At 41.7% G+C, this 72,089-nt stretch overlaps 4 protein-coding genes across 4 annotated transcripts in view; 2 read left to right on the top strand and 2 right to left on the bottom strand.

The window, feature by feature from the left end:
- Nucleotides 1-280, top strand: part of noto (notochord homeobox) — a gene marked incomplete at both ends in the record, with an annotated part of 993 nt that extends 713 nt beyond the window's left edge. Inside the window, one exon of the mRNA XM_084568666.1 lies at nucleotides 71-280. Coding sequence (XP_084424792.1) covers nucleotides 71-280 — 210 coding nt within the window. The remainder of the gene's footprint in view (nucleotides 1-70) is intronic.
- An 8,147-nt stretch (nucleotides 281-8,427) lies between these two features.
- Nucleotides 8,428-11,777, top strand: emx1 (empty spiracles homeobox 1; the record flags this gene model as incomplete). The annotated part of the gene is made up of 3 exons (XM_084569187.1): nucleotides 8,428-8,776; nucleotides 10,154-10,338; nucleotides 11,610-11,777. 3 exons carry the CDS (start codon nucleotides 8,428-8,430, stop codon nucleotides 11,775-11,777), a joined length of 702 nt encoding a protein of 233 aa, XP_084425313.1.
- Nucleotides 11,778-14,115: 2,338 nt separating this feature from the next.
- Nucleotides 14,116-33,694, bottom strand: sfxn5a (sideroflexin 5a). Its single transcript, XM_084569349.1, has 14 exons — nucleotides 33,448-33,694; nucleotides 30,349-30,417; nucleotides 29,079-29,156; nucleotides 28,904-28,930; nucleotides 26,868-26,922; nucleotides 26,287-26,312; nucleotides 26,111-26,164; nucleotides 25,500-25,556; nucleotides 25,324-25,389; nucleotides 24,384-24,474; nucleotides 21,469-21,584; nucleotides 21,232-21,317; nucleotides 17,094-17,211; nucleotides 14,116-15,880 (listed from the first exon to the last, which is right to left on the bottom strand). Exons 1-14 carry the CDS (start codon nucleotides 33,493-33,495, stop codon nucleotides 15,803-15,805), a joined length of 969 nt encoding a protein of 322 aa, XP_084425475.1. The 5' UTR covers nucleotides 33,496-33,694; the 3' UTR covers nucleotides 14,116-15,802.
- A 1,928-nt stretch (nucleotides 33,695-35,622) lies between these two features.
- rab11fip5a (RAB11 family interacting protein 5a (class I)) lies at nucleotides 35,623-64,931 on the bottom strand. The gene is made up of 6 exons (XM_084568368.1): nucleotides 63,963-64,931; nucleotides 48,173-48,684; nucleotides 46,041-46,629; nucleotides 40,731-43,055; nucleotides 38,684-38,828; nucleotides 35,623-37,707 (listed from the first exon to the last, which is right to left on the bottom strand). The coding sequence occupies exons 1-6, from the start codon at nucleotides 64,337-64,339 to the stop codon at nucleotides 37,450-37,452; spliced, it is 4,206 nt and encodes a 1,401-aa protein (XP_084424494.1). The 5' UTR covers nucleotides 64,340-64,931; the 3' UTR covers nucleotides 35,623-37,449.
- Between the last annotated feature and the right edge of the window lie 7,158 nt (nucleotides 64,932-72,089).

Raw genomic sequence — 72,089 nt, 5'->3', positions numbered from 1 at the left:
ATGAACATTTCTCAAATTTCTCCAAGTCACCTCTCCCCTAAACTAAGCGCCTCTTCTCTTCGTTTTCCAGGTCAAAGTCTGGTTTCAGAATCGACGCATCAAGTGGCGCAAACAGAGTCTGGAGCAGCAGCAGGCCAAACTCGCCAAACTGGGCCTGGCTGCTCCACCGAAAAGCCCCGGGTCCCAAGGCCACGGGGACGAAGGCGACGAGGATGAGGAGGAGTTCTCAGAGTCAGATGTGGACATCGACGTTTCTGACGACTCCACTGACCACTGCTAACCCGACACCCCCGGACAAACGGACTTGTGTACATAGAGCTGAGAAAGGAGGCCTCTGCCTCCAACTATTTAATAGGTTTATAGTTATATATTTAATTTTCTACATCTATTGCTCTTTGTGAGTTCACTTCATGTGTTAGCGTTTGTATATTTGAATGAAATATTCAGAAATATATTTTATGACAATAACTGCACCCGTGTCCTGGTCCTTTCTTTATATTCAGTCCAAGTTTTCAGAGGTTTTAAGCAGCTGCACTGATCTCTGAGGTTTTACATTAACACATCGTTTTCTACACAAATTAGAGCAGTTAGAGCTTTCATCTCAAGTGGGAGGGTTTCAGGGGGGACAATGTTCTGTCCAGGAATCAGGAATGAAACCTTTAGGGAGTTTTGGTTTCATTTCACAGCCTCCATCAAGTAAATTAGCTCAGTCCTTTGTCTTAAACTAAACTAAAAGTACATTTTAACCTCTGGCTTTAATTGTTAAGAGCAATCCTAGACATTTAAAACCATGAGTTTAAGGGTTTTTATCGACAACTGCAGCTGAATTTCAAGAACACATTATTATATTATTAAGTTAATCAGAGGAAACTAAAAGAGCAAAGTGTGATAAGAATCTGCTCAGCAATCAGCCCTGATTTAACTCAACCATTTATCCTTCAGAAACCAAAACATAAAAATAACAATCACTCAGACTCGTGCATCTCCGTGCCCCTCTGACCTCTGCTCATTGTTCCCCTGGTGTCGCTCTGTGCTCACTCTGACCACGACGGAGACATTTCCTCCCAGGTTTGATCTAACCTAAAGTCTGGGACAGACCCAGCTCCCCCTCCGATTTAAGCTAAGCAAATAAATAACCAGCTCTGGGATTAGCTGGGATATCTGTAACCCGGGGTCAATCTGTCTCAGGGCTAGAGAGCTGGGTCTCACTGTTTTAATCTGTTTAAACGGTCAATACGCCTGTTCCTCACTGCTCCTCAATGGACGCGGCTCCCACATGCCCACCCACTGCCAGCAGGTGCCCCCACTCTGCTATTCAAACCCAACGTCTTTCCTTCCAGGCGGAAAGGGACTCACGCTGGCGGCTGAAGGCTGCCTGGCAGACATGAGGGATGAAGCAGGAGAGGAGAGAGGATTGGGATGGATGAGTCCATCAGAGCAGCTAACTGGGGTGGTCAACCTGAAACCTGTGTCTGGTGGAGAACTCTGACGATTAAAACAAAGAGATGGGACGTTGGGAACACGTCTCCTCCGCCGCTTTGATCCTGAAAACCTTAAATAATTATGTGTAAATGTGTTCATTTTGTTTTAACAGATCATTTCAGCTTCCATCAGAAGATTTAACAGAGAGAAATGAGGCCACTGGAGATGAACCTGAGATAAAGCAAAGTGTTATATAAACTACAGAAGGTGGTCCATCATCCCCCAAGCAGGACAGGAACTCCAGGTTCCCAATGCATCCATGCAACCAGTGACTATAGTATACACTCTGTATATTCACTAAATAAAAAGGAGGGAGTGTGACTCATTAAAATGAAGCAACATCTGATTAATGGTGCAAAGACGTTCAATCAAAAAGTTTCTTATTTGTCATTTAGGACTCACTGATCCTGCAGATGATCCCAGATTAGAAAACCTCTGGATGCAGAGATTCTATTCCATTATCAATTATTCTGCAGATTTTAATGTAGATTATTAGGTATCTGGCCAATGAAATGTGAGAAAGAAGCAACCCGAGTCCAAAATATTCTAGTAACTCTGATGAACTTCTTATGTTTTAGAAGATTTAACCTGAGAATGTTTTGCAATTTTGGATCAATCTCTCTTGTTCTTCCTGTTTCATCTTTATTTGTGTTTTCAGAATGAACCAGGAACCAACAAGTTAAACTAAATAAGATAAGGACTCATACAGGTCTGTTTCCTTTCTCACTGTTGACACATTTTCCTCCACAAACCCCCAGACATCTCCAGAGGCGCAGTCAGAAGCAGGAGGGCAGCTGGTGACAGTATCAAAGAGAGAAGTTTAATAAACAGTAACAGAGCTGATCTCTTCCTCTGTCTCTTGTCCGCCACCCCCTGCCTGCTCTCTCCTGGTCCACCACCACCCCCCCGCACCCCGCGGCCCGCTCGGCTGAAGGAGCAGAATTTGTGTAAAAACCCCAGAGAGCCGTTTCTGATGTGATCAGGCCGAGAATCAGAGCTTTCCCTCCTCTCCTCTCTCCACAGCCCAGCGTAATCCCATTGAGGGGCAGAAAGAAGCAGCCAGAGGCCTGGGAAAGCCCGGAGAGCCGCGGGGGGAGGAAGGCGGGGGTCGGCGGGCTCGTCGTCTCAATTAGCACAGGGCACCTTAGCGGCTGGAAGCAGGCCAAACGCTGGCTGTGACTCCTCAGACTCTCCACAGGCTCTGAGCTGGAGCTCCTTTTGAAAGACAACTGTTACGTCTTGATTGGCCTCTCGACTTGTTTCTCTTCATAAGTTTTGCTTTTTTAGCTCGTTACACAATTTGTCTCGGTGCAGAGGCAGGAGGTGTTTTAGTTAATCCACACAGTTTAGGTTTTGTTTCTTTGCCGGCTTGTGTCGGAGTCTCCAGAGCTCAGACAGTTTGTCAGCTAGTCTCAAACTAATCAGCAGATATCCTGATATTATTATTAAGAGAAAACACAAAGTGGTGGCGGCGGTTTCAGTCGCTCAAGTGTGAAGATGTACAGCTTTTATCTTTTATAAAGTAATGTAAGTCAGACTGGAGATAGAAATTCTTAGCAGGATGACAACAGGAAGCAGTTTTTTTTACATAAATAAATAAAAAAGGAAAACAATACTCAGTTTCATCCATGTGCATATTCATGTGACCCTCCTGGTCAAACAGAAGCAAAACAGATGCAGTAAAGACAAGATAAATCTGATGAAACCAGCTGCACTGAAACTAAAACAAAAGGATTTAGACTCTTGAGTAGACAGATGATTATTTGCACGACCAGTGGTTCTACTGAAACAAGCAGCCAGATAAAGTGTTAAAATCACAGTTAGACAGTGAAACTCATCCACTGACAAGAATTCATCAGATTCAGTGCAAACGCACAAAATGCAAACATCATTATTCACCTCGTCCAAGTCACTAATCTCACAGGCTGTAAAACCAGAACAGACAGACTGAACTAATGTGTTGGTTTGTGCAGATCCTGCACTTTGTGCTGCAAAAATGATTTAACTTTTCACTTCTGTTTATATAACGTCATAAAATAAGCAGAAATGACATTTTTCCAGAGCTCCAGAGATGATGCATCCAAGACCAAAAGCACCAAAAGTCAATTTGGAAATTACCCAAACTAATTATTAAACAGTAATTATGATTACTGTTTTAGCTCTTTACCAATGTGCACGTTGTGGTTAAATAGTCATTTTATGAAATATATATATATTTTTCTACATCTTGTCCATCACTCATTGATGCTGATTAATCAATATTCGTGTTATTATTACCTCAGATAGCTCTGGAGGATTATTTCTGCCGCTGTTGAGCTGCGTTTAAGTTGTTTCACACAGAATCAGTTTTAGCAAAGTGTACCTAATAAACTGGCCACTAAAAGTGTTTTGCTTGTATAAATCTGAGCAGTGCTGGTCCTATGACTCTGAGTCGGGCTGTGATGCAGCTCTGAGAAGGTGTGAAAATTCTCATGGAGACTAATAACCTCCAGCTCCAATAGGGAGAGTGCACTTCATTTGACCAACATGCGTTTTAGGGCAAGAGATTGTAAAAAAAAAAATCCCTTTTGCATTTTATTTGCAGAGGTGAGGGCCCCTCTACTCCATCTAATAGTCATTAGCTTTCATTACAAGCGTTTGAAGTGGAGGCCGCTCTTTGTCTCGTCGTGAAAGGAGACGCACAATGACTTCTGACACGGGCACTGACAAGAGGAGCTCCAGAGGAGAGGCAGGTCTGGAGCTCCGAGAACAGACGCGTATTCTTTCTCAGGAAATAGCAGTTCCTGTTGACGATTCCAGAAAAAAAGACGCGTTAAATGCCTGAAACTGGACCCGATTTATCCAAACTTTTACGCATTTTTTACGCACATTTACGCACACGTTTAAATATCGAAAAAATGTGAATTTCTCAGCGATTTTCAAAATGAAGCCGAGCTGGTTTGAATGTTAAAGGAGGGATGTTTGTTTATGTGCCGAAGAGGGGAGCCGGCGGAGGAGCGGGGCCCGTACAGGTGGCTAAACGACCCCACTTCTCACGCGGGTGGCACAAACGCAGCGACGTGCTACTTTTGCCATCTCGTTATAATGGGGTGAAATTTTCCAACTATTTAAGTGGAATAGATTAGCTGAACACACAACGCTAATGCGAAACAAAATGGCCAATTAGTTTATTAATGAACGAGGGAGGTGAGAGTGGAGAGGGAGGGAGGGGGGGATGCGATCCAGCTGGCCTCTGCAGACTAATCTCATGTCTTTAATCAACAACGTGGAGGAAGATGAGACAGAATTAGACCCACAAGCCGATAAATAAACTGATAGAGCTGCTTTTAAGGCAGAGTGACAGGCTAATGCTGCCAGCTTTAAATGTGGATAGTCCTGTATATCAAATAAAAACATGACATTTACTAAGGATTTAAAAAGTTACATGTCAGATATAACAGGCAAGACAGCAGAAAGACTCCTGAGGCCAATGAAAAGACCAGATAACATAGTTTTCCTTCAACCTCTGTAGGAAACTTAGGGCACTTCCTGATTTCAACCACTGGGTGGCAGCATTGGACCAGAAGACGATGTTTTCCAGTGAGAGGAGAAGTGGTTTCCCTCTTCAGGGTGAAATTAGACAAACTGAAATAACAAATTATTAGGAAACAGCTTATTGAAATATCAAACTAGAGGCCTCTGTACTGTCTGTAAAGCCTGTTTCCTGTGTTTCTCATAATTCCTGCATGCACCCTCATCAACGCTTCCTTCTCAGCCTCTATGGATGTGAATTATGGAAAACGTAACCTAAAATAAAACACAGTGGAAGTGCTTCTTGCAGTTATTTCTTTTCTTTTCAAAGCCACTCAGAAAATAAAAGTAGACACATGTCCGTCTGCACGATCCTCAAAAACAATCTGAAAGGAATTAAATAGTGGAGGAAACCAACTTGTTTTACTCAGGCAGGCCTCTGAAGAGAGATTTTGCATTTTATTTTTGTATTTATAAAGGTCACTAAGGACATTTATATATTAATATACTAATAGTTTTTTAATATCAATGAACAGGGCTTTAGTAATAAAACTACTGTGTGATCTTTATGTGTTTATCAGGAACACATGAGGAGAAACTTCACTGAACACTACAGCAACTGTTGTTATGACCTGTTCTACCAGGAACCACTAGAGGGCAGCACTCGTATTAAATTGTGCCATCAGGCCTCTGGTGGCGTCCATCTTGGATCAGTTTCCTGAGAATCCGAAACAAACACTGCGAACAGATGAAACTGACCGAGAAGAATGAATTTATTATTATTATTATTATTATTATTATTATTGTTTAGGTTATGTTTCGTTTTATTTTTAATAAATATACCCAACACTTAATCAAAGACATTTATGTCCCCTCATGGAAATAAATATCTTTGTTTTTTTTTGTCTTTTTGTCAAAATGGTTCTAATTTACCTTTCTATAAAATCCCAAAATCTACATGTACATAATGTATTAAATTAATTACTAATCTAGGCACGTGTCTGTGTTTGCAGTCCCACGTCAATTGTAAATAGCTGCTTATTTTATTTTATTTTATTGCGTAAAAGCAGATAGTTTTCGGTCACATTTTTCTTGCTGCTCGGTGCGTAATTTAAGTTTGGTTGTTGCGAGGTCATTTATGACACTACTTCACAGTGGAGCATCTAAAGTAAACAGGACTGTGTCTCCAAATAATCTGCTTCTATGTGAAACGCTACAACTCGTATGAAATTATTATGAGTTTGAACACACAGTATGAGGAATGTAATATATTTTACAGTTACAGTAAAAGTCCCTTAATTATCTCAGCAGAATATAAACCTCAGGAATTTCTCTATAAAGCTATGAAGCGTTTCCACTGAAGACCCAACCCCATGACCGTTCGTTGGAGATCACTCAGCTCTGGTCAAACTCTGAGTAACTCTCCTCCCGAGCCTCGGGGAAAATCAAACATCAGGTACGGAACAAGGGTGAGAGCGCTTTGCTTTGTTTTTGTCGAGGCAGAGCGATTTGATCATCTATTAACCAGCAGCGATCAGGGTCAGCGCGTAAAGGCCCACAGGGGTTCATTATTAAACTCAACAGCATCTCAACCGGCTCGGTCAGCCCTCAAGTTAATTCCGGCTGCTGCTGCACGGTGAAGCTGGGTGACGGTTTAAATATCAAATCCAACAATAAAAGGTTTGGAGGAGCCGTGGAACACGTTTACGCACAGAGGCGGTTCATCCTGATAAATGTCGCTCATGCGTTTTCTCAAAGTCCGTCTGATATCATCACTGCTTCCATCTCAGCCTCTGATGTCATTCATAATATATATACAGCTTATAAAGGGAGTTTCTGCTTCATCCTCTGGCATTGTTCTCCTTCCATGTAACAGTTCTATTATCAAGTCAATGTTTGATACGACCTGTTTAGTTCTTATGAGTCATTCAGACAGAAATACTTCCAGAGAAACAGCCTGAAGGAATTCAAGAATCAGAACCACCCAGAAAAAGAAATGTAGAAATGCACCTGTCCACACAATCCCCACAAATCCACTGTTAATTAAACTGAGGAGGAAACATTTGAAGCTTTTCAGGACACGGACTCATTCACGGAACTCACTAGGAGCCTTTAGCTCTAAAAGCCTAATCAACAACTTGTTTTAGCTCATAATTTCCATCGGTAATGATTTTCTAATGCATCCTCTACGCAAACGAGCGCATTAAGAGGATAATTATTAACTTGGTTATGGCGCACAAAGGAAGCGGAGCGCCGGGGGAGCAGCTCCAATGACAAACAGGCTGCCTCTTAACTGCTGCTTTCTCCTGCAGCACCGCAAGCTGCAACCGGGACCGTCCCCTCAGAGGACAAACGGAGCGGCAGCTTCTTTAAAGGCTGCGCAGGTCAAAGCCTTCATGTGGTTAAAATAAAGGAAAGGAATGAAAAGGTTCACTTTCAACATTTGCAGGAAAAAATAAAGAAATATATATATATGTTTTTTTAAAAAAAAATGCATGTTATTTAATAAAAACCAAGACGGAACTATAATAATAATAAGTCTAACATGCAGCATTGCGGCAAAAGAAAAATATATCCAATGCATAAAACTAAACCAGAAAAAAGAAAATTACCACTGCAATTAAAACTGACTATAAAATAAGATTCAGAAGAAGCCATTCAATTCTAAAATAAACCCATATAAACGCAAGGTAGCTGTGAAACACAGGCTGAAATAATAAAGAGCACCAGAGCCAAAAGGAAAATGAAATGACCTTTACGCACAACTTTAACCTGCTCTCTTCCACTTCAACATAAATTCTTTATGCGCTATAATGAGTGTGAACGGGCTCTAAGTGTTATTAAAAAACAAAACGAAGCCTCTTTGGGGTTTCTTGACACTCAGGCTTCAAATATTGACACAAACTCCTGCAGAATTCCTGAATGTGCACTGAAACACGTGGAACTTTCTCACCCCCGCCGGCAGACTGTTTTCCTTTAAGAAAAAACGAGATATTAAGGCTGAACGCGCCTCACAATGACCCATTAATTGGAGCACACATGTTTTCTCAGCGTGCCTCTGTAACTAAGCTGCCCGGTCTTGTGTGATCTACGAGGCAGGTACTTGAGGACACCTATTGGCAGGTGATTTGGTCCAATCAGCTCTCTTCCTGCGCAGCTCCGCGCCACATGGAAGCTTTGAGGCGCCTCGCTTGATGCGCACTTGTGCACAGAAACCCTCCGAGTGCGCACATGCTCCATGTATCAGGACAATTTGCAGCACTGTTGAGTTTTGTAGCAGCATCTTCTTCATCGGGGAAGCTCACAGCGAACACTTCACCTTCTGTGGTCACGATGCGCCTCTGAGAGGAGGTTGGTTTTTTTTCCCCCAGAAAGAGGAAGTAAAGAAGACTGGTCACTTTCTTTTTTGGCGTTGGTTCCCATTTCCATGAAAAGATGATGTTTTCGTCTGCAGGCAAGCGCTGCTTCACGATAGAGTCTCTGGTCGCCAAGGAGAACCCCCTGACAGCCGAGGAGCCCATCCGCCCCACGGCTTTAAGTTACTCCAACCCGACGACAGATGCCTTAATGAACAGTTACCAGCCTCCACCGGCCAGGCCTCTCTACCAGAGCCCGGACTTGGTGTTTCCGGAGACGGTGAACCACCCCTCTCTCACCGTGGCTCCTCACCAGCTCGGAGGCTCCCACCTCCAGCATCCGCACTTCTTCGGGACGCAACACCGAGACCCGCTCAACTTCTACCCGTGGGTCTTACGGAACAGGTTTTTCGGACACAGATTTCAAGGTAGGTGGAGCAGGGGGGATCTAGAATAGTGCAGCAATTAACCGATTATACTTCGGTGCAACTTTCCTCCTTTTGAGGGCTACAGTTGTGCCCATATGTGCGTCTAACCGTGACCCCTCAGGATAAAATTAAAGCAAAGATCAGGCTAATCTGCGCGTAAAATGGTGAATAAAACTTTGCTTTTGGAAGCTTTACACACAAGATATGAGTGGCAAGGTTGAAAATGTGCAATAAATTGAGCCACAGAACATAAAGTACAAGACCACTGACAGCTTCCTGGCTTCCTGCTGCAGCCTCTCGTATTTCCACTCTCATTCGCCCTGCAGCGACTCTCTGAAAAACCGCAGCAGGATTAGATAAGCACCGACGATGATTTCCTTTTCCCACACAGGAGAAGTCAGCTAGCCTCGGGTTAGTTTCTTTTTTTTTAACAATTAATTAAAAAATAAGTCTTGCACAACAGCAGGATTATAGAAGGACAACTGATAAAACTCCACGTGTAATAGGAACAGAAAGGCAAAGCAGGATAAAAATCCACACATACTACAGCAGCAAATGATTTGAATACAGCCTGCAGAGATTTATTTCCACTCCAGCACCACTACATGCACCTTAGGAGGCACTTTATGTTTTGCTAGTGTATGATTTTATTTATTTATTGCAATTCTAAACGTCTGGACAGTAAATTAAAACGTTAAATTAAAACGTTTCACATGCTTCCTAATTACTAAATAATTCTTATATTATTTAATAAATATTTCACAATAACTTCTAGTTTATTTAGTTCTGCATGTAAACGCACGAGGACAAAGTTAATTATATTTAAAATATATAAATATTAAAAAAATAATAATAATAAATCACAGCATCATAAAACCAGTCTGGAATATTTTAAACTAAAAATTTCCCTAAAATATATTATTATATTTTCATTTCCGTCACAAAAAAACTCTCGTATTCTCCAATGCATCAAATTAACTGATCACTTTATATAAAATTAATCATTATTGCTATATTCATTTAACCGCATTTATCTCATGTCCATTTTGTGCAAAAGCTGTGCAAAAACCGAGGTTTGCGCAAAACTAGTTTGATTGATATATTTAGTAAAAACGTATTTAAAGGGATTTAAAAATAATTTGTCAACTTATGTCCACAATTCTGACAGTTAACACGTGTTTCTATTTTTATTATTATTATTATTCCTGCAGCTACCTCTGAAAATAAATTAAAACGCATCACAAATATTAAAATATAAAAATATAAACACAAACATTACATTTCTATTATTCTATTATGCATTAAACCAACTATTAAAATCGTACTCATGATGTTACCAGTCCCAGCTGACCGCCCTCGTTGCCTCTCTGCTCTCAGGTAACGATGTGTCCCAGGACAGCCTGCTGCTCCACGGTCCGTTCGCCAGGAAGCCGAAGCGCATCCGGACGGCCTTCTCTCCGTCCCAGCTCCTGCGCCTGGAGAGGGCCTTCGAGAAGAACCACTACGTGGTCGGAGCCGAGAGGAAGCAGCTGGCCAACAGCTTGAGTTTATCTGAAACACAGGTCAGTTCATAAAAAAATTCATATTTATAGTTACTGCAGGGCGCGATTCCTTCTCTGATAAAGCGAAATATATTAACAATATGTCAGAGCCTAAATGTAAAATAAGAATGATCTTTGTTATAGCTATTAATTACATTTTAGGTTAATTATTTACAAATATCTGAATATTATCTGAATTTATTTTGTCATGTTTTTATAGTAATAGTCAAAAACAATGAGTGAATTTATTTTAAATTTAATATTTGTGAGAATTACATCCTGAAACCGTCTCTGAGAAGGTGTTTAATTTATGCATCTGCACAATGAAGGAGAGTAAATATTATTGATGCTTAAGTTTAATGAGTCCACACTATCTGGGTGTCAATTAGGACTAATAGGAAGCATAAAGAGAAATGTCCTGAGTCAGTGATGAGAATAAACGCTGCCTGCAGCTTTTCTGTCAGTCAGTAAGGAGGCTGGCAAACTCTAAAGATGGTAAACTGAATATTAATGAACTCACATGCAGTTTATTTGATCACTGATAATAATAATAATTAAAATATAGCACGGCTGCTGCAGGTGGATTTTAGAATTTGGGGAATATTTGATAAAAACAGTTTTAACAAAGCAGAATTAGCCCAAAGCTCAGAAAGGCTGCAAATAAAATGAAACTAATATGAGTGTGAGTGTAAGTGTTGCTGTTTTAAAAATGCATCCTGGTCTCACAATCAGCAGAGCTCATGCTCCAAGGTCATAGCTGCAGGAGTCACACAGGAAGGTTTTTAGTTTCTGGAGCTATAAAGTCATGAATGCAAAATAAACTGTGATACAGACTGAAGCTGCAGCTGATTTTAAGTCTCAAAAAGGATCATTTTTAACTGAATTTGGTTTATAAATGTCTGAAATACAGATACATTGAGCACAAATATCCTAAAATGAAAAATAATCATTTTACACTGATTTTTAAAAAGAAAGAAATCACAAATAAAGTTGCATTAATAACATTAACTACGGCTCCATTCTGCACAAGCTTTCAGACCAGAGCTAATGTTATTATTTGACAACTTGTATTTGCTGCATTCTTGCATATAAACCCATATTTCATTTCATTAATAAAAGCTCCATTCTGTGTACCGGTGCCAACACAGAGCCATTATTATTTGTTTCACCTCTGTTTGACATTAACGCGCCTTAACAAACCTAATTGGCCGTGTTTATGCCGTTCATTTCTACCGGGGGGGTCACAGTCTGAACGCTCTTTCTTTCTTTCCTCCCTCCCTCCCTCCCTCCAGGTGAAGGTGTGGTTCCAGAACAGGAGGACCAAGTACAAGCGGCAGAAGCTGGAGGAGGAGGGACCAGAGAGCCAGCAGAAGAAGAAGGGGAACCACCACATCAACAGATGGCGCATCGCCACCAAGCAGTCCAGCTCCGAGGACATTGACGTGACCTCAGAGGACTAAAACGCTGCCCCCCCTCCACCCCCCCTCCCCAAAAAACTCCCCGCGTCAGAGGACCAACACTATTTATTATGTAATATTATTAAGTATAATTAGACACATTAGAGGAAGACTCCAGGACTAAATGTGATCAGTACACATCTCTTCATCAAGGTGCTAAATTTACTCAGAGACACTGAAAAAAAAAAAACATATTTAAGGACGAGGACAGCTCCTGCATCATTTCATGACCTTTGGTGAAAGACGAAGAGAAACAACGTCAACCTCTATTATAGTGTTTGTTTTTTAATTTGTACATAGGCCAGTGATAAAAGTTGTTTTTTTTGAAAGAGGCTATTTGTTTCATTAAAGCTGTTTTTTTTTATTTACCACATGCTTTAGGTCATTAACACCTCACTGCTCACCTGTGCACCACGTTAATTTAAATTTCTCCTCAATGACGCGGATGTGTTGACGCACACGCTTAATCCACGCAGTCAGCTGGAGACCACGCTGGTGACCGCCCGGCCACACGAACAACACAGGAAATTAATTACGCGTCAGACAAGATCACAATTCTCCACCGTTACATCTGCACGACTTTTATTTTCATTTTTCATCCTCTCGTGACTCTGGAGCCGTTCCCCGTGCGCTTTGTTCCGCCGCCTCACTGAGAGGAGGGTCGCGGCCAGCTGTGCGTGACCGTGGGACAGACGAGAAGCTGCAGAGACCTCTGGCGTCAGGGGCGAACTGAGCCACATAATAAAAGCAAGTTCACAGCTCTGTGCTTGTTCTGCCGTGCCACGTTTTGTCAGTGTGGGAGTGAAGGATGACGTCTCCATGTGTTGAATGTCTGCAGGTGTCATTAAGCGCTGTGTGTGTAGTATAAAACATATATGAGAACATACTTTTCAAGCAGAACATGTAATTACAAAAAAAATGTTTTAGAAATAAAAGTAAAAACTATTTCTCAGAGTGCAACATGCAATGTTTTTGTGTAATTCAGGTGCACAGCCATGGGCATGGTAGTGGGGGGGAAAGGAGACCCAACCAGGGCCCGAGTAGGGAGAGGGCCCATGAATATTTTATTTTGCTTGCATGCTTCGTGCACTGGCATGGATAGGGGCCCACTGACATTAAGAGTGAACAGGGCCCAGAATTTGGTGCTACGCCCCTGTGCACAGCAAATTAATTCAGCTTCAGAGTCTGAAGGATTTTATTCCAACCGGTTATTATACAGCTGCAGAGTGTCACTCATTAGCTCCTAGTCTCCAGCTGAAGGTTCATGTGCAAATCAGTGTGAAACCTGCTGCTCCAGTAAATGAAAGCCTGCAGACACTTGGGCCTCCGCAGCACAAAAAAGATGCAAAACCTTCAGGACGTTTTAAAGCTACTAAAAATAACACTCTTGATGTAAAAGGTGAAGATTAAAAGATCATTTTGATGTGATTTTTAATTATGCAAATATTGCAAGACAGCGTAAAATATCTAACAACCCCTAGGAGGCTTCTCTCAGGCTGGAAGTGTCAGGAATGTTGCAGGACAGCTGCGCAGGTGTCAGGTGTTTTACCTGCTATTCCTTCTGAATCCCTGCAGAAGGGGAACCCAAAAATAATTTCCATCCAGATGGTTCCACCTCTAGAAAAAAAAGAAGAGGGACAGTAGTTAGTATTGTGCAGCAGCCCTTTCACCAAGCGCCTCAGTAATCATCCATCAAAAGAAACGGAAGGAATCTCTGCCTAATGACCCCGAGGCTTTAGAGACGGGCCCTGACGTCTGACCCCGACGTCTTGTTTTGTAAGCGAAGAGGCAGCGAGACAGAGGAGACAAGAGGGGAGATGCAAAATACAATGGTATAGTCTCACCTTTTTCACAAAAGTGCACAATACGTCAGACATCTGGAGGTGCAAAGGGGCCACACGTCTTGTTTTGAGTTCCCAGGATATCCTATACTCAGTGCAGGTGCAAATACACGGTGAGCATTCAGCATTCCTCGCTGTCTAAATAAACACCATCACATGTGTGTTTTAACCAGTACAGTAGCTCTGGAAGTCTCCTCTTCAAGCAGGTCAGTTAAGGCCTGCTCCATCCAGTCAAGTAAAAACTCAGCGCAATTAATGAGGCCTGCTCCTCTCAGTCGTCTGCTAGGAAAACAATTAAAAAGGAAAATAACGCCTCGTCTCCCAAAACGCTGTGTCTCCTGTCGCCTGAGTCAGCAGAGAGGAGAGTTCAGGATGAGAGCAGGAATCCGCCGTGAAAAACAAGAGCCTCTCCAGAGGAGCAGCGAGATGGGGGGAAGGAGTCGACGGATCCCTGCTGCTGCCACCGCCACAGCCAAGGTGTTAGAAAACCCAATCCCCACGACTGCTTTAATCACTATCATCTGATTACTTGTTGTCGGTGGGAGGACCGAAGCCTTTGCATCCCCTCAGCCGACACCACAAACGACATGTTTCATAGTTGCTTATAAAATTGCACGTTGAGTGACAAACCCTGCAGTGCAGCCGTACACACACTGAATTACAAATCACACTATAGGAACAAGAATCACGTCCTGCTCAGTATGCACTGGTACAGTTATTTACACTTTTGCAGAGCAGTAAAAATCTGTCTGTTTAAATTTTAAAATGCAAAAATCTCCCAAACTAATTTTTAAAAATGTAAAGAGACATCTCCATACGTGTGAGATCCTTCGAGCAGAACCAAAGTGCGGTGTGAATACCTGAGCAAAAACAACAGTTAAATCAAGTGCATTTCTACGGTGTGATTAATGAACGGGGTCTTGTTTTTATTTGTCTCACCCTGGTTGTGTGCCATAACTCACACCCAGCATCCTCCACTGATCCTGCATGTGGCTTCTTGTCGAATTACGCCGCGGTGCAGCCTACTGTGCCGCGTTACCCCGGCAACCGTGCAAACATACTAATGGCACAGATCTCGACGAGAGATAAGACTTTAAGACAGGACATTTATATACATCAAGTGACAAATGCGTACACAGAAACAAGCCTTACTTTTAAAAGAGGAAGAAAAAAAACAATATCAAGCAATCAGTAATAATAACAACAATATATATGTACAAAAAAAACATTCCCTCAGGTTAGGACTTTAAAATAAGGCTGCTGTAAATCTTAAATATTACAAAATTTAATATGGTGCCAAAAAACACAGTGATTTTCTTTTAATTAATTATAATTTATTCACTAACTACTTCTCTGATTAACAGATGCCCTTTAATTGAAGGATTTTAAAGCAGATATTGATCCGTTTTAAAACTTTTACACAGTTGGTTATAAATCATTCAAATGAGGACAGGAGTATTATTTCAGTTCTGATGTTTAACCTCTCTAACCATGTGATAGACATTATGAGCAGTTTATGCACATGTCATTTGATCGTTTGCATAAATAATGAACTTCTTCTGTAATACTGCAGCGTTATCCCCCAGAATTAAAAGTCATCCTTTGACTGAAATGGTCCCAGCTTATAGTCACTTATAGTACTCTACGGCTTTGGGTTATAAAATGATATCATTTTATATTCAAGGCTTTATAATCTGGAAACAGCTTGATTTTATTCACAGTGTCGACACATATAATCTAAACTACAACTTCAGTCCTTTAGACAATCATTTATAATCATTATTATGTCCCTAAACCTCGATGTAATAGTAAGTTTATTACAGAAAAAGTGAATTTTAGAAAAAAATAAAAACAACCAACTTATCTACTGACTGTCACCTTTTCTCGGCGTAAATCTTTGATTCCGTCTTGGCATCGTTTCTTTGCTACGTGTCCGCGCTGTAACAGTGATAATACTCTCCGAGGTGTTGTGATTCATATTTTCCTATCACCGTTACTTTGCTTGCTCAACAATCATTATTCCTGCACTAACAACATAAATTCTCAGTATCAACTGCCGTAAACACAAATTCCCTCGCCGACTGCCGCAGCCAAATTTACCACCATTCAGCTTCTGGCGGCTCCAGAAAGCTTCGAGCACCGCGAGCAGTCGGTTCCAGTCCTCGTGTGCCGCTCAGCAGAGGTCACTCACAGGCCTTTATTGTATGTCACGATCTTACAATCTGTTGCCATGGCGATCTCCGGCTCTAACTGATTCACGTGGATCTGCGGGAAATCAAAGCAGAACAAAAAGATCAATAGTGCAAACGGAAATATTTGGCACAAGCTGTCAGATATATGGAAGCATGTGCAAAATACACATGCTTCCATATATCATCTACATGAACCACTACTTTTATCTGAAAAGGTTTTACTTGCAGCTAAATCCTTCTTAAAGGCTTTAAATGTTCTGTATTTACTGCTAATGTGCAAAAAGAGCCAATTTGGCAGATTAAAGTCTAATTTGAGGTTTGCATCTCCTAATATTTGAACCAGAGACAGATGGCTGTTGGAGTTGGAGGCAGGATCGTAATCAGACATCTTGGTAGGTGTGAAATGGGGAAGTGGGACAAATTGAGTAGGCGGGGGGTCCAGGGGAGCGGGGCATTCATGTTGCTTTTTGGGGAGCTCTTTTGTTTTTCATCTGCTATGCTCGCGAAAGTGCAAAAAGGACTTGTGAGAGAAAAACAGGCTCCTCCGCGGAACGCGAGGCAGCTTTTCACAGGACTGTTGGCGGCACATATGTCTGAAGTTTTTTGCCATATGGCTGTCTGAGCTATTTCCAGTGGTAATTAAATCTTAAACATTTTAAAGCCAGAGCTGGTTGGCTGGTGTCAGCAAGTCATTTGGCAGAGAGGAGACAAAGAGAGGGAGACGGGAGCGGAAAAACAAAATCGTGCCCATTTAATGAGTACAATGACACGTACGGAGGCAATGAGGCTAAAGTTAGATCTCAGCCTGCTAGCCTGGATGGCATCAGTGGCGGTGAATAAAGGCAGTGGAGGCTCTGAGAAGATCACAACAGAGCAGGTTAAGTCTCAGAGGGCTACGCCTCATTAGGAGAGAGCTTCTGTACAGCTCAATGGGAAACACTGAAGAGGTCAGCAGACAAAACATCAGTCACTGAAACTGAGCCATGGCAGACCTGAGCCCCATATGCAACACAGTCAGGGTTGGAAACAGAAATCACTGCCAATTAGGACACTGACTAGAATTTGAATCACAGCATCACTATTGTAAACCACACATTGACATCTGATATGCTCATTAACAATTTTACATTTGCTCTTTAGTGTCTGGCAGCTCTTTCAAAGACAAAACTGCCAACAGTTAGCGTGAGCAGTGATGGCAATCCCAGGAGACGTCCAGGTCTGATGCACTTTTAAATGCAGACAAACATACTGCTTGGTGGAAACAGTTTAGGAGGGGGGAGAAGTACCTGGGACATCTGCGGAAAGAGGCTGATGGCGAGCGGCAGCGCCAGGCCGAAGGCGGCGAGACACACCAGACTGTGGACGGGCAGGACGAGCCGCCGTCGTCTCTGCAGGAGAGGGAGCCTGATGGAAGATGAAGAAGCGAGCAGTTATTTTACAGCACGGTAAATAAAGTTATGAATTAGTAGATGTTACTGTGGTGGAGGAGAGGGTCTGGAGAGGTTTCTTCCACAAATCGGGCACAGTCTGATACAGGGTAGGCTGCATATACGGAAAACAAATATTTCAGGAGTTACAGCAAAGTCTTCACATAATTAAGACGAGTAAACCAGGGCAATTATTCTTAATGTCAAACCTCCCAGTCAGAAAAGCAACACTAAGAGACCATTAAAGGGCAGGAGTCCCTACAGGGTTTCTCTAAATGTAAAATCTTTGCACACGTAAAAAGCGTTGACGTCAGCAGCACGACATATCTGAAGGTACGGACATATTTTATAAAGACAGTAGGTGCTTACTAATGAGACATGAATGTTGCATGTGTTGTGGCACGGCACAGATGAACAGTTTCGACCATCGGCTGCTCTATTACAGATTCAATGCTACAACCTGCAAACGTCTAATTTAATGCATTATTAAAATGCATTACCAGACTAATACTGAGCTAAAAATATGCTTCTATAACCATTTAAAATGTTTCATGTCCATTAAGCTCCTGTTTAGAGGAATTCTAATTCCTACATTTTTACGTGGTCTTTCATGCATAATAATTTGACAGCCATCACAACCAAAAGCTGTATTTTTTTTCCCTTCCAAAGGACTCTTCATAGATTTGTCTCCAGAAATATATTTTCTGGTCTCAGTCCGTGTTTCTCCTCGCTGCCCTCCGTAGGATAATCCCCTCTTCAGTGTGTGGGACAGCGAACTCAGCGGGAGCTTGAGAAAGAGCCGCTCCATCTCTCCTCCACCAGTGACGCCTCTCCCCCTAACGAGGAGAGCTACTGCCTAATGAGGGAGCTCATTAACACATATGGCTGCCATGGTTTAATTAGGCTACACACACACACACACACACACACACACACACACAAATACACGTCTTGGAGAACTGCATTACAAAGAGAAAAGTCAATGGGAGAGAAGTTGTGGGGTTTGAGAGAGGAGGGGACGCAGGTTTGGGCACACCTGTGAGTTTAAAAACTTGATATTTATCCCAAATTACTGACGATTTCATGCAACACTGGCTGCATTCACGTGCTCCCAGTGACCTGGCTAGTGGCCATATTGTGGTTGAGGTCTTAGTCAGGTCTGACTGTTTACATGAACCAAACTGGGTATTAGATTCTCCCCCTGACCCGCAGACACAGACAACAATATGTCACTGACATAAGGGGGAAAACAGCACCGACATAATCCAGTAGGAAACGAGGTTGGAGATCTTGGTTCAATGTTTCTTTCTGATCCTAAACAAAAAAAACTATAATATAATATAATAAGACTTAAAAAGGAAGCAGCATCATTAATAATTCCTCATTATTTTCTAGCCTTGTGGAACTTGATGTGCTGCATACGCAGAAGTATGTGAATGAGAACAATTAAAGTGTAAAGCAGGTTTGAAATTTCTACACTAATATCGCAGCTTGGGAACATTTGGAGGTGGTAATTACAAACAAAGATGCAACAGAGAAGATCGGAAAATAATGAGGAGGCGTTTCTAGCAGCAGAGGAGAAAGCTACCGCTCCAGAGATTAGTTCTTTGTCAACGGTGTTTGCTTTCTTTCCTTTAACTACAATTAACCCACGACAAAGGAGGAGCAAACTCATCCAAAGAGGAGAGTTTTAAGGATGAACTTTGTCATTATTTATTATGCATATCATTATTATTAGGCCTACCACACAGACATACTTGAGAAATGACTGCGTTTATCATGGTTAAGGTTTTTCTTTTCAGTCGTTCTGATACCGTGTCAGGCGTACGATTTCTTTCCAGAACGTATTTTACAATATACAGTTGCCAAATCATTAGGTACACCTGCGAAAACTAATGCACTCTAATGTAACAGTCTTGCACTAAATCCTCCTTCATAACTGTTCTCATGCTCAGATGAAAGATGGTGATTCATCTGGACCATCGTTACGGAGGATGTGGTTTGTGGTGCTGTTGAACTGGATTGAATTATATAAAGTGTTTCTGTTGACACATAACTAATAGTTTAGTAGAACTACAAACTGCAGCCTCTGAAATGAAAACACACTTTAATCAAGAGCTCCTCCTCCTGTTATTTTAAATACATGCTGGAAACCAGAACCTTCACAGAGATAAGATTTAGTGCAGGACTGTTATATTAAAGTGTGTTCACTAGTGTACCTAATGAACTGGCCAGTGCCTGCATACAGTTAACCTTGTCTAAATAAGACAGTGTGACATAACATTTTATGAGTACTGCACAGGCCAGTTTTTAGATAAGTGAAACGTAAATGGTGAAACACGATCGTCATAACAACATGAGCATAAATTTAGCTCTAGACATACAACAATAAATAAATGTTCTGAGTCCTATCATGTGTCTGCAACCTCTCGCAGCTATCCAAACGCACGAAGGACAGAACATGCTGTCAGTGCTCTAAATGTGTTCTCAACAGTGTAATCCATCACTGAGGGGCCGCCCAGAGACCCGTCTCTGTCCCCTTGTTCTCGCTCCATTGAGAGCCAGTGAAGGCGAGCTGACATAGAGGATAGCTGAGCGCTATTCACCTGCAACCACAGTCAGCCTCACAGCTCCCCGCTCACCCTCACACTATCTTACTCTCTCTGTTCAGTCATTCAGCTGCCAGGAATCCCAAACACACCTGGGCAGCCAACCCCGCCGCCTGAGCCCGCCCACTCGGAGCGGTTGAGACAAGTGCTGTCAGAGATTTCCAGAGGCGGCCGCATTCCTCGGCACACCGCAGGCTCAGTCAGGCCATCGATCACAGGACGGCCGTATAAACACGTTGCATCATTAAGACATCATTACAGTCAAATCACACAACACTGAATCTCAGCGGTGGAGAGGGTTCTTCAGACTGTGTGGGCCTAGTTTACAACACACATTGATGCAAGCAATGACTCATCTATAATGAAGCAGTGAATGAAATCAGTTGTTTTTGCTGCAGCAGACAGTGGGTGTTTGATCTCTGTCTGTAATGCAAACTGTTCTTGGACATGGAGGGATGCATTTGATCTGTTCAACACCAACACACAGTATTGGAAAGAGATAACAGAGGTTAACTTAGCAGAGGCACAATGAACGGACAAAGAAAGGGCGCCACCTACAGAAACTCAAAGCGGCATCAGTTGAATCTCCAGCAGATTTGTTTTTAGAGAGTGAGGATGACACGCTGAAACTAGACATTAAACTTTATCTCTGTAAAAAGAAAAGTTACTGGAAGGTTGATGTGTCTTTGTGTGTATGAAGGCTGTAATACTCCAGAGTAATGAGAAACTTCAAGACACCACAACAAAAAGAAAAGAAATCTAACTCAGATATTTCTATATTGGCTTTTCTTTCTGGTTATAATGAGCTAATACTGACTGAATTCTAATATTGTCTCTGTATAGGTACACCAATCAGGCATAACATTATGACCACCTTGCTAATATTGTGCAGGTCTCCCTTGTGGTGACTCATCAGAGAATGGACATGGGCCTTCTGAGGGTGTCCTTTGAGGGGAGGGGCCTCTGTGGATCATCCCACAGATACTTGATCAGTTTGGGATCTAGTGAATTTGGAGGCCAGGTCAACACCTTGTGCTGTTCTTCATGTTTTTTTTTTTAGTTGTTCCTAAAGTGTTTTTGTGTGTGTGTCTGTGTCAGGCTGCATCCTGCTGGGGATGGCTGCTGCCATCAAGGAGTGTCATTGCTATGGGGTGGGGGTGCCTGGTCTGGTCTAGGTGGGTGCTACATGTCTAAGTAACATCCACACCAATGAATGCCAGGTCCAGAAGTTTCCCAGCAGAACATTGAACTGTCACAAGATGGTTTAAATGTTATTCACTTCTCCTGTCAGTCAGTGGTTTTAATGTTGTGGCTGACTGGTGTAAAAAGAAATCTTATCTCTTTTGACTGATTCCTGTCTGATTACAATTCAGTGTTGTGTTTCTTACTTTTCCAGAAAAGACATGATCAAGGGAGGAAGCACCAGGATGGGCATGGGCAGGACCACTCTGGTCATGGCTGTCTCCAACAGTGCCTGTCGCAAAGATGAGAAAACGGAAAGGAAACAAACTCAACCATTTCCGTTACATATAAATATAGATGTGCGAGCTCTCATTTACATACATTACAGTGTTAACTGATTAATTACAACAGAACAGCGTGGTAGATGTATTTCAGTTACATACGTGCCTGGCGGCCACTTTCGACGTCCCCACCACATTCCCGTTGCTGTCGAGCACGCTGATGCCCTCCGACAGCTCCGAGTGTCTCATGAGCACCACGTTGCAGACGTTGGCGCTCGCTGTGAAGAGGTGTGAATGTTTTTAAAGATGAAACTGAAGAGTCTCGCTGCTAGAAAATAACATATTTTATTATTTCACAAATTAACAAATTGCCTTTTTCACCCTGTGGCTTGGGTGCGAGATCAGTGCGCAGTGCTGTTTGAGCAGAAGGGAGATCTTTTTTTTTTTTTCTTTTGCTCAAGGGTGCTGTGGTAGGAACGGTAAAGATGAGACAATTAATGCCTTTAATTAAGGTGTTAGCAGGAACATTTTGGAAAGTTTTAGAGTTTTATTCAATTTTCTTCTCCAAGAATAATGTGACAATTTCCTGATCGAAATATCACATGTCCCAGGAAGATTTTTTGAGATAATAAAAATAAATTACTAAGCCTGGAAGAATGGGTTTGATAGTTTAACACTTGAAAACTGAATGTGTCGCAGCACACTTTAGATTACCGTAGTTACGTCACAGTTCGCATTATAAAATCCAACAGTTTCTTAAAGCTGAGACGTTGCGCTTTATAACCAATATGGTGTCATTACGGTGATTTCACTTGCTCCTCTCCTGGAAGGTTATTACACTCTTATAACACGCAGTAAATTGTAAATGACTGCCAGATATTAAAAGTTCCAGGTATTCTGGAAAACATGGGCTAAAACACTGAGTCACGGGACATTTTCTGACCTTTTTAAAGTCAAGATAAGCAAAACAAAAAACAGACCAGGCGGATATTTTGAGGCTTAGGTGTTAAAGGTTTAAAGAATTAGTCATTTTCAGATCACAGTATAGCAGGATACACAGGTTTCTCATTATCATAAATTAAGTGACTCCATTAAGACAAAGCTAGTATGCGATTCTTGTTAGTTATCCAAGCTCTGTGGCTCAAAGAACCAAAATGAGTCTATTAGATGGATAACAGGTCACCTCTTTGGGGAAATTCCCACTGTCTGACTTTCCTCTGGTGCCATAGTTCGACACATTACTGTTAAATGTCAAACAGTACTAGTATCTCCTGTCTAGTTCAGGATGCATAACAACATTTATATCTAAGAGAAACATGAGGTAATTTTGTTTTTGTTGGTTTTTAATAAGCACATTTCTATTCATCCATCCATTATCTATAACCACTAATTGTTTAGAGGGTGGCAGGGTGCTGACATGAGCCAGGTCCATCACAGGATGAGTTCAGTTAGGATCAGAAAATATCAGTGAATATGATCAACTAGTCTACGTGGCTGTAGACCGTTTTATTTACAGTACATTTTGATCTCCAGGAAGACACAGACTTGATACTGTGATATAAATATCAGAGATTTTCCTCCACTGTTTCCCTCTAGATGAATCATTTATGTCGTAATTCACAAACCTGAACGTCGTGACACAAACAACAGTCAAATCAGTAACGGACAACCGAAGCAGAGTGGCTGGCAGGTTGACAAACAGCGGTGTTGTTGCCCTCTGATTTATTCACGAACGCCGAAATGAACGCAAATGTATGTTAATATAGATGAACCTTTCTTCTTGACTCTAATAGGAATAAGAAAAACTCATTTTAGAGAGTTTAGTGGTGGTGCCCCGAGCCTTTTTAATTTAAGACAACAGCGTTCAGAGTTATCTGTACGAAGGGCCGCAGGGCTGCCAGGTCGCTTTGTGAGGGGAATTCAATTGACTGAGCAAATAGCTCTTTTTACCTACAAGGGATTGTTTTTTTTTTTTTATTATCCAGACCAATTAATAAAGGGAGAGATAGTAGGATTTTGGCATGGAATAATAAAGGCTGCAGCACGTTCTCAAAAACCTGTTTGTAATTGATTGAAATAATAATAAAAATAATATCAAAGTGCAAAATCTCTGCAGATGAATAACAAAATATCTGGTTTTCAATTGTAAATATTTCAAATAATTACATCTGTGTTTGTTGTAATTGTCATCTAATAACTAGCGGTACAACCACGGAAATGCATCCAAGATTTTTTCACGTAATTACTTCCTAAATATCACAAATAATGACAAATATTTTGAAAAGACAACAAATTAATTACACTCGCAAATTCCCCCTCCAGTTAAGGTCTTCATGATCTAATTGAGTGACAGGCCGCCGCTTGATTAGGTTATTACAAATAAATCTAGCCTTAAGTAAGCAAACCGAATCAAACGGGTGAAAATTCAAACAGCACTTTGCTTTCGCTCGCTTCAATTAACCATTTTAATTACCTTTTATATGGGCCTACCAAAACAACAACAGCAACAACAATGAACAAACAGAAATCAGGTAAATGAGGCCTTGACATAGACGCCACTTTAGGGGTAATTATCCAATTTGTTTGCGGCAGCAGAGTTCTAACGAGCAGCCAATTACCAGGCAAAGGCTGCGCTGTAGAAACCTGTTGATTTAATTAGAAGAACCGCTATGGTAAGGAAGGGGAGGGGGCAGGCAAACAATTTAATTATGAGCCAGCAGCCCAGGGCATTCTGGGACACGGGTCTATACCCCTGGGTGTGATTGTGTTTGTGGGAGAGTGGCATGAAAATCAGCTTTGTGGCTCCACACACGTCTGTTAAAGGGAACGTGTCTCCTAACCCTGCAGAGAGGAAAACGGACGGTGAATAGATAAAGGTTGACGAACCATTTATTACCAGCAAGGTTGTTGTTTTTTGTTTTTTGTTTTTGTTTAGGGCAGTGAAAGGATCTCTATATGATTTCTATCCACCTCAAAAAAAAACGATTCAATCCAAATAAAATAAAATAAAAAGTCAAAAAGGCCATTGTAGTAGAGAAGTAGACTTAATCCCCGTTCCTCTGAGCTTTTTAACTTACCCACTGCTGGGAAGGGGATGAACCTCTGCACCAAAAGCCTGGTGGTTGGGCTGAAGCGGCTTGCTTTCTGGATTAAAACATTCAACCCAACCTGAAAAAAACAAAACAGATGCACAAAATACAATCAGACTCAAATAAAGCCAGTGGCAAACACTGTATATTTAGAATAATAAGAAAACACCAACACAGTCTTTCAAAGTGCCATGAAACAGACTGTACTTCCAACACAGAACACTCTCAAACTAACAAACCTCCAAACACTACATGGTTTTTTTTTCACAACACCTGAATCATGTACCTTTGCTGTATTTTAACAAACAGTAACAGAGGCTACATGCGCTCAGATAACACACCACCACGCCACTTCAGCCTCCAGCTCTCTCCAGCCCCGACGGGGGGGGCGTCACCAGAACGGACGTTTAATTGGAGAGCTCCTGGCCCCCCTCCCGGCCTGTCGTTCCGCCCTCCAGGCACCCCGCAATTTTTTTTTCTTTTTCCTGCGCTCGCTGCCATTGTCGAGCCCGAGGGCATGGGCCGGATGAGCGCCCAGCAGGACCAGTAATTGGCTCGGTTTGAGCCCCTTGTCCACGCTAAGGGTTGTGTCAGGCAGGTGTGTGAACGTGTATTATACTCTTTTGACATGTGAGCCTTTGACGACAGAAAGGTAAGAAACAAAAAGGGGTTCATGGGTATTTTGAAGGCTCCTATTGGATGGTTAATGATGGTTAGCTTCTGGAAAATTGACCATTTTCCTGTCAACACCATTAAAAAAAATAGTGGTACTTCACCTTAATAGTGTTAAAACCTTAGTTGATATAACAGACACGCAAACCTGCAAAGTAATCACAAGCTGACGGCACATTTTATTTATTCTGATCTTATCAGTGAACAAAATGGATCATATCACAGACTCTTTTAATGTAGAATTAATGCAACTCACAGCAATGGACACAGCACTGGTCACCGCTCCAAGATATCCCTGAAAGAATTTGTAAACTGGAGCTGGCTAAAGGGACAAGAAAAAAGAGTAAGAGACATGACAATAAGAAAGCAGCTGACCTGAGAAACAGCTCTGGTAAATTCATAACGTCGGCTCCTTTATTCCAGGTACGGTACCTTGGAGGCGTTGCGGTTGCAGTAGTTAACACAGGCATTGTGACTCTGATTTAACCACTGTAATAAAGAGGAGAGACAGATATACAGATGATCTGGTATATTCAACAGAGTTATAAATAAGCTGCATGTTTACTATAAACTAATTATACAACGGTGAGTCACTCCTTAGTATGGGATTTTATATAAAATAGTCTGATTTCTAACTAGAGTTTAGCTCATAGCCTTAATAAGAAAACAAAACTTTTCTAACTCTGGAAAAAATCTAATAAGGAAGTCCTGAGGTTGAAAAATCAAGACAAATGTACTAATATGCCAAAACATAAAGATGATAATATGTTAAATAAAGAACTTTTAAGTAGATGAAATGTGGACGTGACTATATTGTTGAATCAAAGTTCATCTGTTGCTATTGTTGTCGACCAAAGTCTCACATCTCATATCTTTGTATTTCTCTGGTTTTACTGCATCTTAACAGGACAACTGATGGAAACCAGCAGGAAGAATTACAGTCCCAGAAATGTTGAGTAATATGTGTCATCTTAGTAAATCTAAATAATTAAAATAAATACCTGATATTATCCAACTGATAATATTTACAGTTAAATAAATACCTGCCAGAAGACGGTCGACACCAGTGTTTGGTTTGGGAGGAGGAGGCCAACAATCTGCACAAAGAGATAAAACATTTTACAACAACTGATAAACTTCTTCATAGCTTTGTTGCATTTTGGATCAATATGATTGATGAGTTTTGATTAATAAAGTACAGTGCATGTAAAAGTCTTACCACAGGTGTGCCAAATGGGATAAAACCTGTTAAAAGACATTCAGTATTATGACTCTTAAAGTTGTTCTGCTGCCAGATTTATTTATTATGTCTCATTTTCTAATTGACCTGATATGATGTTTCCTATTTTTATGGTGGTTCTCTTCTAAATCCTTTTAAAAATACCCTTTAGTGTAAACTCTTTAAAACCCATCTGTTCTGTTTCTCCAAACTTGTGTCTGATTCTTTATTCTCTAACAGATTCTGTACAGTATGTTGATCCTAACAGGTTAATCTCTCCTCCTCCCTTGTCTGTTCTCACTCCCACCCTCGCCGACACTTCAGAGGCACCTTACAAAAAAAAGGTGCTTTTAAACTGGACCAAAATACTAGTGTTTGCTCCTTCAGAACTTCACTGTCACCGTAGGAGAGAGGTTTTAATCAGCGCCCAGCTGAGTGTGACCTTTTCGAGGCCCGAGACAACCTGAAGAGCCCCGTTGAGCCGTGACAGTTCCCAGGGTGAACAACGCCTCCATGTTGGACCACATAACAAGCCCCCAGATCCCACTTCCCCCAAGGCCTCCACACTGAGCGGCTCTAACCTGACATCCGAAAGGGCATGAGGATCTTCTCCCCTGTGTCAGGGTGGATGATGGCCTGTAATAAGAGCATAATGATTAGAATCAGAGGATAATGAGTACAGAATGATTTGGGTACATTCAGCTCACATGAGACAGGGAGACAGGATGGTTGTGACATTAAAAACGAAAGGAAAGTGCACAGAAGTGAAATTATTGGAACTAATATCACCTTAAAGGCATTGAAACGACTAAAAACAAGGTGTCAGATACATAATGGGAGGGAAGTGGCAAGGAATTACTGCTTAAAAGTTTCAGTTCCTGGATACGTGCACTTGGTTAACCTTTGAGAAATGTCTTCAGTAAAACTCAATGATGTGGTTTAACAACTCAATGAAGTAAGAGTTTCCTGAAAGCATAAGTTAATTAGTTCAAGGTGACGTCAGACAAAACTTCTGTGAGGCAGCACTGACTAATGCTATTATCAGTGTGCTCAGAGTGAATGCCAACATGCTGATTTTTATTTTTTTTAGCAAGCACACTGTTTACGTCCACATTTAATAAGTAGAAATAAACACAAAGTAAAGTTGAAGCTTGGCATTTGGACAGTTAATGAACGACCAAAGTCATTACAGTTCATCCTTTGTGATGAACCAAATGTCAACTGAACACATTGATTGGTTGCGACTGTGCCTTGCATAACTAAACACTCTGATATATAACGTGTCAAAAGACAGGTGGAGGTTGGAGGGCCTGAATCCTTTGGTATTGATACTCAGGTCTACGCAAAGGTTTTAGGAATAAGCTACGGACACATCAGAGTACCACAAGTAACAGAGACAAACTGTGACATCGCCTCAAGCTAACTGTGTCTGGACGGAGATGTTGCACTTGAACACACCACTACTGCCAACGACCAGCTGCTCATTTATTCTGCGCCAGCGTGAAAAGAAATAAGTCTTCATACCAGCAGGTGGCAGTAGTCCGTATTCGTCATTCAAAAGCAACTATTAGCTGAGAGGCTAGTACAACTAAGAGCTACAAACCACCTCTCTGACCGACTCGTTATGCCACACATTCAACATGTTCAATCATCGTAAAGATCAATGTGCAGTCACGAGAAGAACAAGACGTCCTGCAGCAGATGCTCTGACTCCACAGAGCCCAGACATTATTTTGATCTCTGCTACTTTACCTTTTCAGGCTTCCTTTGTGTTTTTTGTTTGAGTGAGACTGCCAAGTCTTCTAAAGCGTACATACCAAAGGCAACACAAATCATTATGTCACTACGGTATCGCACCGTCGTTGAGATAACACAGATAGAAATCTCTTTCCCCTACTGTTTCAGTAGTGATGAGATCTGCTCATTGGAGAAGAACGGCAGGCATCTTGTGTCTACCTGATGCACACTGAGTCAGTCTACAACTTGGAATATACAGTATGAGAGCAGTACAAGGGCTGAATGTGAAAGGTTTGTTACTCTTTTAAGTCTTTGTCAGTCAGGAAGTAGCATTAAAACCTTAAAAATACATTTTCTTCAGCTTATGGACGTAGTGGATATAGTTTTTAAGCTAATACACTATCATACTATCCAACACATCCCAGAATGTGTCTCCAACTCCAAATGTTTCCAAGTGAAACAAGCAGAACATAAAAATATTAACAGTGCACATGCAGAGCTCTTCTTCTCGTTACCACTCTCTATCTGTCGATCCATGTGGGTTCACCCAACGCTCCAGGCCTGTCGCTATCAGCGTGGTGAATTTGGTGGTAGGAACAAAAATCGCAGATGGTATTTCCTTGCGGTGAACATTTGGGTAACTCTGTGCTTGTGTCACATGTCAATCAACTGCGTCAGCTGCTGCCGTTGGTCGACGTCACACCAGCTTTGCTTCCTCCACTCTGTTCTAGGGTGGTGTTGAGCTGAAGAGCCATTACTGGTGTCAGTTCAGTTCGCACTGCGTCATTTCTCTGACACCGTGTCACAACATCTCACGATAGAGATCATGGTTTGTGTTGATGATTTAGAGGAAAAGAACACTAGTGGAGGGACATCTTACCTGCTTTATTTTCTGAGCTTGCCAAAGCTGTAGGGGAAAAAAACGAATGAATGAAGAAAGAATGACAAAAAAACTTCACTTGTTAGAACTAAGTAGTGTGGATAGTATTTCTACAGATTGGAGATCAGAGTAAATGTTCACTTAGCTCATCCTAAATGTGTTTGTGTGTCTTTACCTGAGCATCTGTCACTCCTTGAGGTAAGGTACCTTGTTTGAAACGGTCCAGCAGCTGAACACATTCCTGCAGCCGTTTCTGATGTGACAGAAGATACAAGTCAATAAAATATAAATCTTCTTCCTTGGAGAGTCTAAGTCAGCTTAATATGTATTTTCCTCTTGCACTATGTGTGTTACACGGCCCAACGTGTGATAATTGTGTTTCACTAAAACTTTCATGCTGATTTTCAGTTGACAAATGAGTTTCCTAAAAGGTAATGAGCAGCTTTCTGTGGTGTGATCATCGTCTAATGCCGAGCAAAATACAAGGTCACGTGGACCAATTTGTGCTAATGAGCTTGCCATCTAAGTGTGTGTGCACGTTAATCTTTGTGTGGCAGTGTTATGTGTGCGATTTTTTCTGCGTGCACATGAGATCGTGTGTGCGTGCGACTGTACGCAAATCACGGCCGTCCCTGTTCCACTCTCATCATTAGGGGCAAGTTGAGGCTACGCCTGGCACAGCAAGGTGCAAGGCCTGTGTGTGTGTGTGTGTCTGTGAGCATATGCACTTTCCAGCCCTCACAGCTGCCCCATATGTCCACACCTCATCACGTCCCAGGAGCTACTGCCGCTATTACTGTCACCAAAGAGCCCACTAACAGCTTCATTACCCAGAGTGCCAGAGCTCTGATGGCTCCATGAGCAAATTTACCACAACACGACAAAGAGCCGAGGAAATGTTACAGCGGGCCGAGCGGCGTAGCATTTAGAGTAACTGAGAATCCTTAAGTATGTTAATAAATTAGCCTTGTTAAATGATTAAAAACAAGAAAAAAACTACCGAGTCAAATTCAGAGCTTTTTATCTATGCTTCCTCTCATTTCTTCTCCTCCTTCAGTAAATGTTGCCTCCTTCTGTTTGATATTAACTTCACAGTGCTGCCATATTGGCCAAGTTATAAAACCTTTAAAATGAAACATAATGTAAGACAACTACTGTGCAGATATCAATAAACATGATGCCATGTGATCAGTGACTAGTCGACATGATGCTTAAAGCGTCACAGTACAGCAGTGAAGTCGACAAACCGACTGGTTATTTCCTGAAATCATTAAACTCTTTGCAAACGCCTGCTTTGACTGCCCTGTGAGCACAAACCGACTCAAAGTTGAATGCAACTCTGTAACATACGGTTTCTACTAGTCCCTGACAGAAATACTGTATAGTTGTGAAAGCACAGTTAGACAGTCTCACACCAGATCCATGTCATAAATCATTAAGTTTACCTCTGACACGAAGAGTGTGCTGGGGTCAATCACATCCAGGAAGTGCCTGAACCGACCAAAAAACGTGTTCTAAGAGAAAGAGAAACATTAATAGAAGAGATTTAAACAAAACATGAATTTTGTCTTCAGATTTTATGCATGTTGTGGTCTTCTAAGGTTTGCATTTTTAATACACAATCACTAAAATGCTGGAGTCAGAAAAAATAACTTAATAAAATCCAACTTTGCAGGTGAAGTAAATCTAATTTTTGCTTAAATATCAGGAGCCAAATCAGATCCTGGATTGTGTCTTCAAGCAGGAGAGCCAGAGAGATTCCAGCTGTCGCCCTGTAAACAGCGACACTACAGCTCAACAGCTGCTTTAACACGCCAGGTGGAGCCTCCTCATTAATGCCTCTGACAAAACTGTTTCGTATCTGCATCTTTTAGGGACCCGATTCCACTCACACCCATTGCAATTAATTCCCCATAATGACTGTGCCAGAAATACCTTTCGATCATTTATTCATAACTGAGCATAAGGAATAATTTAGGAGATACAGAAACACACCACGCAGCGTTGAAAGCCACCCGTCCCTCCCTAACTTCAGTTTAATTGCACTAACTGCTAATTTGGAGGAAAATCTGGTATCTGACTCACTGCTGCGCCTTGTGACTTCCTGAACATATGGATGGTTGGTACAAACATGCTGTGGGGGAATCATTTTTAAAAAAAAAATCTGTTAAATTTTATAATTCACTAGTGGCACTACAAGTTGAGAAGAAAGACGACTTATCCTCCCTTAGATCCTAAATCTACATTGTTTGGGAAGTATCCTTCACTTGCTTTGGAGCAGATCTCATTTACGCAACTTATAATTTGATATTAGTGCTTTCATTACTCACATCTTTCTGAGCATATGTTGAATTGTTTGGTTTCCACGTCTATGTCATAAAGACATCTAAGAAATACTATATCTTTTAGCTAAATCTGTAAGTGTTTAATTTAACTATGATGATTTAGTAATATTTTAATTAGGCAAACATGTTAATCTAAGACATTTCTTTCATGTAATTTGCTCAATATTTAGTAGCTGCTAATTATTTTAGTAAAAATAAGATAAAATTTACACTGGAGATAGAACAGTAAGACACAGGATCACAAGTATGGCCAAAAGTGCAAACCAATAAATAAAATAAAGACAAAAGTAAAGTATTTTAGTTGGCCTAGTACTCCAAATGTAAAAACTGGGAAGTCGTTTATTACTACATTTGCATAAATTTGGAGGATTCATAAGAGACGGATTAAAAGGCAGTCGATCAAACTAAGAGGCAGAATTATTTGGACTTTAAATGTAGGTCAGGATTGTCTCTCTTTACTAAAAGGCAACTTTGAACATCTAATTTGCACAGAAGCTGAGGTAATTATTTTTTTTACCTTTTTAGAAACGCCATCACAACGCAGTAAATTTGCTTTGTAAGGAGTAAACAACTTTGTAGATCTCTTATTTTAATGTGTACATTACCTAAATGTGTGTAACTGTTGACTTAGTTGCCAGTTTAACGGGTCCATGTAAAAAGTAAAGCTTCACGTTCTGTTGAATCTGTTTTTAGAGATATTGATTCAACTGTATGTTCATTTTGAAGAGTGTAGCTGAAGTATAATTTAGATCACTGAATTCCAACAAAAGCTGATCATTATGGCTGCAGGATTTAAAGCAGGACTTCTATATAAGCTGCATTAGTTTTATCTTAAAGTGTGACATTGAACTACATCCAAACTGGTTGTATGTTTGCTGAACAGAATCAGCTTCAGTGGAAATACAGAGTCTGCTTTATTAATCATTAGCTTGAGTGGGCAATGACCCTACTGCATTAATGCTAAGTTTAAGTGCTTTATATATACAAATAAATAAATAAACAGACACTTAAAAAATATGATAAAAAGTCAAACATAAAATATTATAATATATAAGCTTAGTGATAAAGAGAGCAGCTCTAGTCCTGTACTTACAATTGCAAGTTGTTAGCTATGATGCTAACAAAACTAGCCGTTAGTTTAACTAGCTCCACCTCTAAAACACATCACCTGTCAATATTTCCGTTCAACGGATTTGTCATTTTGTTCATTATTAACCGATATCATATTACTTGAAGGCTAGTATATCATTTGTCATTTTAAGGCCATTAAACTTATATTTAAAGTGACTGTGAAGAGAAATTACAGTTAAGATTGTTCCCTCTCGTGTTGCGTTCAAAGTCACTTAAGCTAGCCGTTAGCTACACCTGTAAAAACAACTCACCTGTCAATATTTCTGTTCAACAAATTTCTAATTTTTATATTTGCGACGCCCACAGCATCATCTAACTTGGCGGTTCGGATATTTTGTGCTTTTATCACTATTAAACGAAGGTTTAAAGTAATTCTGAAGAGAAATAACAGTTAAGATTGTTCCCTCTCGTGTTGCATTCAAAGTCCAGCTTTGGTCAGTCACTCAAACCAGCCGTTAGTTGTTAGTTCAGCTAGTTACACCTGTAGAACACCTCACCTGTCAATACTTCTGTTCGCCCACTTCGCTATTATTCTAATGGTGCTTCCTTAACATTAAATGACTTTGTGGCTTGTGTATTCTCTGCAGTTAACACCATAAAATGAATATTTAAACTGATTCTGAAAATAAATAACCGTTGAGATAACTGTAGCTTCCTACGTGCTGCGTTCAAAGTCCAACTTCGTTCACTCTCCCCTAAACTTTCAAAATCAAACTTAATCAGATTACAGTTCAACCAGGAATCTTTAAAACGTAGCAAATGTCTTATATAACAGTTAGGACATTAGTTTATTAAAAAACAAGTGGATATACAGTGTTTTCTCTTTAATAAAAGCTTGCAACATGACATATGTGATGCTAACATGCTAACATGCTGAGTAGATTCAAGCTATTTATCAGGCAAACTATCTCCAACAAGCAAGTACGTTTTATTACTTCAGTTATGATTAAATGTTTAGTATAATCATGAGATAAAACGGAATATAATGTCTACAGCTGTCAGATGCTTGACGTGCACATTAGAAGTTGTTGTTGCAGACTTTAAGACAAAACAACTAAATAAAAGTACCTGGTCGAAACGTGACTTTCCATACTGGAAGCTCGGATATTCAGACATGCTGCTGCAGGCGCACACAAATAAAACTCCAGTCTGAGGGTTAGGGTCACTCTTCTCTAAGATTATTCAAATGTTTTGGTATCTCAAACATTTGCAGCTGCACGGCTGCGTGGTCAACAGCTAGCTGTCCGTGCGGCATTGTGGGTAATGGAGTTATCCCGATAGGATTAAGACATGTCCCTTTATGGAAGTAGACTACATTTCCCAGGAGACGAAGTTCTGCTATTTGTTTTAAAAGGGAAGTTGACCGTGAAAGAGGTTTGTCAGATTCAAATTAATTAAAAATTAATTAAAAACTGTAATATTCTTGGAGGATGTTTGAGTTTACAGAGGATAACATAGCCCCCTAGTGGTGGCTTTTAATAAAAATCAGTTTTACTTTTTAAAATAAATATTCAACAGAGCAGCATAAATCATAACTTTAAACTTCTGACATAATCTCAACAAAAATAGAACATTATCAGAGACAGATACACTGTGATTTGTATATTTTATTATACATATAAAGTAATTAACCTTCCTATGATTCCTCTTATATTCTCAAACTGTCATGTAACATCATCACATATACCTTGTATTTCTATCACCATCAGATTCTACATTTACGCATTTAGTCAGATGTATGCTTATCTCATTTCCCTATGCTCTCTCTTCTCTCTCTACCTGGCCAGCCTTAGACAGATGAGTCGCTCCATATGAGCTTAAGGTTCTGCTCAAGGTTTCTTTGTGTTAAAAGGGAGTTTTTCCTGTCACTGTCGCCTTCAGGCTTGCTCTGGGGGTTTCAGACCGGATTTTGTATTGTTATTGACCCTATATAAATAAAATTGAATTGAATTGCATGTGTCAGTAATGTAGCTACTATTAGAGATACTGTCTTCCCTTTTTTAGGCTTCACCTGAACTACTGACAGTTAATAAAGTCATAATACATAAAATAAATGCTAGCAAATAAAGAATACAGTATTTTCTCAGCAGAAAATTAGTCCTGGGAGTGAAAAACGACAGAAAATATAATTTAATAATGAACTGAATCAAATATGAAATTCCTGTTATTGGTAGTATATTAGAGGGGAAGAGCTCTTCTGAGATTAAAGCTCCGTCTTTACTTCGATGTTTCATGAAGACCTAAGATTTTCTGAAGTCATAATATCTCGACTGGTTTAGATTTCCTCAGTAAAGAATTGATTACAGAAAGGTGCAATCACGGCATTTCCGTCACTCAGTGTGACTGCTGTGGTTGCATTTACTAAACAAGATTAGTTGTTTTTTGATATTAGTGAATGTGTTTGTGAGCGATATTATCAGTATATAGTATTAAAGGGTTGATAAATAGCATTTTATTTAATGTTCCTTTTGGTCTGTAAGGTATAAATATCTCCACGAAACTAATAAGAGCAAAATAAATCATTTAGTTTAATGACTTCCTTTGTACTAAAACATAAAAGATAAAATTTATTTAACAACTTGGGAGTGGATGCAAAATGGAACAAGTTATGAGAAACCAAACCCGAGTGCAAACCACAAGACATCCAGAAGAAAAGAATTACAACCAAACATACGGTGAGCAAGAAACACAAAATATTCTTTATTAAATATACAAAATTTGTGAAACAGAATTGCATCACGGATTGTAAACTTTCCAATCTTACACACTACCCAAAGCACATTCCACCAGCTACACAGTCGAGGACAAAACACAGTCAAACTTAAATAAAAACCTTGTAAAATGGAAGACATGAAAGAAGACGTTTGTTCTTGCACTTGGGAAGTGCCGACTCACATTTAATATGTCTCTACAGTCGCCTATGCACTTGATATTGCGATCGCACAGCAGAACTGAGCTGACAAGATGGATGGGGGTTTATTTATTTTTTATTTTTTGTATGCTTTGAGCTCACTGGCTAATCATCATTGTGGTGTAGGCCAAGTGCTTAAATCACAGAGCGATTAGAAAGTGCAGTACGGTGTAAAGTAGACCTAACTATACCGATATCAGACGGACAGGTACAGTAGAGTTTTCTTCTGACGATAAAGTAGTGCAAGGACATCCACAAATGCTGTTAAGAGTGGCATTATATCAGAATACTTTATGGTATATCAATCTGCTCCATAGATTAAGTCTCAAGGCTTTGTGTTGTTTTTTTTTTTGGCATTTCACAGAAAATCACTGTTACTACTCATGTTCTATTGGTAGGCATACAATTTATTTTTGTGCGGTGACCTAAACAATATATCGTAACAAAGCATCATCATAATAATAATAATAATAATAATAATAATAAAAAGAAAAAATCTCTCAGTGAACAGATGGCTTTTCTCTTTCGAATCCTGCCCCGAGCCCCGACGAGTAAAATGAAGTGCTAGATTCTTAACGAACGTCAGAACGGAACGAAAATAAGGCAGCGTTTGGCATTTCAATATATGCTGTAAAACGCGGTATATATCCCTTTGTAACACCTGAAAGCAGTGGCGATATGCGTGCTCGCAGAAGTGGATGTGAAACGCGCGGAGGCCGAGGGAGGGATAGTCAAGTACCAGCATGTACGCGGGGCGTCTTCTCAGCGCGGTGGAGGCGATAGCGCTCATGTGGGAAGAAGGCAAGAAGAAAGCGTGAGATCAGAACAGAAGCTGCGATGGCTGATCTTGATACTGGCTGGATACGGAGTGATACTGTCTTCACCTGATAACACTGTGACCCATACAAAAATCAGTTAGCTTATGTGGCTGAGCATTGTGGGTAATTTCAAGACATGCCCCTAAAACAGGAAAAGAAAAATAATAAAATAAAAAGGAAAGAGGAAGGAACAAGCAAAAGATTAAACAGCACTCAACGTGCGTTTGCAAATAAAACCATTCACTTGCTGGCTAAGAACACTTTTGAACATTCAGAAGCTACAGTCAGTTCCCAGTGATGTGCACACGAACGAGGCTGCACCGCTCATTTGGTTTGTAGATTCAAAAACTAGTCGGAGCACTCGGCGTTTATCAGGGAACATTTGCAGAGCTCTAACGGAGCAGAGAGACGCAGCGGGAGGAACACACCGGCGGTTTTGTGCAGGTTTTTACTCACAAACGTTTGTGGTTTCCCAAACACGCTCGAAGGTTTTAGATGAACTTCCTTTACTTCAAAGCAGCTTTCTGGATCATCTCGGTCAAGCCTCAGCCTGAAGAGACTTTAAAACATTTTGTTGTCTTTGTATTTCTCAGATTCCTTTTAAAAGGTTGTCCAGAGATCAAAGCCAGCATAGAAGAGCCAGAACAGTTAGTCAGTTTATCAGTTAGTGATTGAAATTTTTTGGAAAACTACTGGTTTTAAGTAGAAGTTTTCTGTGAATCTTCAGGTTCTGAGCTAGTAGTTGGACATGATTCCCGTCATTTGCAGGCTTCACGTCTCTTTGATTTCCACGTTGCACTGATGTAATCTGGAAAAAGTCAATCTGAAACCGTGTGAAAATAGCCAGCGTTGATGTGGCCACTTTGGTTACTAAACCACCAGTGCGCCCCCTCCCCGACTTCTCACTACAAAGCTGCCACCCTTCCTACGAGGAGCTGGTCCGACAGACGCCGTTACTCTACAAGTTTCTCTCTTGTGTGATAAGGTGATAGAAGTGATAGGTGAGGCGAGAAGGAGGAATCAATATTTCTACAATCAGGAACCCAACATGGAAGCATCCGGGGCGTTTGAACCCACCACCTGGCTTTGTGAACCTGAAAACAACCTGAGGACGCGCTACATTCAAACCCACTCAAACCGAACCTTTCAACGAGGGCAACGCCGCTTCAATACAGTACAGCATGCCGGCTGGAATACGCCGCCGCCCCCGACATCTCTCGGTGCCTAAATATTTGTATCAAAAAGGACAGCATAGCAGTGAAAAGACTAAAGAGCTGTTGTGGAGGTTAGAGTGAAGAGATGGGGACTGAACTGCAGACCCCCCCACCCCTCCGCCGTTCGTCACTTGAACTTGGAGCGTACTTGAAGGAGGGTGGGCTTCTGCTCCATGATGCGCACCAGCAGCGTGTCAATGTAGTCCTCCAGATCTCTGACCTGCGGCTTCAGCCTCCTCAGCTCCCCCTCCCGCTTGGCCAGCAAAAGTTTCTGACGCTCAAACTCGGCCTTCTGCCTCTCCAGCTCCGCCTCGCGCTGCACCAGCAGGGCCACCAGCTCACTGTGGTTCAGGTGGTAGTACGAGCCCGCTCCTTCTGTCAGAGACTGGAGACGGGAGGAGAAAAATCAATAAAAGAAATAGTTTTCACCGGCAACAGCTACCTGAAAATAAACTAAAAATGTGGTAAATTAATGAGTCCACATTAGGAGCCTGTTTGGAGACAGTTCAAAGGACAGTACCACACAAGACATTAAATAATTACATAAAACTGACAATTAAATACAATAGTTGTACATACAGATATTGCACTTTGGATTACCATAATTATTTAGCAACGTCTAATTTTTCCGATGCACAAAGTTACAGTTTGTGCATCGGAAAAATTAGACGTTGCACTTTAAATCCAATCATTACGGTAATTTCACTGGCTCCTCTCCTGGAAGGTTATTACGCTCAAATAACATGTAGTAAATTGTAAATAACTGCCAGATAATAAAAGCGTCAGATATTCTGGAAAAAATAAAAAATTAAAAAATGGGGAAAAGTTCTTACTCACAGGTTTTTTCTGACTTTTTAGAGTTAAAATAAGGAAAAACAATTAAGGCTTAGGTACTAAAGGGTTAAAGATACGTAAACATAACTTTTAAGGAAGATATATCCTGAATTTCTTGTAAATTAGACGTTAATTTACTCGTAAAACTGTATAAATATAAGGGACTTAATGTTCACCATGTTATTGTTGCTGTTGCTGTTACTATTGTCTTTGTAGATGTCATTGTCACCATGACTATTAATATGACTATTACAGACGTAATACTAGTAATAGGGGTCAGTTAGCAAGGCGGTGGAACCATATAAGTATTTACTTCTTCCTTCTCCTTTTTGAACATGTAGATCAACTTGCAACTTGCTTTCATGTTCAAAATAAAGTTATCAAAATCAAAATTAAATATGAACATAAAAGTGAATATTTACATGCAAAACCACCAGCATGTAAACCTCAATACCTGCCATCATTAACCTGTAAAAGGCACACTTCGCCTCAAACAGGCAGCATTGCAGTATTAGTTATGATTTTACCTTCCTCTTCTCCGTCTCCTGCTCGGCGAGCTGGCTGCTCCTCCCGTGGTGGATGGTGGACTTGAGCTTCTCCAGGCCGGTGGCCAGCACTGACCGCTTCTCCTCAGTCAGCATGGCAGTGGTCAGGGGCTTCACTGGATGAGGGCTGGACGGGACGACAACAAGAAAGAGATGGCATACAGTACGAACACATGAACAGACAGGTCGTCCACGTAACACAACAACACCTGGTGGCCATTCTGAAGGTTCCCTGTTCTTGGAGATTTATGTTTCACTAATATGCATCCCGGTAAATTCTTTCTGTCTACTGAATAAAGATATGTCTTCCTTTCATTTATGAAATAGCACGTGGGGAGGCCTCTTACACGGTTTCAGCCTAAGTAAAAATAAACATAGGTAGTGGTCGTAGGCTTCGAACTAATGTCTTAAAGTTAAGCTTCGCTGAGTTACTTTCAACCTCATTTTATGGACTTATTCAGCGAACACAACCTGCTCAGGGGTCACCAGGTGATATAAATATGAGTTTTAGATATTCTTGCATATGTGACCGCCGGTAATCAAGGTTTTCCACGGGCAACTGAGCAAGTTCCACACGCTGAAGAAGAGGGGATGTGGTTGAAAGTGCTGGGTAGATAACATTACATTTAAAACGACAGATTTTGGATCAAAAGATTAAATATTCTGATTTTTTCTTAACGGTTTTATTGTCTGTAATCTGAGGACATTAGAATAAAAGTAGAATATACTGAAATAAAGCTTGTGTAGCACCTACAATACAATACAGCTCATGTGGCTGCACATAATTAAAATACAAAGACAACGTTTTCACATTGCAGATGATGATTAATGAATGAATTAAACCTTTTTTATGATTCAGTACATGATTCTTTTACTTTAAATAGCATTTAACAGCCTTTAAATTAAACTATTTGAGCTAAAATAAAGACATAATAATGTTATTACTGCTACTGTGTTTACAAAAATACGACTACACTTTTATTTTAAAGCTCAAATCCAACTAAATAACAGTTAACTGACAAAAAGTGTCACAAGGTCTTAAAAGCTACTTAAACTATTAAACAGCCACAAAGCAGCTCTCTGCTTGGGTCAACTCAAACGACCTTTTGAGATAACAACACGACTACAATAACACAGGAAAGAGAATTTCCTGTGTCAGTGACCTACATTGATGAGGAAATCTAACCGCCGTGACTCACGTCGGCAGTCGCGCTCTTTGTCACTTTGTTTAACACGTAGGTCTTTATCGCCAGAGCACGACAGATTGCCCTCAGGACCTCCGGGATGACACCAAGTGTTATTTAAAATCCCACTAACTCCTCACTTTAGTGCTCGAGATCAGAGGAGGTGAGGCAGGTGCAAGGTTCCTCATTAAAGGAAATACTGGTGAAAATTGAAACGAACCTAAAAAGTGAGAGCCTTAATTGCATGCACCGGTGCAATCAAACATGCAGAATTGTGTTAAAAGTGTTATTGCCCCGAGGTGAAAAGGAAATGCTATCAGTGACAAAACAACACCTTTTTTTTTTTTTTCCCGTCCCGCCGTAGAAAAAGCTGATTTCTGGTTAGGATTTTTGGCAAAATGTGTGTCACTGTGTGAGAATGCTGGCTGGCCCTGTGGGGAGGAGGAGGTGTGTGTATGTGTGTGTGTGTGTCGGGAGGGAGGGGGTGTGTGTGTGTGGTGAGGAATCAGGGCAAAATAATAACTGCTAATTGGCCTGAGGCTTTGTTTCCCCTCCCGTCACCACAGCCAGGACACACACAAGACACCTGCAGAAGAGTCCTGTTAACACCAGTGTGTGTGTGTGTGTGTGTGTGTGTGTGTGGGTGTGTGTTAGAGGAAAATATGAAAAAAGAGAAGGTCACACCACACCGGAGAAACCCCCCGAGAGTCGGCACAGAAGACAGGCAGGCGGAAGCAGAGCGGCGGAAGGAGACCGAAGACAGCGACAGGATAGAGATTTCTGGAAGCATGAAGAAGTGATTCCCCTCCACCTTTTCACCCAGATCAGAGCACGTGCAACCTCACCTGTTCTGCTGATTGGCTGCCTGCTGCTGCTGCTGGTGCTGCTGCTGCTGCTGCCCTGTCTCCTGTGGCATTGGCTTTGGTGTTGCGCTGGCTGGCAACCTCGCCGAAGCGTTGGCAAGGGGAGGGAGGGTACAGAGCGCTACAGGGGAGCTACTACATTCAGGGGTAAGAAAGGGAGCAAAGCAGCTCAGGGAGGGGAGGCCGGGGCCTGCGTGAGCTGAGGAGGACTCCTGTATGGCACCAGGATCACTCCCAAAGGAGGGTAGGAGGAGCTCGTCGAAGGCAGGTGCCAGTGTGCCCTCAGACTGGGAGCGGTGTAGGGTAGTGTTTGGTGCCTGAGGGCATTTTGAGAACATGTCACCTACACCTCCTTCAATGAGCCTCTTTGGATTGAAGCTCATGTCGGAGTGTGTCACTGCTGCAGGGAGTGCTTGTAAGTCATCTCCTACTGTGAAGCTTGGCCCAAGACCGGCCGCCTCGTCACCCTCAAACCTACCAGTTTGGTTTACGTCCCGATCACCTGATGACCTGGATGCATTTGCATCTACTCGGCCCGAATCCGCACCGACGGATGTTTTAGTCTCACTCGACTCGCCGCAGAGCGTAGAGTTGGCAGAGTGCAGCGTCTCGTTTGGCTCCGAGACGCTGGAGCATTCGGAGGACCGTTGAGACGCACAGGTTTGGTAATCCTGGGAGTCGGCGCTGACGTAAAGGCTTTGGAGAAAGCCGCTGGTGGCGCTCTGGTCGGGAGTGTGCAACAGATCCTTGTCGATTTGGCTGATGTTGAGGAAATCGTCAAAATTGCTAAACGGCACACGAGGCAGCGGGCCTGCGTCCTGCCCTTCTGAACCAACTCCCTCAAAAGACGAATCCAACAAATGCTGCTTGACGCCGGGAGAGGAGGTGGTGATGAAGAATGATGGGAGCGTGGAGGAGCCTTCATCATCTGGAGTGGCTGGAGTTGTCACATCTGTAAGAGCGTTTAAAAATAAATCTTCTCTACTTTCATTGTCAGAAGGTGAAGAGATGCTTAATTCTGGTTGTAGTTCGGAGAGTTTCGGCAGCAGGTCGTTTAGTGTCTGAGTATCTGCACCTTCGGTTCCTGTCTCCTTTGTAGTGATCACAAACCCTTCCAAACTACTCAAATCTACCTTTTCGCTACCGCTATCCCCATGCTCAATAACCGTTTGCTGCACAACATCAACCAAAGACAGATCATCTGACCTGTCAGCAATGTCGTCTGCAGATTGTGAGGGTTTTACATTTTTCATCACAGCTGACTCGGAGGATTTCTCAAAGCCCGGGACGTTGCTTTCATTCTCCTCGGATGAGGATGCGGAGAATTTGTCAGAGTGAGAGGAGAGACAGGAGAGGAAATCCTCCGCCGAACTGCCGAGCCCTGAGGAACTGGGATCTGGAGAGCTGCTGTTGGGGGGAATCGGCGAGGTGCGGCAGGGGTCTGGACGCACATTAGTGTCGGTTAAATCATTAGTAGTGCTCGTGTCTCGTTTAGTTAGTGTTGGAGAGTTAGTGGAAGGATTTAAAGTGGAGTCGTCACTCTCGAAGCTCCTGTGTTCTGGGATTGTTTCGAGGAATTGTGGAAAAGTGTCGATGTGATAAGCCACTCGGCTGGTGACTTTATGTGCTTCGAATAACTGATCTGAACAAGGTGCGTCATCCATATTTTTGTTTAAATCATCACCCGGTTCACGTGGTAACGCTCCTCTATTAATGCTGTGTTCCAGTGGATGGTCACTGGGTGTGTTTTGCTGTGTTTTGCATTCTGTGGTGGGATCCTCGGGAGACTGCAGCCTGCCAGCTGCAAACGCTTCAAAAGATTCGTCCCACTCTGAATCCGGTTCCAGCTCTCGGACCGACATGAAAGGGTTGGACAACTTCTTCTTGAGTAGAGGCTTCCTGCCTTCCGTTAGAGCTGGAGGACGGGGCCTTTTCCTAACCTCGCCCATCGCTGTGCTGTTCAAATCCTCTGTGGTTGTGTTGTCGTGGGTCAAGCTAAGGTTAGTGTTACTCGGCTGCGGAAAGAGTTGAGTTATCGGGGGCCGGGAACTGGAAAGATAGGGCAGAGGAGGCAGCGAGGGAGTTAGGCGCTGAGTGTTTAGCATGTCTTCATAGAAAGGGTTGTGCTGGAGTAGAGAGAAAAAGGGGTTGCAGGAAGATATAGGAGGGGGTGTAGTCTGTGAGTGGAAGAAGGGGTTAGAGTGGTGCAGCGGAGAAACCACAGAGGAAGGATCTACAGGGGGACCAGAGGGAAGAGGTGGTGGGTGCGGGTCAGTGCTGGGCTCTAGATTAGGTGACACCACCAGGCTGTGAAAGGAAGGGCACACAATCCTCTTGATTAGTTGGGATTGTCCACACAGCTTAACTAAAACCTGCAGAAGGCTCCTTTGTTAGACGTTGTTACAAACTGCTCATGTAGAGTGTTTTTTTATTCCTTGAAACCGTGTTTTAATTAATCCCGTGCTGATTTGTTGCTTGTAATCGCAACTTGGCAACGTCCAGAATCGACGTTAAATCTGCAGTTACAGAACTTTTGGCCATTTGTGGGCAGTGCAGCAAGGTGTAAACTCAGCACTGAGCTGGCAGGTTAAACATAAATATACAGCTTTAATACACACCGATCAGGCACAACATTATGACCACCTTCCTAATATTGTGCAGGTCTCCCTTGTGGTGACTCATCAGAGAATGGACATGGGCCTTCTGAGGGTGTCCTGCTGTTAGTGGGGGGGCCTTTGAGGGGAGGGGCCTCTGTGGATCATCCCACAGATACTTGATCAGTTTGGGATCTAGTGAATTTGGAGGCCAGGTCAACACCTTGTGTTGTTCTTCATGTTTTTTTGAGTTGTTCCTAAAGCGTTTTAGTGTGTGGATGCTTGGGATGGCTGCTGCCATCAAGGAGTGTCATTGCTATGGGGTGGGGGTGCCTGGTCTGGTCTAGGTGGGTGCTACATGTCTAAGTAACATCCACACCAGTGAATGCCAGATTACTTCTCCTGTCAGTGGTTTTAATGTTGTGGCTGATCGGTGGCCCACGCCTTTCATTTTTGCTCCCTCAACCACAGCTGTTATTCGTCAGACCCTTGTGTTGTAATAGAGAAACAAAGAACCTTTACTGATAATGCAGCAGTTCTGAGTAATCATGTTGTGTCGCTTTTACATGTTTTGTCATTTGGGGAGCAGGTTTACTACAATACCCAGAATCCTCAGCTGGTGCTACATGTCTAAGTAACATCCACACCAATGAATGCCAGGTCCAGAAGTTTCCCAGCAGAACATTGAACTGTCACAAGATGGTTTAAATGTTATTTACTTCTCTTGTCAGTGGTTTTAATGTTGTGGCTGATCGGTGTACATCCAGCAGCTCGTCACTAACTATTTTTGGCTGTAAAGTTACAGAATCAGGAGCCAAGAGAGTGAACAAAATAAAAAAATAAAAACAATGAGCTCAAAATCATAAAAGTGCACAAAATGTGGAGCTGGCTGCAAAATCTGCAGATCAGCTGCACTCTGCGGATTTGCAACACCTACATTTCAGGAAGATGTATAATGGATTGTTCATGTACAAATCTTTAAAGGGGTGTAGAGAGTTGTAAAATGTGTGTGGGGATCAACTTAAACTTACCGCACTGAGAAAAACGTTAGAACTTGTACTCGACCTAAACAATGACTATCAATGTTTGTATTTTAATTAGTCGCACACACACTTTCGAGTCTTTCAAAACCATCTGCGCTCTGAATCTGATTCATCCACATCCGTCTCTTCTGTGTTTTATTTATTTATTTATTTTTTTTATTGGCCCACGTTCTGATATGTTGCAAGAAAAGTTGATGCAGCTGGGTGTAGTGATTACTTAGAGCCACCGGCGCCAACTTGGCACTTTTCCCCAGGTGTCTGAAAGCATGTGGGTGTGTAGGCAGTGAAAACGTAGAGCTCCAGAGCTGGCAGAAAGGAGCCACTGTGTACTATGGTCCAGAATAGCTGACCCCGCTCCCATCAGCAGGTGCTTATCGGCCCAATATTTTATTTACGCTCAGAGCGTGAAAAGATTGCTGCTGTTTCTTATTTATTTTTTTGGCTTGGTTAAGAAAACTGATTAAAAAAAATGAATAAACTGTTGTTTAAGGGGTTTTTGGAGACCTGGATTAAGGATTCATGTATATATAAGAGAGAGAACAGTAGCAGGTGACACCACCAAAACAAATTACCCACTTAAGTATGTGCTCGTGTTAGGAGTGGAAATAAAATTAGATGGAGCTCTCTCTCACACACACACACACACACATATTACAAATTCTTACACAACACCTACACACACAACCTGAGAGGAAACAAGATTTTTTTTTTTTTCCCCAGCTCATATCATCACCGTCTTTCCAATGAAACCAACATATTACTGAACCACATTACAGCAGCGTGCACAGGACTTCTCTTTAACGGAGTTAATTTCACCACAGCAGCTCCCCTCCTCCATCTGCATTGCAGATACCTGCTGTAACCAGAGACTGAGACCAGGAGGGATGTGTACAAAGCTGGAGGCAACTTATAGCTGCGATGCTGGTACACAGGAAGCAAACAGCTGCACTGGAATTTAACCCTCCAGTTAAGGAAACGGGCGGTTTCGCAAATGTACGTTTTTGCGGAGATCCTTCAAAAGAAACAGGCTCATCCTTCTTCAGCAGCTAGCATGGCTCTGCTGCAAGCTCAAAAATATAGCCACCAACTTGTTGGACAATCTGGTGTTAGCACTGTGTCCTTAGCGAGCAGTGAGGTTGCCAGGTTTGATAGGACCTTTGTGTCTGGACTATAAACTTGTGCTCACTGCCTGCATCTGGCAACCTGCACGGAAACTACAGAACTAACCTTTGCATAAAAGTGTAATATATCTTTTAATTCTTTTATTATAAGTAATGTCACTTTTGCATTTAGATTTTCCCATAAAATGAGACGAAGCTTGTCTGTTCTTCTTCATCTTTTCATCTCTCCAACAGGTGAAACCCTCACTGAACGCTCTGAATCTATGAATCAAAAACTCACGCTGCTGCCAAAGTATCAGCCTACACATCAAAAACATTCTTTCATGCCCTCATTTTTGCCAAGAAGAGATAAACGTATAAGGGCCACATGCATTAGACACCTAAAAGATGAGAGGGAATCTAAACCGAGCGGATACAGCCTCATGCTCGCTGCTCACGGCTCCAATCATATTCATAGTGAAATGATAATTTGTTGTGTGTTTGCTGCCGTCTGTGTGTGATTAGTCTGGTGTCTGATCACATTGTGTATCTCACCTGGGTTTGCTGTGCGAGTCCTTTGAACCAAACCATCCCTTGTGCCTCTCCTCGGCGGCAGCGGGGGCCTGTTCAGACTCATCCTTGGACTGACTCTGACCTTTCCCTGCAGACTCACTCTTCCCGTGGGAGAACAAGTTCTTCCTCTGCTTTTTACCCTGGATCTCCCACTCCGCCGTGGAACTAGAGGCAGCTTTCGGCGGAGCGGCCTGACGTAGCCGCTCGTCTTCTTCGCTAAGCATCGGGCCACTTTTCTCCAGGGCCGCCGCTATGGCAGCTTTCTCCTCCTCGCCGGGTTTGTCGAAAGACCAGCGGCGGCCGTCTCCCACGGGGCCCTTGGGGAGGTCCGAGGAGGCCCGCGGGCAGAGGTTCTGCAGTGACACGGAGAGAGGCAAAGACTTCTGCAACAGTCCCAGGCCTAAAGAACCTGCAGGTTTTCCTGAGCCTGGGTCCAGGGGCTGGACGTCGTAAGCATGGCTTCCGTTAACGCAAACAGTGCGCTGAGGCACTGCGATGGTGATCTCACCGGGCTCATCACCAAACTCACATTTGAGAGAGGACGACTTGGGCGATGTATTTGCTGTGTGCTCTGCAAAAAGAGGAAATTAAAAGAAATTTAGAAAAGGAGAGAACGAAATAAATCTGCAGGAAGTTTAATCAGGTGATAAAACCCTGTAATGGTTTGACTGACACTGTTTTTCACAACAGGATTTATCAGCTTCTCCGGAAGACGTAGGTGTAAGAATGATGGAAATAGATTCATTTACTGCAGAATCTGTAATTCTGTACTTCAACCAGGTGATTTGACAACAAGATGCCTCCACGGAACTAAAACTGTCAAGATTCATCGCTTCCTCACGCTGGATTTTCATTTATACTTTAATAACTCAGGCTCATTATCAACTGGTTTGTAACAGGATGTTATCTGATTACAGTGACGCCGTGTTAGAGGTGAATACGGTGGTATGTTCTCTTCCTCAATTAAATTTTCCCAAAGTATCCTTAACAGATCTCACTCCGTGCTGACTTACGCTGCAGCGTTCTGTTCATTTGTTCACATGTGAGACAATTACTTGCACCAATTTTAAATTTAACTAGTTGGTAATGCCGTTCCCTGATTGTGATTTTCTTGCAACCTCGCCATAACAAGGTTTTAAATGACATCCTCACCACACTTACCTAGCATAATTACATCATTTCTACAGTACTGGTACAGGTTAAATAATTCAGAGCTAAATTTCGGTGCTTGAGCGCACATCTGCTAAAGAGTGCATTGCATTTGAGAACCCTGAAAGTGTCCCGTAGCAGCAGCAGGTAATGTTAGCTGCATGCCTGCACCCAGCACAAATTAATATGACCTCTCCACTGACAACAGAACTACTAGAATTGAGGAAAAGACAACTTCACTAACATCTAGCAGGATAAGTTTATAGATAGCTTGGATTTTTGTCCTGCCTTGATGGACATTAGCATCTTTACTAGCGCCAGGAAACCCTCAGCCACTGTCTGCATCATAAGGATTGTTGGTGAGATGCTTTCACGACTGCTTTTGATAATTTACAGACTCACGATTAATGAATCCATCAGAAAATTGTCTGTTGCAGCTAAAGATCAGACGCAAATGTAAAAGGCTGCATTGACAGGCGCCGTCTTGACTGATACCAGCATTTGTACTAGCGTTAGGAAACCCTCAGCTGCTGTCTGCGTTTGAGATATTACAGTATGTAAGGAGTGTTGGTGAGATATTCTCACTAGTGCTTTTGACTTTTTATAGACTAATTAAATTGTCTGTTGCAGCTAAAGATCACATGTACCTGTAAAAGTCTGCATTGGTGTCCCACAAAAAAGAGAAATCTGAACCTTTGTTATCAGTTATGAAGAAGCAGACAGACACCTGTGACTCTGAAATTAATTTGACTGCAGTGCATTGAATATAATACTGAACTATTCTCCACGAAGTAAAAAACAAGCCCTGAGATAGACTGGCGACCCGTCCAGAGTGTACCCCGCCTCTTGCCCGATGACAGCTGGGATAGGCTCCAGCCCTCCCCGCAACCCTTCACGGGACAAACGGTTACAGAAGATGAATGATAAAGTAAAAAAACAATCCTGGGCCTTTGAGTCTTTCTCACCTGGGCTGTTATCTGCTGTCAGATTGCTGCTGTTGCTGGGCGAGTTGGAGAGGTCTGAGACCACCACACTGATCCCCGCTGTGGGACTGAGGCTGCCCCCCCGCGACGACGACTCGCTGCTCTCCGAGCCGAGGGAAGTGCTGGAGCGAGTGTCGGACGACTTCCGCAGCTTTCCCCTCAAGAAGAAGGTCCTCATTTTGCTCCGCCGTGCCTCGCCCCCCTCGTCATCCTCGTAGTCCTCCTCGCCGCCTCCGTCGCTCGGAAGTCTTTGGCGCATCCGGACCAGAGACCCGTATCCCCCCGGCAGGACGGCGGACGAGGAGTCCTCATCGCTGGACCTCCTCTTCCCCCTTATGCGCTCTTTCAGCTTGCTGAAGGTGGAGGCGCTCTTGTCCTTCATGACCAGGTCGTACATGCTGGCCGTCAGGTTGTTTCGGGTGAACTGGACGGTGACTTGAATGTCTCCCCGTTCCTTCTCCTTCTTCCCCGTCTTAGAGTTGAGCCTGTACCACCTGCAACACAGATGAACCGCTTCACATTAGAATTATTTTATCATATAAGCCCTTTTTCAAGCAAATAAGATGAATAAATGCATGTTACAGTTTCTCAAATATAAGAATTTGAAGCTTTTTTTGTGCTTTAAATTTAAATCAATCAAAATATGTGAGTTCTGACTATTGGTCGAACAAATTAAGCAACTTTAAGCTCAAATTTCAGCGTCTGGGATGGAAATATTCCTCACTTTCTTGAGATCCAATAGGCTAAGAGATAATCCAACTGAGTAAATTTAGTTGTTGTGGTCTTAAATCACAGTCAGTTTTGGACAAATTCATCAAGCGTTTTCTTCTCAATTGCAGCAACATGGCAACTGAGGCTGAGGCTTCTGGGTATTGTAGTAAACCTGCTCCCCAAATGACAAAACATGTAAAAGTGACACGACATGATTACTCAGAACTGCTGTATTATCAGTAAATGTTCTTTGTTTCTCTATTACAACACAAGGGTCTGACGAATAACAGCTGTGGTTGAGGGAGCAAAAGTGAAAAAGCGTGGGCCACCGATCAGCCACAACATTAAAACCACTGACAGGAGAAGTAATCTGGCCTTCTTTGGTGTGGATGTTACTTACACCCAGGCACCCCCACCCCATAGCAATGACACTCCTTGATGGCAGCAGCCATCCCCAGCAGGATGCAGCCTGACACAGACACACACACAAAAACACTTTAGGAACAACTAAAAAAAAAACATGAAGAACAGCACAAGGTGTTGACCTGGCCACCAAATTCACTAGATCCCAAACTGATCAAGTATCTGTGGGATTATCCACAGAGGCCCCTCCCCTCAGAGGCACCCCACTAACAACATCCTGTTACCAGACACCACAGGACACCCTCAGAAGGCCCATGTCCATTCTCTGATGAGTCACCACAAGGGAGACCTGCACAATATTAGGAAGGTGGTCATAATGTTATGCCTGATCGGTGTATAAAGCTTCACTATAGAAACTGTACAGATGTTTCTTATGGTTTCAAAATGACAGAAACACAAACGGATTTTGTGACGTCATCAATTAGTTCACCAATGAGTGTGATTGAATGACTGTATTGTTATTATGAATGGGGCTAATCTGTCCTCACAAAGGGGGTGCATGCGTGTGTGTGTGTGTGGCCTGACATCCCATAATATGCTGTTGAGGCTTCTTGTTTATATCAGTGAGCAAGAACAATGAAGTAAAACAATGCTCGAAAAACGAACCAACTGTGAATTCCTTTACAGGACGGGGGTTGAACAGACTCAGTTCTTAGAAACGCTGTGTGCAGCGGTGGATGGAAACGGTGCCAACGAGTTCACAAAACCGTGACTCATGGGAAAGTCTTATCTGGTCCGTTTAAATAAAACGATATGAGTGAGAGAAAAAATCCCCCGGTTAACATGTGTCTCTGCAGCCAACGGGAAGTTATGAGCACTGCGAGGAAGAAAGGCAGAGAAACGGGGCCGAGACCAATAACTGCTTTTAGATTTTTTTCACTTCCTGTGCTGCTGTTCTGCTGGGCTGCTGAGCTATTTTCACCTTACACCTAAACCACAATGCCTTTTTGTTCATATACATAATTATGAGTGTGAGTGACACCTGCACCAAATTTCATTTTTCATTTTTTATCTGCCATTTCCCAGAATTACACAAAAGGTTGAACCTAAAAACTTAACACAGTGATGTGGACGAGAGAACTGGTCAGCTCAGCCATAAGCAGCACAACAGAATTAGTAAAATAAGTAATTCAGAGCAAAAAAAATAATTATAAAACATCGAAAATACATGGAGAACCTAAATCTATCCATCTATATGTTTACCAAACACTCAAAATTAAGTGCAATGACGTGTCATTTTGTAATTGCGTTATCATGCGGTTGTAAAACTCAGCATTACAGCACAAATATGATGAAAACAGGCTGCTTCAAAAACACAACTACGGTGTCCTCGTTCTGCCGAGTCAACAAGAAAACCCAAATGTCACGCTCTGGAAACTCCAGCGCAAACCGGAGAAAGTTACGAGACAAAACATGAAAGGTCCAACATGAAAGGAAACGGAGACTAAAGCGAATCTACTGTAGTCTCTGTGATCTGAGAAATGAACCTCACACTTAAGCTATCTGAGAAACCAGACTGCTTTTTTATTCCCACCCCACTCACTTCCTTTTTTTCTCTCTATAAACACCAAGTATGACTGAGCATAAATTAAAGTCAGGCCAAAATAAGCCTCCTTACCCAGATATTTACTGGTGGAGATATGTTAGCATTTAGCAGCGTAGATGCTAGTAATAGGCATGCTAGCATGTTGTGGGGCAATGTTTAGCAAAAGAGTAAACTGGTCATTTGAGACCGAGCTCAATTGTTTTGTTCATTTTTGCAAGTTTGCCAGACTCATTACTTAGCTAGATGACGTTAGCATGTTAGCAAGCACATGTTAGCATTCGAAAATGCTAAAATTTTGTTTTTAACAGCTAAAAACGTATTCCGAAAAACAGAAATTAAAAATGTTAACATGACATTATATCACTATAGCAGCAAACAGCATTCGTTAGCACATGGGCATGCTAACAACTGATGCTAGCATGCGACACTAGGGCCTATTCCGAAAAACAGAACTTTATTGTATCACTTGAATGGTGCTTTTTCGCTAAGTTTCTAACAACTTATTTACTGTCAAGGCTTAACTACGTGTTAGCTGTCATTAGCGTTTTAACGAGTATCAACCTATTAGCTAAACATTACAAGCTAATGGTCAAATAGCATCCCTTAGCATAGGAACACGCTGATATTTTGATGTGGACAGGCTAATGTTTGCTGACGACAAGTTAGCAAACATTAGCATGTCAGTAAACATACACTGGGCACGAAACATTTAGCCTATTAGCTCAGAATGCTAATGGTCCAATCCAGTATTTGTTAATGCTAATTTTGGCACGTGTCAGCCTACAGATTATTTTGAAAATAAACAAATCATTATGATATGAAATTAAACTAAACTTCATTCATGCTAGGACCAAACTACATGTTAGCAAGTATGCAATGAGCATCAGATTAGCATTTCTTTGAATGTTTTAGGTTAGTCTGTTTAACATTATTTTTAAATTGGTGCACAAAATAAAAATTATGAGGTTATTAAAATCAATTATGTGTAGGCAACTGCTAGCAAACATTTGCATGCTAGTGAGCATACAGTAAGCACCAAACATTTAGCCTATTAGCTCAGAATTACTTGCTAATCCTCCAAACCGGAATTGGCGAACATGCTGAAATACTGATTTTGGTGCATTATCCTCTCCACCTGCAAATTATTCTTAGAAACAGAAAATAAGAAAGATAACATGATAATATTTTAATCACTACATTAGCAAATATTTGCACGCCTGCAGGTATACAAAGAACTTCACACACTAGATAAACATTTAAGACATAATGAAGATTAATTATGTGCAGGCAATTACTTTAAAATATAAAACCAACGGCAATGAGTATAGCCAGCCTTGAGGATTACTAAAGTACGTATGAAAACTTCCAGACAATAGGAATGGAAAATGTGTGGACAAAAATATGTGAAGAACATAAACTAAATTAATCTTTTTAACTTTAGCCTGAGAAAAAGTTGAATTTACTTTAAAGCTGACTACTGCAGAGAACTAGCTGCCTGATAAAATAAAACTGTCACCGAATCCAGGCCTTGTTTGGTTCAAACTGATCTAGCTGTTTGATTACAGAGGAAAGGAGGCAGGAAAGGTCCCGGCTCTAACAAAAACACTGGCGTAATTGTAGGCTGCAGAGAAAAGACATATAATCCAGTGCACAGGCCGTTACGTAATCACCATCATCCTGCCGCCGACCTCAAGTTCAGCCCTGAAAAGACGGTAACACCCAAGAACAACACCAGAGAAAACAACTAGCAAACAAACTTCTTTCACTGACAATCACAAGTAGAGCAAGCAAGAAGCAGGTGGAGCCGAGCAGACAAAATGCTTTTTATAGCTCCAAAAGGAACATTACATCTCACATCAGTAGAAAACAATGGGCATGTCCCACGTGTTGTTTTTATTAACTCATCCAAATACCATTCACAGACAAAAAGACAAAGGAAGGAGTGACAAGCAAGCATACAAGCTGCAGGATTATTATTCAGCCAAGCAACACAGATTTTTTCCTCCTGACGCTAAACTTGTACACAAGCTCGCTGCTACCTCAAATGCCTGTTAGGTGTGGACTCGAGTTTCACATCGATCCTCCAACAATAGTATCAGCCCTCCTCCTGACACGTCAGCCAACTCCCTGTAGCCGAGGTGGGGTTCACATTCCAGACACGAGACCACGGGGCTATGGAAGGGGGTTTCTCTCACACATCTACAAGTGAAAACCCCTCACTGCTACCACTACCACACCACTGGCCGCGCAAGGATTGTAATTCAGGGACATATTTCAGTATTTCTTAAACTTATAAGTGATATTTATGTTGCTGTTAGTATTCTCTCGGGTTTCTGCCGACTAAAAATATTTCAAAACCTATTCTTGTGAAACCAACATCTGCTCCAGAAGATAATGGCCTATTTGCACCTGCGCTAGTCGGACACGTGATGCACGAATAAGCCTGACAATAACAAATGTGAGAGTAAATAAACAGACAAGAGAAACTGCAACACAGACAAAAGCTGCTGCCTACACTTCCAAGCCTACATACTCAGGATCTGGCAGAGCAGCAACCACATTCCCAAAAGCATCATCCCACACAGAGCAGTTCACCAGTGTGCTGATGTAGTAAAGCATTTTAAAAACATCCGTATACCACAACAATCTCCAGAACCGAATGTTCTGCCTGCTTGTTTGGAATCTGAGGCACCCATTTTTTTTTTTTTTTTTTTATTGTCAGAAACAATCTCATTCCTGAGCTGCAGAGCATAACTTCATATCTGCTTCCCCATCTTGCAAAAACAGGAAATCACAATCACTCCACCCCATCCCAGCATGACCATCTTGTCATCTCCACCTCTATTTGATGCACCGAGGAGCAGACAGGATAATAGTCTCTTCTTGAAGCTGCAGCTCTCTCGCAAAGTGTGTGTCAATCCCTAGAAATGAACGTCCAGTGCGTACGAGGGCTGGGATTACAACAGAAGTAGGCTATCAACCTATTTTATCCGGTGTGCATTCAGCCTCTGTGGGGCCTCTGTGAGCCTCAGTGGAATCAAGGCCAGGCAGAAGAAATGAAACCAAAGGCTCTGGAGTTGTGTCACCTGTGGTGTTTAGTGCTTGCATTTATCCACCAAAGAAGTTGGCATTTAAGGTTATACAGTTAATTATCTAGCATGAGTCAGAGCATTTTAGTGAGGCAAAACACAAGCAACACAGACATACAGCTAACATCCATGCTGGCAACTCTCTAAGCCTGTGTACAAGATAAAACAAGTACAAATGCTAACATGCTAAGGATGGGCATGCTGAGATGGAGCAGCTATGATATTTAGGACGAATATAACTTGCTGAATGTGTGTCGGAGTAGGACATGTTTTAAAATCAATGCTTGACTCTAGCTCAGATATTACTAGCTGTAGCTAGCTACGTGTGCACCCCTTAATTTAATGTCATTTGTGGTAGGCTATAGTAAATTCACAGCATTCTACCATTTGACTTTAATGGCTAACATTCTTTGGCAGAAACTGACAATCTTTGGCAGATACTGATGGTAGCCAGCTAACTCAAGCTAGCCAGAGTTCTCAGGTCTTTGCTAAGAAGTTGAGTCTAGGTCACTCATCACTAAATTTAATGCAATTTGAAATATTTTAACAGTCTGTATAGTAAATTTAAAGCCAATTACCATTTTGTTTTGATGGCTAACCTGATAGCAGTCAACTATTGCTGGCAGATATTACCAACTGTAGCTAGCGAGCTACTCAAGATAGCTGGGTATTTGAGTAGTTAGTATAGTAAATTCACAGCATTCTACCATTTGACTTTAATGGATAACATTCGTTGACAGAAGCTGACAATCTTTGGCAGATATTGATAGTAGCTAGCTAACTAGCTACTCAAGCTAGCCAGAGTTCTCGGGTATTTGCTAAAAAGTTGAGTCCAAGTCACTCATCACTAAATTTAATGCAATTTGAAATATTTTAACAGTTTGTGTAATACACTATAGTCCATTGAATTACTTTAGCATTTTAGCATGCTATAATCTGCTTCATAAGTACCAATTACAGTTGAGATTGATGGGAATATCAGTTGTTTTACCGGTATTTCAAAGAAGAAATAATGAAAAAATGTCTTTGCTATGAATTTCTGCATCCATATAGGTTAAGCCCAAGTCTTAAACTCAAAACCCAAATTTAAGGGCTCATTGGAAACTGAAGCAAGTCACCAATCTGACAATCAGACTGACTTTTGCCAGTGTCTTGCCATTTATCCATCGTGACATTGTGTTGCTGCCACGTTTTGGAGGCTGTTTTACATTATTGCAGGTGGGCATCTAGCTAGCTGTACAGAAATGTGACACCACCATTTGTAATCTTGCATAGAAAGCTTTGCCTTGTCAACAATTTATTAAACTGGGCGTATGATTTATGAACTGAAGCCAATGACGAGAGTCACAGTGGACATAATGAAGAAGATCCTAACAATGGCTGCAGATTACTGCCTCGATGTGGCCCCTCAATACAGATACAAGGTGAGTAAGTGGTGCTTCTTAATTTCAGTTACCAAGTGGATTATTCCCATTACATCTTTTCTTCAAAGAAGTAGGCCAACAAATCCTCCAGGAGCACCGTGGGCAACACTGGTAATGTGGCCTGGATTCCTGCCTCATCAGCAGAAATAGCAGACGGGCCGCAAGAATCCACATCACATTCCACATCTGGATGCGATGAGCTCTAACCTCACCACCGGATTCCCCCGTAATACCTCCGCACAGCCAAGCGTTTGCACTTTAAAACCTCAAATTCTCAGGCGCACACCCTCCATTGTGGAAAACAGTTCAAAAGGTAAAAATTTCATTTAGTTTATGCAAAAGCAGAGAGACAGAACTCAACAACGAAGTGGAAAAGAAGGTGCTTGTACAAATAAAGATCAGTTGGGAAAGCAGTTACACAAGTTTTTGCGTAATAATCAATATTTGCTTTAAGTCATGCAAGTTTCTTTGAGGATAATATCAAAGATTAAGGAGTGATGGACAGAATTTAAAAAAGTGTACTTGTGCACACAGAACAACAGAATAACAAGCACTAAAACGCTAAAGCAATGGTAAAAACAGCCAAGGAGCAAACACAGGTGCTGCAGAACGAGGCGACCATAGACTGCAACATAATAATTCAGTGCAATCAGTTTTCACTTGAGTTCTTGAGGACTGAAGTGTGGTATTTTACAAGGCCTTCTCATGACAGTTCAAAGACAATATCTGCGTTAGAAAGGCAGATTCCTGTTAACTTGTGCAGCTGTCAGGCTTGTTTAGTCTATATTCTTGACAACTCATTCAAAATAGCTCAAGTGAGATCCTTGCAAAAAGGTAGATCAAATATTTAACGGATGAGTCTTGCTAAACAGCATGAACTGTTGGAGGACTACTTGAGTAATTTGCCAGCTGAGGGATATTCTTCTTGTACGACGTTGCCCTATCAGCAAAATTCAGCACACTTAATTTCTGTAGACTTGGTCAATTCACCGCTGGCACTCAGCAAGCAACCACACATGCCATTTTACAAACACAGTTAATGAGATATCTGTTTCACAACAGATAAACAGTGTCATAAAAACAATGAATGCACGAGAGCAGATTATTCTTGGGCTGAAATAAGGATACACAAGACGCTGCAGGGATTCTGTCTGTGCCCACGTCAACAAGAACGCTCATTTCATCGTATATGAAACAGACATGAGGGTTTCTGTGTGAAAGTAAGGCTATAGAAATTAGAGTATGTCTCCAGTCACATTATGTATCATCAGCCTCTCTATTACATCAAAAGGTGTTGGGGTCAATCGAGGACAAACTTGCTAAATGCAAAAGATCTTAATTTGGCTAGGACCACTTCATCTGCCTCTCTTCTTACCCTGATGCCCCCATCACTCTGGAACAGGGTAAACCTGGACTCATTAGACCACATGACCTTCTTCCATTGCTCCAGAGTCCAATCTTTATGCTCCCTAGCAAACTGAAGCCTTTTTTTCCGGTTTTTCTTAAGACTACACAGCTGTTCAGTCCCAATCCCTTGAGTTGAATACTTTCACTATTAAACATAGCCCTGAGTTCTACTGTTGTTTTTCTTTGATTTGATTTCACCAAACGTTTACGTGATCGCCGACCACGATCAGTCAGGATTCTCCACTATCCTTCCAGTTTTTAATAATGTGTTGGACGGTTCTTAACCCAGTTTTAGTAGTTTCTTCAATCTCCTTAGATGTTTTCTCTGCTTAATGCATGCCAATGATTTGACCCTTCTCAAACAGACTAACATCTTTTCCACAACCACAGGATGTGTCTTTAGACATGGTTGTTTAAGAAATGAGAAGCTACTCATTGCATCAGTTGGGGTTAAATAACTTGTTGATTTAACACTTTGGTTAGTTAAATCTGGGTGGCGACATTTTGTTTGGTGCAGTGTCCTGCACTTGCCTATGTTAAAAAAAAAGGCTACCTTGGCTAGTAGCTAGCATCACATCACTCAAAATTTGCCTTAGCATGCTGGCGAGTGAGCTAGCTAAGAGTTCTTGGAGACACAATGGCGCCCTGCACTTGCTTAATGTAAAAAAATAAAAAGTTAATTTGGCTGGTAGCTAACATCACTTTACACTGACAACATGTTAGCATATTGGCTTGTTAGCTAACAAAGAGTGCTTTAAGGTACACTAGTGTCCTGCACTTGCTAAATGTAAAAGCTGCTAGTGTGGCCAGTGGTGAACACTACTTTCCACTATATTAGCATGCTGACTAGTTAGCTAGCCAAAATTGGTCTGAGACACAACAGACGCACTTGCTGAATGTAAAATATCTAATCTGGCAAGTAGCTAGAATCACTTCCCACTGGCCTTATTTTAGCACACTGGCTAGTTAGCTGGCTAAGAGTGCTCTCAGTACATAGGTATGAAAACAAGACTGTTTGGGCTGCACTGTGACAGTGGCTTGGATTTGGAAACAACCCAACCTCTTCCAGTAATCTGATTTCCTAAAAACACCAGTAAATGTGCTTTGTCTAAACAACCATCTTTTGTCTTCTTAGCTTCATGTTCTGGACGTCTACAGAGAAGCCAGACGACCTGATAAGAGATTTCTGATGCAGCATCACTGCTGCTACGTGACACAGAAATATAAAACCAGCAAGAAAGAGTAAAATAAGGCCTGCTGCATATCCCGTTTCTATATAGCATACAGGAGATAATCTGATACATCTCCACAGCAAAAGGGTTTTCAAACCAGGGATGACTTGTCAGGTCACGCTGTTATGTAACCTGTAATGTCCATTAGACTATATTCTCTGCAGCTTCTCAAAGTCTGCCGGCTCTTAGCTCTTAGAGGATTTTTCTGGACGTACGTCACACACACACACACACGCAGGCGTAAACACACATAGTTTTTCTGCTTCACTCTGCAGATGGACGCTCAGTCCTCAGGCCTACAACAACAACATCATCACAGGTTTGTTTCCTACAGATATACAACATGACAGGGTATTGTGAGACCATAATGTGACAGAAAGAACGAGTTGTAGGAACATACAAAATATGAAAACAACCCCAACCTGCAGCAAAAAACAACAACAAAAAAAAAAAAACAGCTGAACTTTAAAATGATCCTCTTTGGAAGAAAGTTGATTATGAAGGAAAACTGTGTCTGACAACTCCAATATTCAGCAAAAAAAGCAGTGCACTGTTAATTTTGTGTTTGTTTGTTTGTTTTTTTCATGTATGCTGATCTGTGGGTATTTCTGCAGCTTCCTCCTGACAAGACTCTGCAGGGGAATTCACCCAACGCCCACCTTTCCAGTAATCTGCTCCACGCCAGTAATTCAGCATGCAAATACATCAACCATGTGAGGGCAGCCGCTCTCCTGGCTTCGTCTGATAAAGAGAACTTGCCGAATAATATCAGGTGCGCTGGGAGTGGGACATGTGTAAAATCAAGCCTTTATGTGGCTTTTACTACGCTCATAGCCTAGCTGTGACGTTAAACTGTCATTGATTAACTGAAATGTAAAATGTAAAATGTAAATGTACTTTATTTATATAGCACCTTACATCGACCCACAGGTGAACCAAGGTGCTTTACAAAAGATTAAACAACGATTTAAAACAACATACAATAAAATGAAATGAATGAAATGAATGATTAACCAGTAATCAGAAAGGTGTCGAGTCTTCGGTTTCAAGCCGTGCTTCACCAAATTTAAGGCTATTTGAAATATTTTAACAGTTAGTATAGTAGGTTTGCAGCTATCAGTTGTTGCTGCAAATATTTTGACGGCTAACCTTCTTTGATTGATGCTTAATTATCTCAGATAGATAGCTAGCTGCTTAAGTGTCCAAGCTTTTCTAAATTTCATGTCATTTGTAGTATAGCAAACTTACAGCATTCTACCATTCGACTTTGATGGCTAACCTTCTTTGAGAGAAGCTGACAATTTTGACAAGCAGATATTGACAGTAGCTCGCTAACTAGCTACTAAGCTAGCCAGAGTTCTCAGGTCATGCTTCACAAAATTTAATGCCATTTGAAATATTTTAACAGTTTGTATAGTCAATTTAAAACCAGTTACCATTTGCTAGCAAGCTACTCAAGCTGGCTGGGGGTCTAGTCCTAATCCCCTAGTCCTCTTACCAAATTTAATGTCACCTGAAATAGTTTAACAATTAGTATAGCAAATTTACAGCATTCTACCATTTGATTTTAATGGCTAACCTGATCATCTTTGGCAGATACTGACTGTAGCTAGCTAACTAGCTACTTAAGCCAGAGTTGTTAAGTCTTGGCTATGAAGTTGAATCCTCGTCCAAAATTCTGTGTTTTGAATCCTTTAACAAGTAATTTTGTGCCATTAGCGTAATTTAATATAATTCTACCATTTCACTTAAATGTAAGCTAACAAGCATTGGCAAACATTACTTACTGTAGCTAGCTAGCAGACTACTTAAGCTAGCCGGCGTTCCCAAGTCTTGGCTAAGAAGTTAAGACCAAGTCATCCTTCACTAAATTTCATGTCATTTGAATTATTTTAACAGTGTAGTAAGTTTGACTGCTAACGTTCTTTGACTGCATTTCGCTGTGGCTGGAAGAAATTACTCATTGTAGCTTGTTAGCTACTTATAAAGGTCTGAAGTCCGGCTAAGAAGTTCAGTCCAAGTCCTAAACTTGAAGTTATTTGAACATATTGAACACTATTTTAAATATTTCATATAGTTAAGTACAGCACAATGGTTTTCTATCACTGGCTGATATTACTAGCTATAAAGCTAGCTAGTGTTAGCTTCAAAACTTGGATATGTTGTTGGTTGAAAACAGTGTCATCAACTGACTCTTTTCGTTTTTAGCTAACTGTAAAATGAATGTTTGACTTTGATAGGTATACACAGTCCATGATATTGCGCTACAAGACCTAGGTTCAAACTAAAATCTCAAACAAACAGCATCCTCACCAGTTGCTGATCATTCAGAAGACATACAAAGCTAGCTAGTCCTGGTTTTAGTGTTTACTTTTGCTGCTGTAACATAACCTATCGCAGCAAAACAAATTGTGTGCTTCTTGGGCTTGAATCAACATTTGTTCTACCAAAAGTAAGTCCAACAAGGTTGAATCTCACATTAAAGCAAATAACAACATGGTTTATTTCCTTCTGAAGTAAAAAAAATAAATAAATAAAAAGGTGAAGTCATGGGTCACTAGCGTTAAAGTCACAGAATCCACACCTGCAACCCTCCTCACCAGTTTATCATTCCTCGTTTAATGCCTCTAATGTAACTTCAGCCAAATTTAAAACTCATCCCTCATTTTCAGTGACTGTGACTGGGAACATGCTGATTCAGAAGTGCACTGTATGGAAAACGATGAATCCCAGAGAGAATAAAACACCTCTGAAGTGCAGAAAAATGGAACATAAATGTACGAGCTGGAGCGCTACATCACCGCGAAGCCTAAAGGGCTTTATAGATATTACAAATTGTGACGTGAAAGAATCTTGGCAGTGCTTTGGCCCCTTCACAGACCTCTGTCTTTAACCTCTGCAAACATAATTATAACACTAAGAAAACCCACTGAGGGCATCTTTCTGCGTTATGACATGGTAATCTGTACGTAAAGTTAGTTTTAGCTTTAGTTTGTTTGTTTTGCGGTGACTTTAAAAGCTCCTGATTTTGTCTCTTACCGCTTCACCTGAGCAGCTTATTGATTGCACATATTCTCCCTTTTTACTATCAGATTTTACTGCCAGCATTCATCTCTCCTTCTATGGTTTTATCACCTCGCAAATAAAGTTCATCTTAACCAAACAACGGAGCCTGAAGAACCTATTATTACTCCGTCATGGTACCCACAAGATAACACAAATCACACAGACACATGCTCCGAGGGTGTTCCTGGGATCGGCTCCAAAAACCACAAATCATACCAAAGAGAAAACAAATGGCAACGCTGAAAGGCAACGCTGAAAAAGGCAAAATATCTGCGAGGATTAAAATCTAAATACGTGCATGACAGCTAGACAATATGGCTGACAACCATATGATCACATGGAGTATTTATTTCCAAGATTAGTGCTGCATAGTTCAACCAACGGATAACATAACAATGATTAATTATCTGTAATGGAGTTCTGATGTTTCCTCAAAGAGTAAAGGGAAATTTAATATTCTGATTCACAGTCTTATGAATATTTACTATTTTGAGACACTCTACTGAAGTCAACTTTTAACACTGGCACTGTTTAAAAGTTCAGTGAGTTTAACACATTAATGCAGGACGCTAATGCATTACAGCAACAACTAAGTTTGGAAGCCGCAGCTTATATCAAACTTAGCGCCTTTAAATTGGTATTTCTGCAAAACGAAAACGACCGAGTAACTTCCCTGTCCGTGGTACAAGTTTAATCTGTGTTTTCTATCCTGTAATTTCATTAAAGTGCACTAACAAGATGTAGGTTTGGTTTATTTATTTTATTTAAAAACCCACCGACTAGTGTTTGACCAGAATGTGCACGGACTTCAGCCCGCAGACGTTAACTTAATTATCAGACTGTTAAAATATTAAACTCACATAGGCTGCTGCTGTTGCCGTACTGCATCTCGGGCTAATTCCACATCCTTAAACATCCAATTAAAGACTCGGTTTAAAGACTATCAATCTGTCTTTGACAAGGTTTTAAAGCTCACCGGTGAATTAAGGTGCAGGAACGGCAGCTGAGTGTGCAGATATTTTGGTTTTTGAGGGTTACTGCTGGACAGCTTCTAGATTTTTATCGTCTACGACTGTAAATAGTCCCCCAGTGAATATAGAATTTACTTTCTAACAATATGTATGTCTTCTGTGGGAAAGAAAAGACCTACATGCATGGTACAGAAGGCAGATCACATAAAGAGAAGGATAACTGGAGTGTTAGTTGAACAGTTTTTGTTGGATTTGTTGACTATTCTCTTAAACTAACCTCTTCCGGACGTTCTTTCTCCAACCCACAATGTTTTAAAGTTTGACCTACAGTGACGTGTGAGAGGTGTGGATATTGACCAGCCCAGATTCACTGAATGCCACATGGAGACACTGAGCGTACCAAGGCAACAAACTGCTGACACATCACCGTCACAGGCTGGCTCTAACCTTCAAGTGACCAGCTCCGACGGGGCCGACACGGAGGAGACTGGTTCCCCTTCCGTCTCATATTCATTCAGTCTAATCTGAGGTTGGGAGTAATGATGACTTCTATTCAACAGCTTTTCACAAGGAGGACAAGAAGGAAAAACATCTTAATGAAGGTGAAGGATCAATTCTGATTTAATTCTGGGGAGATTTTTAAAAGTCAAATGTGATCATGTGTTGACTAAGAAGGTTTAGCGATCAAAAACATCAAGAGTAAACGTTGAAGTGAACATGGAGCACTAATGAAATTCTGCAAGTTGCAGCAATGAAAGGTGGAAAACCCGTCTGTGACGTGAAGTGAACTTATCTGAACTCTGAGGCCACGACCTGAGGGAGCGAGTGATGCAGCAGGATGACACGAGAAGTTAGCGCAAAGTTCATCATCTACGGCTTTGGTTCCTCTTGCGAAACAAGAAACTGCATTTTCTTTTCAGAGTAAAGAGCGGAGACGGCAAGAGGAGCTAACTCTGTCCTTTTACCGGCAATACTAAAAATGTTTAAGGGGGTTACCTCGGCAACCAGAGCCTAAAACATCCAGCGGTGACTAGAGATTTGTAGAAAAGATTTGCTTTACATGTGGACGACGCACTTCAGATCTCTTCATTAAAACCTCCTGAGCAGATTCTTGATTTTGCACAAAAACTGTCAAAGAAGAAGTTCAGTTTCTTTGCAGGCAGGAACCTCTAACGACCACAATGCATGAGAAACTGTCAAGCTAATTAATTCATTAATTAAAAGTTAGATTATTGAGAAAGTTGCACTACAACATGGATGGCAGTCCACCCAAAAAAAATAAAAAGGCCAAAGAAAATCCAAATCCGGTCGTAAATACGAGCGTGCAGCCTCTTGTTTATCATCGCCTCTTTATTCTAGTGGGTGGGCTTCCGTAAAACAACATGTTTTGCTAAAAATACCTCGGAGCTTTGGGATCATGAAACTGTTGGTTAATCCCTGGATTTGGGACAGGCATTAATCCACCCCACCCCTCCCTCCACTGTACTCTACGTCCTGTGCCGGGCTTTTGGGAAACAACACGCTCAAGAGCCCACAACAAGCGTCTAGTGTTTGGAGGAGGTGATGCTTCTAGAAGTTGTGGGGCAGCCCCTCAGCCTTCAGTGTGATGGAGTTAGTTTGGAGTGTCTGAGGGAGGAGGAGGAGGAGGAGGAGGAAGAGGAAGAGGAGGAGGGAGGGTGTGTCTGCAGGGGCCCATGATGCAGCACCACATTTGACAGCTGTGTTTTTGTCTCATAACAAACTGTGTGCAGGACAAAAAGCAGTCTGGACAATAAAGAGACACCTTGGACATGGACATAAATGATGAAGCATGTGTACCCCCCCTCCCCTCTCTCCTTCCCTCCCTCCCCCTTGATGCAATGCTTAAAACACACACAACTATAACATGTACAGTTGAACTTACTCGTTTCTCACGCATCTGGTCTCGTGGAAGACTCTTTCCAGCTGGATCACAGCCTGTCCGAGGAACATGTCCAGCCCCATGAGCGCCCGGTGCATCACGGTCAGGACTAGCTCGCTGCTACCGGCCGGGTAGCCGCTCCGCCCGTCCCTCTCCAGCACGCCGGGCTGCAGCTCGAACGAGCACTCCTCCCTCCACTCCGGCTCCGTGGTCTTCTCCACCACGCACGTCGAGTATTTCTCCTTCCCCAGCTGGATGATGGTGTACACGTCGCTGGTGCCGTGCTTGCCCTTGCCCCGTAAGCCCCTGCCTCTCAGCACCGTCACCTGGACGTGTGTCGGTACCCATTTCTGGTCCTCGTCCACGGTTAGCGAGGACATGTCCCCCTCCAGACCAGACCAGACCGACCGACCGACCTGCCGCGCACACGGAGACGAGGCAACCGGGGAGAGGTGGTGGTGGTGTCCGCCGCTTCCTCCCTGCTCTGCACAGTCACATCAGCTCCGGGGTTGGCGGGCGGTGCCGCATTATGGCCGTCTGTCGTGTCTACAAAGTTGCCGCGGTTGCCGGTTGCTTTGAGCCCTGGCTGCTCCTTGCGTCTCGGCGGTGTGTGCTCTGCGGCAGCGGCAGCAGCAGCGTCCGTCTCCGCACGGCGCGTCCCTGCCTCTCTCCCCCTGCCGTGTGGGCCTGTCTGCGGGCGGCGACGTCACGATCTATCCTCCTTCTTCTTCTTCTTCTTCTGCTTCTTCTTCTTCTTCTTCTTCTGCTTCTTCTTCTGCAGGACGAGGAGGAAGTTTAGCAGCGACTCAACACATGTTTGCATGAACACGGGCCACACCACACACCTGACGCCGTGTCTCCTCTTTTGGTGCATTATTCAACCAAATCACTCCTCCCATAAAAACTAAACTCAGCGTGTCCTCCCTGCAGCAGACTTCCTGATGCTGAGGCCTCTGAGCTCACAGCGACATGTAGTTTAGATTCTACTGACTGGTTCAACATCTGCTCAACTATTTACTGACTGTTATTTGGTACTACTGCTGAATACTACACAGTACTTTATTTGCACTGTTACTAATACAACAGATTATTTTATTTGAACTATTATTAAAACTACAAAGCACTTTATTTGCACTACTGTTAATACTACAGATTACTTTATTTGCACTAATACTACACAGTACTTTATTTGCATTACAGTTAATACTACAGATTACTTTATTTGTAGTTAGTAATACTACAGAGTACTTTATTTGCACGAATACTGATACTACAGAGTACTTTATTTGTAGTTAGTAATACTACAGAGTACTTCATTTGCACTAATACTACAGAGTACTTCATTTACAATGTTACTAATACTACAGAGTACTTTATTTGCACTAATACTAATACAACAGATTATTTTATTTGCACTATTATTAAAACTACAAAGCACTTCATTTGCACTACTGTTAATACTACAGAGTACTTTATTTGCAATTAGTCATACTACAGATTACTTTATTTGCACTAATACTACACAGTACTTTATTTGCATTACAGTTAATACTACAGAGTACTTTATTTGTAGTTAGTAATACTACAGAGTACTTTATTTGCACTAATACTACAGAGTACTTTATTTGCAATGTTACTAATACTACAGAGTACTTTATTTGCAATGTTACTAATACTACAGATTACTTTATTTGCACTAATACTGATACTACAGAGTACTTCATCTTCATTTGCACTACTGATAATACTACAGAGTACTTTATTTGCAGTACAGTTAATACTACACAGTACTTTATTTGCCGTTACTAATACTACAGATTACTTTATTTGTAGTTATTAATACTACAGAGTACTTTATTTGCAATGTTATTAATACTACAAAGCACTTCATTTGCGCTACTGTTAATACTACAGAGTACTTCATTTGCACTACTGTTAATACTACAGAGTACTTTATTTGCACTAAAACTACAGAGTACTTTATTTGCACTAATACTACAGAGTACTTTATTTGCAATGTTACTAATACTACACAGTACTTTATTTGCACTACTGTTAATACTACAGAGTACTTCATTTGCACTTCTGTTAATACTACAGAGTACTTTATTTGCACTAAAACTACAGAGTACTTTATTTGCATCACTGTTAATACTACACAGTACTTTATTTGCATGACTCTTAATACTACATATCACTCTTGCACTGATGAAGTTGTTCATGTGGTTTCATGCAGTACTCTGTATATTTATATATTATACTGTCCTCTGCACGCTGCTATTCTGCTGCTGTATATTTTTAATACTGGGCCGAACCAATGCAACAAAATTATATGGTTTAAAATTCAACTATTAGTTTCATTGTGTATCATTAATCAGTTTATCTTTCTAACACCAGAAAACAGTGTTCCATGTTCCTGCAGCAGAAAAGTCTGAAGATGTTCAGTTGATTTGAATATTATGAGAAATAAAAGCTGTAAAGGTTGACATGTTTAGTTTGGGGCTGTGTCCATGCTCAGCAGGGTGTGCTTGGTGTGTCACAGCTATCAGAGTATCATACACATTAATACCAGGACCCAGATGATCAGTGAGGTGCATTTCATCAGTTATTTTCATGTGTCATACAGATCATTTTTAACGACTTCCTCTATTATTTTCATTGCTGTTCCTCGTATTTATTCTTACATCATCATGAGTCTCATGAATCTCGATTAAACCTGAAATACAAATACAGTCTGATATTGTGTTTTTTCCAGCGCGGGCGGTTTCACTGGAATCTGTGACTAATAACGCGACTCGGCGGCAGCGGAGCAGACACCGTCTTCCAAACCTGAAACACCAAAGGTCGCGACATTAAGCCGACCACATCTGAGAAACACGATCCCAAAGTCGTCGGCACATCCTGTCGGTGTTTTCACGACACAGTTTCATCACGGTAGATGTTTCCACGGTGGATGGGCGAAGAGTAAAGTCAAATGTTTTTCATAGGAACAGATGTGCCATGTTTAGATGGTTCCTCCACGCCTGGTTTCTTTTGTCTTGTGCCCACTAACGCCCTCCTATCCTTTCTCCATGTTTGGTTTTGGCCACAGAGACCTTGTTTGCTTCTTACCAGCGGAAGAATCTGTTCCTAGATGACTTCCCTGCTTCAGTCCGTCTGAACGATCTTGACCTGCAGCCGAGAAAGGCCTCGAGCATTGTGTGTCTGCCTCAGAGTGACTAATGGGAGGACTGGGGCCTGTTAATAGACACAATAAATAAATATGATCTCAGGAAAGTGAACACCTAGATGTCAGATCCCAGCCGGTTTATAGCGTTCATTCATTTATTGAGAGTGACAAAAATCTATTAGAGTCAACACCGGTGGTGGCAGAGTATAAAGTTCTCGCAGGTTAGGTTATTATGATGATGATTCTAAATTGAGTCATATGGACTCCATGCAAAGCTCTGGCAACCCGTCCAAGGTGTACCCCATCCTGTTGCCCATTCCCAGCTGGGATAGGCTCAGCCCCTCCTCCACTCTCCACAGGATAAGGCGCTTTTAGGTAACGAAGGTCGTCTTTGTGAAGGCTCTAAAATACTGATAAATATGGCAAAAAGTGCAGGAACAAGAAGAAATGGAGAGAAAAGCTCTATGTGCTTTAAAATATTTTAGCGTCACAGTTCAATAAAGCAGATAACACATAACATGGACATGATTATAACATTAAAACTGACAGTTAGCTTAGCTTAGCTTAGCTTAGCAGAAAGACATGAAACAGCTTGCCTGGCTCGATCTGAAGGTAAATTCAGCAGCCAGGACCGGTAGTGTTTACACTCACTTGCCACTTCATTACGTCCACTAGTGAAAAGGAATGCATTCCTATACAGTACACCGATCAGGCCATAACATTAAGACCACCTTCCTAATATTGTGTAGGTCTCCCTTGTGGTGACTCATCAGAGAATGGACATGGGCCTTCTGAGGGTGTCCTGTGGTGTCTGGCAACAGGATGTTGTTAGTGGGGGGGGCTCTGATGGGAGGGGCCTCTGTGGATCATCCCACAGATACTTGATCAGTTTGGGATGCAGTGAATTTGGAGGCCAGGTCAACACCTTGTGCTGTTCTTCATGTTTTTTTTTTAGTTGTTCCTAAAGTGTTTTTGTGTGTGTGTCTGTGTCAGGCTGCATCCTGCTGGGGATGGCTGCTGCCATCAAGGAGTGTCATTGCTATGGGGTGGGGGTGCCTGGTCTGGTCTAGGTGGGTGCTACATGTCTAAGTAACATCCACACCAATGAATGCCAGGTCCAGAAGTTTACCAACTGTCACAAGATGGTTTAAATGTTATTCACTTCTCCTGTCAGTGGTCATAATGTTCAAATGTGATGTGATGGTATTTAGGATTTGTTTAAAATAACTGAGAGAGCTGTGTTTTCACTGTGGAGGCTGTGGTTTGTAGAACTATTGAACTGACACATGTTTCTATTATTTTGTCAACCCCATTTTAGTCAGTGAGCTAGGATACATAGCAGGAACGCAAATTACGTCCTCCAAAATGATCATCCAGTCATGAAGAGGGATTTAATGCACCACAGGTGTACCTAATGTTTTGTCTAGTGTGTGTGTGTATATAAATTAACATCTAACTGGAGATCATATGTGGTAGCATATGCCAGGAAACCAGTAGATATTTCTTTCTGTTAATATACTCCTTGCTTTGCACAGACCTTCTACTAACTGATATCTTCTATAATATTTGTGAACGTCTTCATCGGTGAAAGTAAATGAGAAGCTCCGGGAAACACAACGGCCTCCGTCGCCCACACACAATGAAATAAAACTTTGTTTGTGTTGACGGGAAGCGTCTCTTCCTGTCCTCGAGGGGGGATTCCTTGGTGGTATTTTGACAGAAGTACTTGAGATTTTCCACCCAGGTAAAGAGCGAGTAAACGTGGCGGCTCTGAAGTGGTGGATGAAGGAGATCCAGGCAAAGCGGGTCCACTTCACAAGTCTCTGCATCCATGAAATCTGAAGTGGAACGAGACGCCGATAATACCAGAAAAGTTAACAATGTTTTTTTGCTCCCACGTTGTTTCAGATACTGGGAATGTGTCTGTCATCATTTTTTAAAGTTAATACTCGTGGACGTAATGAGGCTTTGGAACAGATTGGTTTTAGGAAGCTGAAAAAATTAAACATGCTGGTTTTGATCTGCAATTTATAGATTTTATTATTTATTATTTTATTTATTATTTTTTTGGAAGATGATGGAGGAATATTCCAGCGTTGCTGCCAAGAGGGAGTTTTGGCCGTGGGGAGACGTGATGCTGGCAGAGCCACGCAGCAGATTTGACTGGTCCAGGTCCAGATATGTGTTGCTGTGTGCAGTGAAGGCATCTTCGTGTTACGTTGAGGTTTTCTGAACATTTAAAGAGTTCAAACTAGATCTGAAGAGTGAGAACGTGCAAAAGACGTTTGACCTTGCCGTCACCTCGGTTGCGTCAGGAAAAAAAAAAAAAAACGTGCAAATCAAAGCAAGGAGGATGTGAAGGGACGACTGACTTGATTTGATTTGTAGGGGTCACGAGGTCTCGATGAGGTTTTATCTTTCTCTTCTTCTTCTTCTTCATGTGTTTAATTCCCATCTCAGTGAACACCTGTCTGCTTCCTCCTTCCAGTAAATCTCCTGAATATCAAAAGAACAAGCTAGTAGATTGACTCTTGGAAGCTGAATCCATGGGGAGGGGCCTCTGTGGATCATCCCACAGATACTTGATCAGTTTGGGATCTAGTGAATTTGGAGGCCAGGTCAACACCTTGTGCTGTACTTCATGTTTTTTTTTTTAGTTGTTCCTAAAGTGTTTTTGTGTGTGTGTCTGTGTCAGGCTGCATCCTGCTGGGGATGGCTGCTGCCATCAAGGAGTGTCATTGCTATGGGGTGGGGGTGCCTGGTCTGGTCTAGGTGGGTGCTACATGTCTAAGTAACATCCACACCAATGAATGCCAGGTCCAGAAGTTTCCCAGCAGAACACTGAACTGTCACAAGATGGTTTAATTGTTATTTACTTATCCTGTCAGTGGTCATAATGTTTTGTTGGTGGAGTGTTATTCTGCTGAAAGAGGCCATCAGGGAACACTGTTTCCATTAAAGGGTGAACACAGGTCTCATTAATGGTTAGGTAGTCTGTGTAGTCCTGCACTGTAGCATTAGTTAATATTTGATATATAAACAAACCTATAAATCCATCAAACTATTTCTAAAACTGAATTATTTTCCTGCATTGTGAGCATTGTCGCTTTTATTTATTCTTATTTAGTCTATTTTGCCAATAAAGTTTTACTTAAGTTCATTTTCAGTCATCAATCTTTTACTTTTAAGCATTTTAATGGTCAAGTTTTTCTTCTTTTAAGGAATTTAAAGTGTTTTCTGCAGCTCTGGAAACAGTGAGCAGAGTTTCAGCCTGGACTTGAAGCCTAGAGCGCCCTCTGTTGGCCTCAACCCGCTGGAGCTCCAGTCCTGTTTGGTGAGGACTGATGTCTGAGGGGCTGCAGGTGGAACATGATGGAAGAAAGTAGAAAGTAAATGAGCAAACCTTAACCCACAGATGGATCTGGAAAAGGTTCAGGATCAGTAAATGTGCCACAAATAAAAAAAAAAAGCACATTTTAAAGATTTCAGCTTTGTCTTCTGTACCTGAATCTGTGTCTCGTTGGACCTCCACTAAATCCTTTCAAGTCTTCTTGTATGTTTGAGCATCCCTGTGATCAGATTAATGCTGATGATGAGGAATTTGCAAGAAGGTAAATTATATTTTATTATTTAATATGTCTTAAAACACGCACTATATCTAATATCTATCTGTCTTGTCAAATAATCTCTAAAATCTGAAAAACTGGCCGTAAAACTTTTTTAAAAATATTGACTTTAATGTGAAAAAAACCCAAATAAAAGCTGCAATTTTTCTTGGGAAGGTTGAAGTTAAGCCGGAAACTCACTTTTACTTCATGAATTACCTTTAAAAATGTGTGTTCTGCTTTAAATTGGTTGTAGTTCTCGTCTTATTTGGTTAAAAGGTCATAAAAGTGCTCAAAAAAGAAAGAAATCTAATGTATTTGCATGTGAACTGACCGTTTATTGAATAAAGTGCCACATTATTTGTTCATGCAACAGGTTTTAAAGCCCCCCTCCCCCCCATAACTCAGGAGACAAGCCCTTCCTGGGGGCCATAAAGAGCATCTAACAGGCTCTAAATGAGAGCCTGAAATGTTTAGCAGTGTTTGTTTCTGACTAACTAATCTGTCTCATTAAGACATCATCCCTGCCAATCACCGGGACGGCCGAGGAGATGAGCTCCGAGCTCGGGGGTGGGGGGGGCCTCATCAAAGACAAATTCCTCATCTATTCCGGGACCCGAGCCGTCAATCATGGCCCCTGATCAGACCCAGAGATCCACATCAGATCCCGACACCGACAGCTGTTACATAACCAGAGCTAATCCAGCAGAGCGGGGCCGTGATTGAACACACACACATTTAAATACGCCGTGTGAGGGGCCAGCAGCTGCCGAGCACCGAGCCCAGACAGACGAGGCCCCGGGATGGATCCAGTTCAAGCAGCGCGGTGCAAATGGCCTACTTAGAGTTTAAACTGAGTAATTAGAAACCTAATCGGGGCTCACTTTCTCGCCCCTGATAATGAAACGCAGAGCTCCCGTCCTCCTCGGATACGTGACACCGTCGACGGCGACCCCAGAATCACGGGGCCCGAAGCAGCTGTGGCTGCCTGTAAACGCACCACATGACTCAGCAGAGGGTCAGAGGTCACGTCCAGTCAGGGGTTAGTTCAAAGACAGAGAAAAAAACATGTTCATAAAGTTTAAAAGTATAAATGAATTTATTAATGAACCTGTTTAATTATAATACAGAGAAATTATAAACAGCCAGTGATCATAGACTGGGATTAGAAAAACACTGATAGAGTCATCCTTCCTTCCTTCCTTCCTTCCTTCCTTCCTTCCTTCCTTCTTTCCTTCTTTCCTTCCTTCCTTCCTTTCTTCCTTTCTTCCTTTCTTCCTTCCTTCTTTCCTTCCTTCCTTCCTTCCTTCCTTCCTTCCTTCCTTTCTTCCTTCCTTCCTTCCTTTCTTCCTCTAA

This window comes from Chelon labrosus, assembly GCF_963514085.1.
Source record: "Chelon labrosus genome assembly, chromosome: 20".
Classification (NCBI taxonomy): Eukaryota; Metazoa; Chordata; class Actinopteri; order Mugiliformes; family Mugilidae; genus Chelon; species Chelon labrosus.
Note: the sequence above shows the minus strand (reverse complement) of the source record. Positions and strands in the feature narration are given on the sequence as shown.

Bases quoted from the DNA above. Each gene is read 5' to 3' on its own strand.
- sfxn5a (XM_084569349.1), bottom strand. From the start codon at position 33,495: ATGTCTGAATATCCGAGCTTCCAGTATGGAAAGTCACGTTTCGACCAG. The intron at 26,313-26,867 runs GTTAGAGCCGCT...GTCTTTTAACAG, and splicing joins CATGCCCTTTCGGATGTCAG to GTTTTATCCCATTTGGCACA. The intron at 15,881-17,093 runs GTACTTCTCCCC...GATTTCCCGCAG, and splicing joins TCTTTCCGCAGATGTCCCAG to ATCCACGTGAATCAGTTAGA.
- rab11fip5a (XM_084568368.1), bottom strand. From the start codon at position 64,339: ATGTCCTCGCTAACCGTGGACGAGGACCAGAAATGGGTACCGACACAC. The intron at 48,685-63,962 runs GTAAGTTCAACT...TCTGTGTTGCAG, and splicing joins ACCAGATGCGTGAGAAACGA to GTGGTACAGGCTCAACTCTA. The intron at 43,056-46,040 runs GTGAGATACACA...TTCCTTTCACAG, and splicing joins GACTCGCACAGCAAACCCAG to CCTGGTGGTGTCACCTAATC.